Genomic DNA, 71764 nt, shown 5'->3' on the forward strand with positions numbered 1-71764 from the left:
GTAACCCAATCAATTATTTATTCACTTGACTATGATAGTTTCTCCAATGGATTAATTGCACTGGCTAGTGTCTTTAATATCCAAGTACTGAAACATATTAAGAGGACATTTCCGATAAACTCCTTGTTGTTTATCTCATAAATTCTGATAACCAGATAATCTCAATACCAAAATACTGAGTTATTGGCCGTCAATTGATCGAACCTCACCCGTTGGTAAATCAAAGAATGAAGACTATTTAATTACCTATTTAAAATAAACTCAGAAATTAGAGCGATTACATAACTTCAGTTAACTAGAGACTTGATTCCTTATGACAGAAGAACAACTTTAATCAAATCTCTCCTTGATCCTTTCAATGTGAGTATTAATTCACATAAATATTTTACAATGATTCGGACAAAGCCATTTCGTAAAATATTGCAGCCTAAATAAAGTGCCCAACTTTATCAACGGCTGTGAACTTATTCATCAATTGTGAGAACCAATAACCATGTCCTCCATGAATGTATCCACATAGTCATATACTCCACAATTGATCCGGACCTTAGTGTTTGTAAATAGTATGCGAAATAAATGAAAAATACCTCATTTATAACATCCAGAAAAATAACAATGCAATAATGTCTTGCTCAAAAAGTACAAAAGAGAAAAATTAACTCCTAAAGCTATAGAAAATATGGAATCCTCCTAAGACCCATAGATGTAACATGCCTCTCGAACACACGTTCAGGCAAACTCTTAGTAAAAGGGTCAGCAAGGTTCTCATCTGATGCTATCTTGGCAACCACTGTGTCTCCTCTTTCAATGATATCTCGGATCAAGTGATACTTCCTCTCTTTTTGCTTTTTCCTTTTGTGACACCTTGGTTCCTTGGACTGTGTTACTGCCCCACTGTTATCACAGTAAACTACAATGGGACGACTAACACCTGGTATCACCTGAAGATCCGTTAGGAACTTCTTTAACATGCTGCTTCTTTTGCTGCCTCAGAAGCAGCTACATACTCATCCTCTGTTGTAGAGTCCACCACACATAACTGTTTGACACTCAACAAATGGCCCTACCATTAAAGGTAAATACATATCCCGAGGTTGACTTTCTTGAGTCAATATCTCCTTGGAAATACGAGTCTGTGTAACCAACGATTTCAAGACTCCCACTAGAATAGACCAACATATAATCTCTCATTCTCCGTAGGTACTTGAGTATATGTTTAACCGCTATCCAGTGTTCCTCTTCAGGATTAGATTGGTACCGGCTTACTACTCCCACTGCATAGCAGATATCTGGTCTAGTGCATAGCATACCATACATGAGACTACCTACCGCTGAAGCGTAAGGTATACTACTCATGCGTTCTTTCTTCTCAGGAGTCTTAGGACATTGCTCTTACAGAGATGAATCCCATGCCTGAAGGGTAGAATTCCCCTCTTGGAATTCTCCATGCTGAACTTGGCAAGTATTTTGTCAATGTAGTTAGCCTGGGATAATGCCAATACCCTATTCTTACGATCTCGCAAGAATTTAATACCAAGAATATAATTGTCTTCTCCCAAGTCCTTTATTTCAAAATGCTTGCTCAGCCAGGTCTTTATGCCAGACAATACCTCTGCATCATTTCCGATGAGGAGAATATCATCCACATAAAGCACTAGAAAAGATACTGCGTTACCTTGGATCCTTTTATACACACACGACTCATCAGGACTTTTCAAAAAACCATAAGACTTAATAGCTTGATCATATATGATGTTCCATGCTCTGGATGCTTGCTTAAGTCCATAGATGGACCTTTGCAACTTGCATACCATATTTTCTTGCCCTTTGGCTATGAACCCTTTTGGCTGCTCCATATAGATATCCTCTTCCAAATTTCCATTTAGGAAAGCGGTTTTGACATCCATTTGCCAAATCTCATAATCAAGATTTGCTGCAAGAGCTAAGAGAATCCGGACGGACTTAAGCATGGCCACCGGCGAAAAGGTTTCTTCATAATCCACACCTTCTATTTGGGTGTACCCTTTCGCCACCAATCTAGCTTCGAAGGTTTGAACCTTTCCGTCCGATCCTCTCTTTCTCTTGTAGATCCACTTGCATCCAATGGGTCTTGCCCCTTTAGGTGCTTCTACAAGAGTCTAAACTGAGTTAGAATACATAGATCCTATCTCACGATTCATAGCCTCAAGCCACTCCTGAGCATCAACATCTTCTAGTGCCTTGTCATAACTAGTGGGATCATCATCTTTCTCAATGATGACATCTTGACTTGATTCACCCAACAAGAGATATCTTGCTGGTTTACGAACCAATCTCCCACTACGAATGTGCTGCACTTGTTGTTGAGCATCTATAGGATGATCCAAGTCTGGTGGGTTAACAATTTCAGGAGGAGGACCCTCATTTATTTCTGGATTAACCATTTGATTTTGTTCTTCCACAAGCGGTAACTCCACTTGTTGTTCATCATGCTGAATTTCTGGTTCTGTTTCTGGTTCCTGTGTATGTTCAACTTTAGGCATATTTCCCCTCTTTGAACAAATACAGGAATAAAAGATGAAACCCCTTGAGGTTGAGGCGAAAATTGATTCGAGTCTAGCTCAGCAAGTATAACCGTACTCCTCGGCTTGTGATTTGCCATATAGTCCTCCTCTAAGAAAGTCGCATGTGTACTCACTAAGACCTTCTTTTCTTTTGGATTATAAAATAACCAGCCTCTGGTTCCTTTAGGATAGCCTATAAACATGCACACTTCTGTACGTGGGTCCATCTTATTTGGCTTATGTTGTAAGACATGTGTCGGAGCACCCCAAATCCGAATATGGTTCAAGCTGGGCTTACACCCTTTCCATAATTCTATTGGAATCTTTAAAACAGATTTTGATGGAGCCAAGTTCAAAAGGTACATAGCAGTTTCTAAGGCATATCCCCAGAATGAATCAGGCAAAGGTGAATAACAGAGCATCGATCTTGCCATCTCTAAAAGGGTTCTATTTCTCCTTTCAGCGACTCCATTCTGCTGGGGATGTCCCAGGAGATGATAATTGTGAAACTATTCCCTCTTTGGTCAAGTAAGACCTGAACTCACCAGATAGGTATTCACCCCCTCGGTCAGACCGAAGAGTCTTAATTTGAACACTAAGATGCTTTTCTGCCTCAGCCTGGAACTCTTGGAATTTACCAAAAGCCTCAGACTTATGACGCATCAGGTACACATCTCCAAATCTAGAGTAATCATCAGTAAATGTGATGAAGTACTGATACCTGCCTCTGGCCTGGACATTCATTGGTCCACATACATTAGTATGTACCAATTCCAGCTGAAGTGTGGCACGATTCCCTTTGGTTTTGAAGGATCGCTTAGTCATTTTTCCCTCTAAATAAGATTCACATACTAGCATTGGTTCAAAGTCCAGGGATTTTAAAATTTCCCACTTTTCACCAAACCTTGTATCCTTTAGAATTAATATGACCCAATCTCAAATGCCAAAGGTAAGTTTCATTGGAAACTTTTCTTTTCTTTGAAGAATGAGTATGCTCATCATCCTCTAATTCAACATGATTAATTTGACAGGGTGCAGGCTAAGGAAATACAAACCATTAAATAATTCACCGAAACAGATAAAAGAAGATGAACTTCTTATAGTAACTGAGGAATGTCTTAAATTGATTTCCAAAACCAAAGTTCTGCAATTATTAAAAGATAAAATAACTTGTCTTACTGCTAGTGCAGACACAAGTTCACTAAGACAGTTGCCAAGCTTCAATCACTCTTTGTCCTTCACTGATCGGCAAGCTATGTTTGAACCACCGCAAAGAGCAACAAACATGGTTAGTGGCTCCTGAATTAAGATCCATATATCATTGTAATTCTCCACTAAACAAGCCTCAATGGATTACCCATACCTTCAAATGCCCTCGTGTGAATAAGCAAGGTATGGGTAATTTTTGGGTAATTTATTTGTAGTGGTTCAAACATAGCTTGCCGATCAGTGAAGGACAAAGAGTGTTGAAGCTTGGCAATGGGGAACTTGTGTCTGCACTAGCAGTAGGACAAGTTATTTTATCTTTTAATAATTGCAGAACTTTGGTTTTGGAAGACTGTTTGTTTATTCCGGATTTTAAGAGGAATTTGATTTCTGTTAGTTGTTTGTTTAAACATGGTTTGACAGTTCAATTTAATTCCTCAGTTAATATTAGAAGTTCATCTTCTTTTATCTGTTCCGGTGAATTGTTTAATGGTCTGTATTTCCTTAGTCCTGCACCCTGTGAAATTAATCATGTTGAATTAGAGGATGATGAGCATACTCATTCTTCAAAGAAAAGAAAAGTTTCCAATGAAACTTACCTTTGGCATTTGAGATTGGGTCATATTAATTCTAACAGGATACACGGTTTGGTGAAAAGTGGGATATTAAAATCCCTGGACTTTGAACCAATGCCAGTATGTGAATCTTGTTTAGAGGGAAAAATGACTAAGCGATCCTTCAAAACCAAAGGGAATCGTGCCACACTTCAGCTGGAATTGGTACATACTGATGTATGTGGACCAATGAATGTCCAGGCCAGAGGCGGGTATCAGTACTTCATCACATTTACTGATGATTACTCTAGATTTGGACATGTGTACCTGATGCGTCACAAGTCTGAGGCTTTTGGAAAATTCCAAGAGTTTCAGGCTGAGGCAGAAAAGCATCTTGGTGTTCAAATTAAGACTCTTCGGTCTGACCGAGGGGGTGAATACCTATCTGGCGAGTTCAGGTCTTACTTGACCAAAGAGGGGATAGTTTCACAATTATCTTCTCCTGGGACACCCCAGCAGAATGGAGTAGCTGAAAGGAGAAATATAACCCTTTTAGAGATGGCAAGATCGATGCTCAGTTATTCACCTTTGCCTGATTCATTCTGGGGATATGCCTTAGAAACTGCTATGTACCTTTTGAACTTTGCTCCATCAAAATCTGTTTTAAAGACTCCAATAGAATTATGGAAAGGGTGTAAGCCCAACTTGAACCATATTCGGATTTGGGGTGCTCCGACACATGTCTTACAACAGAAGCCAAATAAGATGGACTCTCGTACAGAAGTGTGCATGTTTATAGGCTATCCTAAAGGAACCAGAGGCTGGTTATTTTATAGTCCGAAAGAAAAGAAGGTCTTAGTGAGTACACATGCGACTTTCTTAGAGGAGGACTATATGGAAAATCACAAGCCGAGGAGTACGGTTATACTTGATGAGCTAGACTCGGATCAAGTTTCGTCTCAACCTCAAGGGGTTCCAGCTTTTATTCCTGTATTTGTTCAAAGAGGGGAAAATATGCCCAAAGTTGAACATACACAGGAACCAGAAATAGAACCAGAAATTCAACATGATGAACAACAAGTGGAGTCACCGCTTGTGGTAGAACAACATCAAATGGTTTATCCAGAAATGAATGAGGGTCCTCCTCCTGAAATTGTTAACCCACCAGACTTGGATCATCCTGTAGATGCTCAACAACAAGTGCAGCTCAGTCGTAGTGGGAGATTGATTCGTAAGCCAGCAAGATATCTCTTGTTGGGTGAATTGAGTCAAGATGTCGTCATTGAGGAAGATAATGACCCCACTAGTTATGACAAGGCACTAGAAGATGTTGATGCTCAGGAATGGCTTGAGGTTATGAATCGTGAGATGGGATCTATGCATTCTAACTCAGTTTGGATTCTTGTAGAAGCACCTAAAGGGGCAAGACCCATTGGATGCAAGTGGATCTACAAGAGAAAGAGAGGATCGGACGGAAAGGTTCAAACCTTCAAAGCTAGATTGGTGGGGAAAGGGTACACCCAAATAGGTGTGGATTATGAAGAAACCTTTTCGCCAGTTGCCATGCTCAAGTCCATCCGAATTCTCTTAGCTCTTGCAGCAAATCTTGATTATGAGATTTGGCAAATGGATGTCAAAACTGCTTTTCTAAATGGAAATTTGGAAGAGGATATCTATATGGAGCAACCAAAAGGGTTCATAGCCAAAGGGCAAGAAGATATGGTATGCAAGTTGCAAAGGTCCATCTATGGACTTAAGCAAGCATCCAGAGCATGGAACATCAGATTTGATAAAGCTATTAAGTCTTATGGTTTTTTGAAAAGTCCTGATGAGCCGTGTGTGTATAAAAGGATCCAAGGTAACGCAATATCTTTTCTAGTGCTTTATGTGGATGATATTCTCCTCATCGGAAATGATGCAGAGGTATTGTCAGGCATAAAGACCTGGCTGAGCAAGCATTTTGATATGAAGGACTTGGGAGAGGCCAATTATATTCTTGGTATTAAATTCTTGCGAGACCGTAAGAATAAGGTATTGGCATTATCCCAGGCTAACTACATTGACAAAATACTTGCCAGGTTCAGCATGTAGAATTCCAAGAAGGGAATTCTACCCTTCAGGCATGGGATTCATCTCTCTAAGGAGCAGTCTCCTAAGACTCCTGAGCAGAAAGAACGCATGAGTAGGATACCTTACGCTTCAGCGGTAGGTAGTCCCATGTATGCTATGCTGTGCACCAGACCAGATATCTGCTATGCAGTGGGAGTAGTAAGCCGGTACCAATCTAATCCTGGAGAGGAACACTGGATAGCGGTTAAACATATACTCAAGTACCTACGGAGAACAAGAGATTATATGTTGGTCTATTGTAGTGGGAGTCTTGAAACCGTTGGTTACACAAACTCAGATTTCCAAGGAGATATTGACTCAAGAAAGTCAACCTCGGGATATGTGTTTACCCTTAATGGCGGGGCCATTTGTTGGAGGAGTGTCAAACAGTCATGTGTGGCGGACTCTACAACAGAGGCTTATGTAGCTGCTTCTGAGGCAGCAAAAGAAACCGCATGGTTAAAGAAGTTCCTAACAGATCTTCAGGTGATACCAGGTGTTAGTCGTCCCATTGTACTTTACTGTGATAACAGTGGGGCAGTAGCACAGTCCAAGGAACCAAGGTGTCACAAAAGGCAAAAACACATAGAGAGGAAGTACCACTTGATCCGAGATATCATTGAAAGAGGAGACACAGTGGTTGCCAAGATAGCATCAGATGAGAACCTTGCTGACCCTTTTACTAAGAGCTTGCCTGAACGTGTGTTCGAGAGGCATGTTACATCTATGGGTCTTAGGAGGATTCCATATTTGCTATAGCTTTAGGAGTTAATTTTTTCACTTTGTTATTTTGTGCGTTTTGAGCAAGACATCATGGCATTGTTATTTTTCTGGATGTTATAAATGAGGTATTTTTCATTTATTTCGCACACTATTTACAAACACTAAGGTCCGGATTAATTGTGGAGTATATGATCATATGGATACGTTCATGGAGGACATGATCATAGGTGCTCACAATTGATGAATGGATTCACAGCTGTTAAATAAAGTTGGGCACTTTATTTAGGCTGCAATATTTTATAAAATGGTTTTGTCCGAATCATTGTAAGATATTGGTGTGAATTAACATTCACATTGAAAGGATCAAGGAGAGATTTGATTAAGGTTGTTTTTCTGTCATAAGGTATCAAATCTCCAGTTAACTATAGTTATGTAATTGCTCTTAATCCTGAGTTTATTATAAATAGGTAATCAAATAGTTTTCATTCTTTGATTTACCAACGGGTGAGGTTCGATCTATTGACGGCCAATAACTCGGTATTTTGGGAGTGAGATTATTTGATTATCGGTATTTATGAGATAAACAACAAGGAGTTTATAGGAAATGTCCTCTTGATATGTTTCAGTACTTGGATATTAAAGACACTGGCCAGTGCAATAATCCATTAGAGAAACTATCATAGTCAAGTGCATAAATAATTGATTGGGTTACAGAAAATTAATCAATCAATTATAGACATTCTGTAAAGGGGCAATGCATATTCATGTTATAAAGGTCATTAATCTTGGAGTTCACGTTCGGACTTTTAGTGGAGTAGTGCCGAATTAGATAATCTTTCAAAGATTATCAGGAGCCTTGATGAGTGACAAATGGTAGATCCCCAGGCTAGCTTGAGACAAGGGATGGGTTGTATAATCAGATGATGATGGCTTATGGGCTACATAGTCTTGGGTTTATGAACTCAAGTTTGTGTCCAAAAGAGCAAGTGGGAGATTGTTGGGTTTAAGTATGCTCTTTTCACTTAAGCCCAATAGCTTTAGTGAGATGAGCCCAAAGACTAATTCTAACCCATGAAGCTTAGGGTTAGTTTTGGATTGGGCAGGTATATAAGCACACTTTTCTCCCTCTGCCTCCTAGGGTTACAGACATCAGAAACACAAAGAGGCAGACGTTCATCATTTGAACGGTTGCCCACACGACTCCCTGATCCCCTTGAGTCATAGCCTGGAAGATCAACCGCAGAGTGGATTTTCCTACCGTTCGTGGTGGTTGCTGCAGATCGTGAGTCGTAGAAGGAGAACTCAACGTGAGGAATCGTCACGCTCGCTTCTTCACCCCAGGTAATCAAAGCGGTGTTCTTCATTCCTCATCGCATAGGTACGATGCGCTTCCGCGTTTCTGATGATATACCTTCAAATTTTGCATATATCGACGCTCATTTGTTTGACAACTTAAGAGTTGAAAATAAAAACTTTCAAATGTTTGTATGGCCTACACCCAATATTTTCTTTCTTAAACTTTTTATTCCACACATTACCTTTGGTTATACATGTGATATATGTTAGATGCAAAGTTTCTTTTTCAAGTCTTACTTTTGTCAAGCCCGACCTTCTGTCTTGATCTTAAATCTTTATTTTTTTGGTCAGGCAATTGTCCTTATAATGTGGATCTTGTAAATAAGTTAGTGGTTATGCTTCAGAATGTTCTTTGGAGTTGTGGGACTATCAGAATATCGTTCTCCAGAAGAACTCCTGAGAAGGTATAAAAGATTACGCAATTAGTAAAATTCATTTTGCCTGTACAATCCATAGGTTGTGGTTATATTAAGTTTTGGCTTCTACCATGAGCATGCTCATAGTTGTTGACTTGTTGGTTTATTGTAAAACCTTGAAAGCTGAACTGGTCTTGGTCATGTTTAAATGATGTTGCCTAGAAGGATGGACGCCTCAGTGAAGGTATCCTCTTATAGCTATCTTTGTACGTTTATTAAATTCAATTTTTCCATTCTTATTCCAGATCTCCAAAATTTTGGTCAAAGAGTTTTCCACAAATCCTAAGGTCCAAATATGGGATGGTGAAGGTACTTTGTCGTCATATTCTTGAGAGGAAATCCATGTTTAACTGTCTGGTACTGGAGATTATGTAATGTAATTTTTTTTTTCGCATGTAGGTCCAAATCCACATATGGGACATTTGGCCTGGGCTGATGCCTTTGTTATCACAGCTGATTCAGTTAGTATGTTGAGCGAGGCCTGCAGTACTGGGTATGTATGATCAATGATGATAAGCGTCCATCTCATAAAAAAATTAAAATTAAAAAAATTCTTGTTTGATCATTCCTTAAAGTGAAATCCATAGTTTCATGACTCCGTACCTTTTACTGCAGGAAGCCTGTGTATGTAATTGGAGCAGAATTGTGTACATGGAAGTTTGCTGATTTCCAAAAGTTTTTGCAGGAGCGAGGAGTTGCTCGACCATTCACTGGGAAGGAGAATGTGAGTTGCCAGCTGTACTGTAATGTTTTGTGTTGTGTTTTTTTTCTTTTTCTTTTTCCAAATGTATATCAGTCTTTTTAATTCAGAAAGCATCAACGATGACTCTTATGCTCTTACTCTACCGTTCAAGATAAATTGAGGAAATTGAGGTAGCAGCTTGTGAATTGTCTTTATCTGAATAATAGAAAAGCCTATATTTCATTATTAGATTGCAAACCAGGATATGTAAGTTGATTTCTTATTTCATGATACAATTTAAAAAAAAAAATACATAGTAAATGCTAGAAGAACTTTCCAAATGGTCTTATCTGATTCACCAAAAAAAATGGTCTTATCTGAATTATTTTTGTGGTCAATTTTTAGATAGGAGCAGCCTCTTCTGTGCTGACAGACCATCTGTGTCTGCATGGCCTATAGTTGTTGCTGGAAGATGTTTTGTTGAATTTTCAATAAATATTGCCCTTTACTGATTTGTTTTTTGAAAATACAGATAACTGAAAGCTGGAGTTATCCTCCACTGAATGACACTGCAGAGGCTGCCAGTCAAGTAATTGCTGCTCTTGCTCAGCGAGGATGGACTATTCGTGCATAGTGGTTTCCTAAACTCCCAAGATTCTTTTTGGAACTCTTGGATTTCATAAATGATGTGTGATTGAAGAGGAAAACATTGCGCGAGGCTTGTGCTTAGCTTCGAAGTGTTTGTTAGCTGTGGCGGTTTCCTACTCGTAAAAAAGTCACTAGAAATAGCTCTAACGAGGTTTATTTTATATGTGTAGTGGGCAATGGGCCGTCTCGCCATTGCAAAGAAAAAATCTTCGGTGCAACAATTCATTTATCTTAGGATACATCTTGCACAAATTTTTAAAATCTCAGAATTGGGTTATATATCCAAAGATAAATGAATTACGGATGTATTGGTTGCGTTGAAGTTTTGTTCCATTGCAAAAGAATTATTATTATTTTTTTGTAAAACTGCAAAAGAATTTTTTTGTTATTTACATCCCCCAATAATTTTTGAATCTCACCTGTTCCAACTTAATTACACATACCAAATCATTTTTTTTTTTAATTTTTTTATTCGTCAGACAAGGAACTGTATTATAATGAAAAATGAATTATATTAAATTAAATGAGATATTTTTGCCCTGCTTTGTTTTATTTATTTAGTATTCTAGTCTCTCTTGTTAAAGAGATGTTCTTGGTTCATTCCCCCTGCAGTTTGTTTTGTTCGTTTATGTAAGCCTGGCTAATATTATAATAAGATAATATTTGATCATAAGAATTTTTTTTAAGTGAAAATTGATATTTATAGACTATCTAATTATTTTGCCTATTTTTTTTTTTTTTTTCCCTTGAAGCACTTTTTCTTTTAATTTTCATTTTTTTTATTGGATCTTATACATTAAGCGAACAAGTAATTAATTATATGCTGCGCAAGTTGTGACTTGTATGCACGATATATGCCTTAAATAAGCAATAATAAAAGATTATTAACTAATACATAATTGTACATTGGTTTAAATTCTTTTTTATAATATGTATGCATGATTTAGATTTAAATAACTCAGTTTAGCCCCAAACAGTAAATCACGCTGTACCCTTTCTGTAAACCACACCGAATCAAGCATCCCATAAAAATAAATAAATAAATAAATATTAAACTGCTTTCCTTTTAAATAAATCATTGGCTTGATCCAAACTTGATATACATTATCAATCAGATTCAACTCTGAAGTTAGAATTTTGGTGAGTTGGAATAGAGGTTGTTGGGTTTGGGTTGAGTGAGAGTGACTCTAATTCTTGTTTGTTGGTGAAGCAAGTCAAAATCTTGAGTTCGAGGGTTTGAGGCTCTGAAATTGTTTGAAATGTCTCAGACTAAGAAATTGACGCCGAATCTGGATCAGCAGACCACGAAGGTGCTCAATCTCACTGTGCTTCAGAGAATGGATCCATTCATCGACGAGATTCTCTTCACCGCCGCGCACGTTTCTTTCTACGACTTCAACATCGAAAGCAACCAGTGGGTTCGTTCTTTCCCATTCTCTACTCTTTCTTTTCACTTCGTTGCACATTTATATCTCATTTTCTGAATTGTTTTATAGAGTCGCAAGGATGTTGAAGGATCTCTCTTTGTTGTCAAGAGGTAATCAACAATACTCTCTCTCTCTCTCTCTCTCTCTCGTTTATTTTCTCTATGCTGTCGCTTGTATTCATATAGACTTAGATCGTTAATCAATTTTCCTGTTTTTGTGCAGGAATTCACAACCTCGGTTTCAGTTTATCGTAATGAATCGACGAAATACAGGTTTAGATTTGTATTTTTGTATTAAAATCATAGTATTCTTTTTATTTATTTTATTATTATTCTGGGCTTGTTTTTTATTGTTAGGTTAATTAGCCCCCTAAGTTATAGACGATCATGGTAATCCGTGTCATTAAGTTCAAATTATTTATGTATTGGTATTAGCTAAATGGAAGTCTGAATTGAGTACAGTAGGATTAGTTGCCTGCTTAAAAAATGGGAGAATCTCATGGTTTGTATATTTCATGTTTATATTTTGTTTCTGGCAAATTGCTATAAGCAGTTATCACCCCTAGCAAAATACCAACCTTTGGTTGTTGATCCGCTGTCATCCTTGAACCATCACCGACCACCGGTGGTTGTTTTTTGTTCACCATATATCCAATGATTATCATGGATTTAGAAATTGCAAGTCTACCTAAAGTTTTATTAGGTGTTTTTCTGACGCATTGCAGCCTATTTTTGCTATTTTGTCGCCCTGCAGCCATGCCAAACAATTATGAGAATTTTCAGTACTATTGCTTGTAAATTTCAAGTACTGGTAGGAGCTGTTATTCTGCTAAAAGCCAACTAATATTCATTCCAAATGCTAGATAATTGGTTGGAAGCACTTCAACTTCTAATATATATATCCATCAAACAATTTGTCCGTGATGTTATTTTATTTAGATGCCTCACTTCTTCTAGATTGAATTCAGTTTTATGGATAGTTCTGTATTCGTTTGGAACTATTTGTTGCTGTAAGTGACATATACCCTTTTTGGCAATGCTAAATTAATTATTGCCACATCGACAACAAATTTACTATGTGGAGAAACAGACACTCCTGCTTTGATATGCACTCGTTGTTGTGCACGTCTGAATCTGTGCTATCTGTTCCTTACTTTTCAACTTCCTTTCTGATGTTTGTCCTGACAGATAACCTAGTGGAAAATCTATTGGATTTTGAGTATGAACTTAAAAAGCCATACTTATTATATCGGAATGCTGCCCAAGAAGTTAATGGTATATGGTTTTACAATCCAGATGAATGCGAAGAAGTTGCAAATCTCTTCAATAGGTATGGTAATTTTCTCCAATTAGAAATTTTATGTTGTGTTTCCCCTTGCTTATTTATGCTCAAACTTTTAGATACAAGAAGCTAATTCATTTCTAATCTCAACCGAAGATTTTGTGATTTATTTATTTTGTTAGTAATGTACCCTATGTAATTGACATGCAGGTTGCTTATATAATTTTTTTTCCAAATTCAATTTGCAGGATACTAAATGCATACCCAAAGGCACCTCTAAATACTCTAATGCCTTCTAGCAAAAGGTAAGGATTTTAGAAAGCTTATAAAATCTTAAGTTGTTTCTTTTTCTATCATTTTGAATACCTTTGGGGATATTTTCTTTTTGCAAATGTTACTTTCTATTGCAATAGGCAAGCTATATGTTAATGATTCCAAACAACATTATCTTTAATATTTCATTTGTGAAGAAACTAGTGATTTCAAACTGGAAATTAACTTTCTTTAATAAATCATGTAATGAGAAGTTCAATATACATATTACCTTGACCTCATTTTTCTTGTCTATTGAATGTGCTTGCTCAAAATTCAAACTATTTGTTTATTTTTACTCCCACTTAATTAACTCTTAGTTGGATTTATAAGTGATTATTTTATATACTGTAGTGAGTTTGAGGAACTTGAGCCAGTGTCAATCATAACAGAAAGCCCTCTAGAACCATCTCCAGCTGCTGCTTCTGCAACTGATGCTCTTGAAGATCCTGTTTTTACAAACTTCTTCAGCGTATGTAATGTAGTTGCATATCATTTCATTTAATTCTTCCTTATGGGGAATACGTCTGCAATGTCAATTTTAAGTTTTGCTTTTTACTATATGATGTCTGTGGCTTTACAAATTTTTGAATTCATTTGTTGCAGACATCTAAGGTTACCGGAAATTATACTTCTAATATAGAAAATTTTAGACAGCCCTACCATTCTGCAACTGTCACTTCTACTGCTCCCAGTGGTTTATTGTCTCCTGCACCTGCTGTGCAAATATCATCTGCCTCTCGTTCCGCTGCATCTATATCAGGCTTCCCCCTTGATTCTCTTGAAACAATCAACAGTAGCAATCAAGTCGCTAATCTTATTAAGCCTTCTACTTTTTTTGCACCCACCTCTTCATCTTCACTATTAATTCCGCCTATTTCTTCATCTGCGCCACCTAGTGCAGCTGTTCGTCATTCCCTGAATCTGCCACGCCAATATGGCACTCCAGTGCTTCAACCCTTCCCACCACCCAATCCTCCTCCTTCTCTAACCCCTATTTCTAGCTCCACTCCAAATAAACCTGTTATAAGCAGGGATAAAGTTCGTGATGCACTTTTATCACTGGTTCAGGTATTTCACGGTTTTACCATCTTTCTTTTGTTCCCTTACGTTTTTCGATCATTAATAATTTAAATTGTGATTTTAGGTTGTCATTCAATTCTCTTTTTTTTTTTTTTGGGGAAGGGGATAGAATAAAGGGGAAGTAAGGGCTACTACCTACTAGTGTTGCAACCTTCATTGGATGTTTAACATAGGACTATAGTTTTACTGCCCACAGGGGTTGTCAATTGCTTCAAGAGAGAAGTCTGAAATACTTTATATATAATTTAGTCTGGGGCCTGGGCACTAGAGAAGAGCCTAAACTTTTATTTAGACAGTATAAGCAGTCCCAATTAAGCTATCTAAATATGAGGAAATATTGCAGCTAATAAAATTTAGCTTTACTGCTGAAAGTGCACTTCACAATCAATTATCCGAACTATTAATATCTTTGTTTCATATAAAATAATAACAAATGTTTTTGAGATTTGCAAATTTGAGAAATAAGATTGTGAATAATTGGAAAAGATGGAGACCTTAAAGCAACGATTTAATGATCTTGACGTTTGAACACCCCATATTATTGTTACTACTTACTAGTATGAAATTAGATTTTTAGTATGCAATTTTATAATTTTTCGTATTTTAATCACTTTTTGTGTTTATAATTTCAATATAAAATGAATCTCTACTTTTACAAGAGATTTGAAGTAGCAAAATATAACGTAGATGTCGAAATGATGACTGCGTGCTTTTCTTTTACCCATTCTGTTGAATGCTTCCTATCTTTTTACGCCTCTTCCTAATTAATTTACGAAATAGTTTTCCTACTAACGGAATTTTCCTGTACCAGGATGATCAATTCATTGATATGATGTTCCAAACATTACTGAAGCTGAGTCAGTCATGAGTAATTCGAACTTTGAAGATTGGGTGAAAACTGCATATAAATTTAGTTCTGAATATAGTAGTTGCACTCTTAGACATCTAACACGAGCATCACAGCTCTTGGAGTAACTCAGTATAGACATCCATCCGTCTTGGGCTTTGGCCACAACTTTGCATAATCTGTCTGTGAAAGCCAATTTCACAATATACTATCAAACTATATATTGTGTTAATACACTACATATTCTTCACCGTTGAATTTATGTATGTATACGTGGACAGTTATCAAAGAAAGCAATGATAGAAATGTAAAAAAAAAATTAGTTTACTAAATTTATGTAATCATAACTGTCCTTGTGTACACACAGAAACATGGTGAAAATATTGTGTATTTTTACTTTGTAATTCTGTAGTGTATTGTAGAAATAGCCATGTGTAACAGTTGAATGATGCCCGGTAAGTGCTTTGATGTCAGTTTCACCTTACACTCTGCTTTTTGTGTTCTGTGTACAAACGCGGAGGTTCTGACGATTGTTTTTGCATCAAATCCTCATTATGATCAGGATGTATGAAACCATGCCTTAGCATGCATTTAGATATAAATAAATGGCATTGGCCAAGTTCAAGAGCAGGATTAGCATGGACTAGATGTTTTATCTAAATGAATTCCATTGCCTTCCCTGCTTGCTAACTTTAGCTCATCTTTTTCGGCCTGAAGATAATGAGAAATTCTTAAATGTTTTTGATGTGGTAAGAACCTTTTTTATATTTTATTTTTTTACTACTCTGGTAGCACTTAAAGAATTTCTCTTATTTTGCATATAAAATTAACTTATGTGGGGTGTTATCATTATACTTTGTCCAAGAGGGCTCCAAGTTCAACGTTATACCCATTATTTCAATCTCCATTTGTGGTGAACTGAGTGCAGAGGTTTTTTATGTCGACTTGGAATCACCACCATAGTCTTTTTTCATTGGGAGGCCTTAAAACTTTAAATAACTTGAAAATAGGTCCAAACATTTATCATTTATTGGATATCATGCGGCATCTGAGTTGCTCACTTATACAAGTGACACTTTATTCTTTGTCTACATATTTTACCTTTTAAATTTAATTTGTATTTCAAAGATGAAAAACAAATTACTGAAAAAATCAAATATTATATTACTATTAAAATTTAGTAAATACAGCTGTGCTATGTGAAATGTAAAAAGGAATGTAAGAAAATCAACACAAATGGTGCATTCGGGACTGGCAGTGAGTGGAGTTATATGCAGAGGATTAGAAGGTCAATGGATTGATGGCCTTTCCTTAGAGTTGGAGACACAAAGCTGAATTTTGGGGATTTCAGAAAAGCCTAGAGTTAAGTTTGAAACTGGGGCCACCGTCGCGTCATTATTGAGAGTGATTCCACATTTCCACCTCAATTATCATTTTGCTTACCAAACCAGGTAATGCTGCCCGCGATATTTTAGTTTAATCACATCATGAAGGAGGGTAATTATTGCACAAGATGGCTAGCTAATCATGCTCTCAGCCATGATCAGTCAGAAGATTGTACTATTTTTGTGAGTCCTCCTCCTGCAGGACTTAGTCTTCTATACTGTTGTTCTGAGCTATTGCCCAAACAACTACCACAAAAAAATAAAAATAAAATAAAGTTGAAATCTTTATAAATTTAAAAAATCGGTCGAGGGGTTTTCATAAAGCATCAGTTGAAATCAATATGAAATTAAAAAAAAAAAATTGGTTGAGGGGTGTATGTGCGTTTTCTCTAAAACAAATTAAATTAACTTTTTGTAAAAATAATAATAATAATAAACGTTATGTTTTAGTGACCATGTGTAATTCACGTGACGGATGGTTTTCGTTAAAGTTATGAACAGAAAGGACCAATCACAAATTTTCCGGAAAGTTGAAAGGTCTCTCATCAAATTTGAAAATTCAGTGGTAAATTGGTAATTTCAAAATTAGTGCATTTTTCCATTAAAAAATAAAACAAAAATAATTTAATCATGTGAAGATGACATCTAGAATGCACGGACACACCATTAAAAAAAAAAATTGTGTATCGGAAACTGTCACGTTTGGACACGCGTCAACATTCTGGGACACGCGGTCAACGTTACGACACGTTTTTCGATACACGATCAATGCTCCGATACATTTTTTCGACACGTGATCAACGCTCCGATATGCATCCGACACGTTTTTTTTTAAGGTCTATTTTTTTATTAATTAAAAATAAAAAATTAATTTATAAGTCAACTTTTTTCAGTTATGAAATTTGACATGAAAAATCACATTTGTTTTATATTTATGTTATGAAATTTGAATGGTTATATGACTTATTGTGAACTGTTTTATGTATTAAATATAAATTATATTATATATATTAAAAATATTATTTAATATCAAAACGTATTCTAACATGTCAAAATATAATATTTTTTATAATTAACATATTAACGTGTCGTATCATGTCTCGTATCCGGTGTCGATGTGGGTGTATCATAGGATGACATAGTCTCCATTCGAATTTGTAAAGAGAGCAACACCAGACTTGGCTTGAAGTTAATCGATAAGATTTGCATTTTGGATATTAAAGCCAGTAATTTTTTGAGTCCGTCTGTGCAATATTCCAAGTTGGCAGATCTAACCCAATATCTTATAATATTTTATTCCTCAGAATAATAAGTAACAAGATTTTTTTTTACTTAAATTAAACATTTTACATAATGTAATTTTTCGCATCAATATACCTTCATTCCAAAAAAATTCCTTAATTATAATTTTTTTTCTTCTAAAATTCAATCATTTAAATTTATATATTTTATTTAAATATTAAGTTCACTCGATCTCAATTCGATTAATAATAAAGCTATGAATAAATTGAGCCATTTAAAAAAGTTAACCCAAAATTTTTCAAAGAGGTTAGCGATCTTCTCTCATCTTACTATCCTCGTTTAAACTTTTTTACTACCAAAAAAATAAAAAAATAAAAGGTAACCAATAAGTTACATTATCACACAGGTTGAGCTTGGGCTGTCGCAGGCCCAACCCATATTAGGGTCGGGCTTTCGGTGTATGTCGAGCCCGTTTACTACCATGACTATGAATATGAGCCCTAATTCCCTTTTCTCTGCAACACTCTAATTCCATGGCGGCCATCAGAAGAATAATTGCATCCGACAAAGCCTTATTGCCATCTCTTCTCACTTTTCGCAGGGGAATCGCTTTTAAGCTTTTCGTTGGAGGTATGCGATTTCTCTTTTTTTGCTCCTCATATGTAATTAATTTGAACTGTTTAATGCCCAAACTCTCGTGAATGAAATGATATAAACTTTTTTTTTGTAGAATTAGTTACTTATTGTTGTTCATTGGCTTCCTGCTATGAATGATAAACTTCTTGACACTATGTGAGCAACAGTAATTAGTAAGTGTATGTTTATGATTATTGAACATAATTTTCAACACTTTGTGGAAAACAAGATGGAACATGAAACATGTAAATAAGAAAGAGAATAAATTTTATGAACCAAACATGCTCTAAGGTTTTGTGTTGTGTGTTATACATTTCATCCTTGTTCACTTTATTGCTCTCTGTACCCTGGTCTTGCGTCATCTTTTATGTCCATCAATGGAAATTCACATGTCCAATCAATATATATATATCAGTGTTTTCTGCTAATGTCAAAAGTTTGCCAATGGTTTCTGTTTTAACTTGTACTTAGTTTGATTTCAATGCATAAACCCATATTAGGTTGTTTATTGTTGGAGCTGTGTTCCTCATTATTTTGCAGGACTGTCCTTCTACACGACAGAGAAAGCATTATCAGATGCATTCTCAAATTACGGACAAGTTATTGAAGGTAGCTTCAAAATGATTAATGAACTAACATTAAGCAACTCTCTCTGTATCATCTCCTCATCATATATATGGTTTTCTGGCTCCTGACAATGTTACTTTTCCAGCTAAAATTATAACAGATAGGGTGTCAGACAGGTCTAAAGGGTTTGGGTTTGTCACCTTTGCTTCAGAAGATGAGTCTGAGAATGCCATAACAGAGATGAATGGAAAGGTACTATCAAACTTGTGTATCTCCTTTTCTTTGTAGGGTTAGTAGTGAGAACTGACAGAACCCTTTGCAGGCACTAAATGGACGTGTTATCTATGTTGATTATGCAAAACCCACGACCAACTCTGGTTTTGGAATCCCAATTGCCAGAGGGCCTCCTGAACCAACAGCAGACAGTTGATTCCCCTCACAGGCCATATCTTTGTTTAATATGCCTGAGCAAGCCATATGTTAGAAGTACCAAGAATATGTAGAACCGAGTTTTTTTGAGGATTACAGATGCATACAACACAATTAGAAGCATTGTTCAGCACAAGTGATAGGTGAAGGATTTATGTACTAAAATACTGGCATGTGGAGCAGTTTGTGGCTGTTAGCAGAAGTATATAAACCGTTGTACTTGGGTGTTTGTGCCAAGAGAAATGATACACAATCTAGAACTTTGGCAGAGTTCAAGTATGGTTGTTGGATTGAATGAAATGATGGTTTGGTTTGGGGTAAAAAAATTCTAACCGATTAAATACAATTGGTTTGGTTTTTGAATGCATTTTTAGCCGATCCAAATTAAATTAATCCGACCAAGATCAGGTTAACTTAGATTGCTTCGTTGGATTAAAACAAAAGCATAAATTGTTATATTTCTTGGATGAAAAATACGAATCCAAAAACTATACTAATAGTAATTGTTTTGGATCAAATTTGACATATTTTTAATTTTCCAAAGGGAATAGAACCAATTTAATTGATTTAGATTGAATTCTTGCGTTAGTTGGATATCTCGTGAACACCCTAATTGTTAAGTCAATAATTTACGTAAAGGAAGTGCGAGTGGTTTTTTTTTTTAATTATCTTAATCGAGTATAATTGAAGTACAATAATTTATGAAACTGTCTTATTTGGAATAATTTTTTTGTACTCAGATAAAAAAGAAAATTCACCGCGTGCGGAGTTCGAGCCATGCGCTCTACTCTGAGTTAAGCCGGCTTTGTTTATGTATTTCATTAATGTCCTTTCAAACACACTATTTTTGACATTTACAAAAATAATACAGAAGGAAGAATCAGTAGGTGGTAAGATGGGTCGGTACACCGTCAACTTGCGAAAAATAAGACGGTGCAGGTTGACCCGCCTTTTAAAAATAGATTGAAAATATTAACCTGTCTAGTTTTCTGATAGTTTAATGGCTTGGTGGGTCAAATTATATAGTTTTTTTAAAAATAAATAAATAAATCATATTATTTATTTATAATTTTATTTAGTTTCATCTCACACTCCCATTAATTTTTTCTAATGCTAAGACTAAATATATACTAATATTCAGTCGGACAGTAATTAGAAAATCATTTTTGTCTCATATTAATAATCTTTGTCATAAATAAAATATTTTCTTCTTTATTTTTTATAGGAGAATACTAAGATTAAAATTTTAAATATCACAAAATTTTTTGCATAACAAATAAAATATTATTTGATATTAAATAAAAAAAATTGATTCAACGGGTTGAACCTGTTTTGATCCGTCCTTATACGGGTCGGTTGAAATGGATTGACAGATTGAGAATCTCAACCCAATCTATCATTTATAAAAAATTAACTCAATAGATTGGACCGTTTTGTTACCTCTAATTACATTATCCCTAGTATCAACAATGTAAAGTGATATGTGTTATTGTATGTCGATAAATATCGTTACTCAGGTAAATTAGCCTAATAACATATGGTTGAAAAACCGCTAGTTTTGTTTATTTTTTAAATGGCTGTTTGGTAGGAGTTTTCTAATAGATACCCAAGCAAATGATATTGGGTTTCCAATTTGTCCATGTTTAGTACAAGTTTCACAAAAATTCAACGAGGAAAATCATTTCCCCAGCATTTGTCATTTACGAGTAAAAGTTCATTAAAAATACTATTCCAGAATAGGGTTATGTTTATCTCATTTTACATGAGATAAACATCTCTCCTACACACACAAAAAGGGTTGGGTCCCACCACTTTTTTTTCTCTCTCTCCTCTTACATGTGGGTCCCACTTATACTTTTATTTCTACAACATGAGGTAATTCTTTTCCTACAACATAAGAAAAATATATCCCTCCAGAATATCACATCAATGGTGGTATTACGGGATTACCGGGAAAAGGAAAAATAGAGCGCGCGTTTGGAGATGAAGATGACCCTGGTGTACTGATGGAAAGTGAGTCTCTCTCCTCTATACAGAAGTCTCGTACTTCTGCAAAGAAATTCAGCAGGAAGCACACAACTTTCTCCAATGGGTGTGCTTCTGCTGAACATCATCTTCTTCTCTCTCCTTTGAAACCCAACTGAAGCATCAGTGACCAACATCATTGCTTATGGTTGGAGGTCAGGTAATGAATCACATACATGGTGGAATCACACTCACCAACCACCATGGCCACAACACTTCTTCCATTAGCACTGATGGTGATGTTGTTGAGACACTTCTTACATTTGGCCTTATACACAACAATCAGAATCATTCTCTTGGTTGCATCGTCCTGAATGGGCTTTCTTTCTTTCTTCTGATTCTTACACTTGGCCTGCACTTCTGAGCTTCAAAGCACAAGCAATTTGTGAGAACCAAAAAAGCTAAAATAAGAAAAGATATCTTTGAGCAAAAAAAGTCTTCATTTTTTCTATTGACCTTTATGTTTCTCTTTTTTGTTGTTCTTATTGGGATTTTAATGGGTATTTATAGAAGTTAATTTCTTCATCAAGTAAATCATTTTGCTATGACAAGCATGTCCAACACAACACTACAAAATCATTTTTGAGGTAAAAGAACAAGATGCTGATGCTAAGTATCTCTATCTTATTATGGAGTATCTACCATGTGGGGATATGATGACTATACTCGTGAGAAAGGATACCTTGACTGAAGATGAAGCCTGATTTTATGTAGGAGAAACAGTTTTGGCTATTGAATCTATACATAAACACAATCATATACATAGGTATCTATAGATGGTCGTCGGCTTTGAAGAGAGAGAAAGACATAGATATGGAGATGGAACATGAACGTTGGTAGAACATAAGCCCATTGTCTAGACTAGCGAATATTTTATCATTTTAGATTCAATTAAAAAAAGTTTAATTTCACCCATTTTTTCAGCAATATTTTACTTTCAACCAAACCAAACATAGATTTACAAAACTTAACTCAATTTTTTCGGTAAAATTCAGCCTACTAAACAATTTTTTTAAAACTTTCCCGGCAAATTTATTTTCCTACCATATTTTCAGTAATTATAATTCTCTGGTAAAAAAATTTTCTCCTCTACCAAACCAACCATCTGTTAAAGCATTTTCAGCCAACCTTAATTAAACTAATCTGATCAAAATCTAACCCAATTAAATTGGTTCAAATCTCTAATTGATTTATTTATGCTAAACCCAATCTAATACAATTTTTTTTATAGTTTACGGATTCAAACTTTTGAACCTGGAAGTTTTAGACTTTTTTTAGATTGGGTTAGTAGTGAGAACTGAAAGCTTTTTCTTGTCAGGTTCAAAAGTTTGAATCCGTAAACTATAAAAAAAATGTTTTAGATTGGGTTTAACATAAATAAATAAATTAGAGATTTGAACCAATTTAATTGATTTTGTTTAATTTAGATTGTGTTGTTGGGTTAAAATAAAAACATATATCGCAATATTTGTCGGGTTCAAAAGTTTGAATCCGTAAACTATAAAAAAAAAAAAAAAATTGTTTTCGATTGGGTTTAACATAAATAAATCAATTAGAGATTTGAACCAATTTAATTGGGTTAGATTACATTATTGGGTTAGTTGGATATCCGATGAATACCCTTTTGACACTAGTTGTTAATTCAATAATTTATGTCACACTGCTTTGATAAAAATAATGTCTGTCTAATATTTTTTTGAAAGGAAAGAGAATATTTGATGTAGTCTCCCTAAAAAATAAACAACAAAAATAAATTTATGGTATCAATTAAAAATTATTTTAATAAAATATGAATGTGAAAAATTACTTTTCAATTACGAGGAACTTGTTGACTACAACAACATGTCAACAACACGAAGTGCAGTCATTGATATATCTTCATTCCTGAGGATAAAAAATAACTTCCGCCGACTGTGGGGATCGAACCCACGACCACGTGGTTAAAAGCCACGCGCTCTACCACTGAGCTAAGTCGGCTCAGTTGATTGGTACGTAATTTTATATGTTAATATTTTTATACCACTTTTATTGATCCACAGATCATTTAACGAAAATAAGGGTGTTCATCAACCGATCCAAACCGAATAAATCGAAAACCAATTAAAAACCGCAAATTTTAATTGGATTGGATCAGTTTTTGGATGGGTTGATGAAAACCGATCCAATATATTAATTTTCCTCTACCTACTTGGGTATTTCCCTAATCATAGCCTAAAAATTTCTAAACCCAAGACTCATTAACCTATCAACTAAACCCAAGAAAAAAATCTAGTCATGTGTCATCAACAAAATTTTATCTTTGTAGAGCTTCATATCTTATTGCCAACATTAAAAAATTATATTATAGTTTACTAATGCTTTTTTATTTCAAAAAAAAAAATGACAAAGCAATATACAAAAGATGTTATTTGCACAATAATCATGAAATAAATTTTAGGATTTTCAAAAAACCGAAAACCGATCCAATCCAAATCGAAAAAAATTGGATTGGATCGGATCGGATTTGAAAAAAAATCAAAACCGAATGGATGATTATATGATCAAACCGAAGGGATTGGATTGGATGATTTTTGTTTCCAAAACCGATCCAATCCAGGCCGCGAACGCCCCTGATTCCTGGTGTCAGTTTATTTTATAGATCATACTGTCGTGTCCGTCAAACATAATTTTATGTATTCCTTGTCTTCATTGATTATCAAAAAAACAAATTTGTTTTATTTTATTTGTGTTGTTCACAGTTTTTTTTTTAAATATTTTGTAATCTCAATAAAAGGTGATTTGTTTATTAAATATGAGTTTTTTTTTTTTTTTTGCAATTTAAGTCATGTTCTCAAGAAAACACCTTTAACGATTGATCCAACTTTGATCGCGTAGATAAGTTAGTGTTCGGTATATCAATTCTCATGGGAACGACAACTTCACTCTTTACCACTTTATTACTTGTACGATTATTGAGGTGATTGATGAAATTGACATTCCTACATGGCGTAGACATTTCTCTCTTAATTCCTTAATTTGCTATGCCAATGGAGGGAATTCTTTAATGTTGTCACATATTTTGCTTTTACTCAAAGCAAATTGTTATTTTCATCACCTAATTCACTATTATCACTAGTGAATTAGGTGGCCACTAGAAATATGCTATGTTGCAAAATAAGTTTGTTATGACTTATAACAAATGTACTGGCATGACATTTAAAATTGTGGTATTTCAGTCACTGTTATGACATTTCTGTGCATCGAGCGAAGTTACAATGATCTTGGACCAAAAATAATTTGATGGGACTGATATAAGAGAAAGAGAGAAAAAGTTGAGGAGAGAGAAGAGAAATTTTTTTTAATACAAGTATCAATTTTTGAGTGGAAGGATTACAGTGATCTTGGAGCACATTAAAAACTTCCATGTGTGTCCGCGTTATTTAGGGGTGTGTAAAATAACCAAAAAACTGAACCGAACCATGAATCGAAATGAACCGCCCCTTAAAATAATCGGTTTTTAAAAACCATTTCATGAACCGAACTGAACCGCCCCTTAAAATAATCGGTTTTTAAAAACCAGTTCATGAACCGAACCGGTTTTTAAAGAACCAGTTCAAGAACCGAACCGATTTTTAGAACCAGTTTAAAAACCGAACCATTTTGAACCGAATCGTTTTCAAACTGAATCAAATTGATTTTTATAATTTTTTTTTAAATTTTTAATTTTTTTTTTTTTCAAAATAGGATCATTTTGAACCGATTTCAAACCGGTTCTGAACCGATTTCAAACCGGTTCTGAACCGAACCACTTTCGAATCGAACCTTTTAAATCAATTCGATTCGGTTTTTTAAAAAAATCCGTTCGATTTGACTGATGCAGATCCTAATGTTATCTAACATTTGGTATTGACTATCCGTGACCTTTTCCATGTGTTGCGTCAAATAAGCTGATGATAGTGCTCATGCGGGGTTGCTGTCATCCCAAATTAACAGGAAATTGTTAAGTTGGTTCTCTCACCGCTGAATATGCCAAACTGCCAATTTTCTTCTGTTTCATATAAGGGGAGACCCAATCTGGCGCACCATCATGTCCAATTAACATTAGAAAATTCATTGCTTGTACAAGATAAAAATTTAATTCACTGTTAGTTGCAACTCCCATTTCAATTGGTCATCAATAGGGAAACAACTTTGTACATCATATAGCCCATGTCTGCATTTTAATAGTCTGCTATAATGATGTTGGTTAGTAGTAAGCACCCCTTTACTTTCAATGCCCCAAGAGGGCACCTCCCCTACCCTACCTACGAATTACGCCTTCACCTTCCTTATCCTACGAATTAGGCCTTATTGTTTGCCGTACAAATCACTGAAGGTATTCTCTCCACTCTTATCTCTTAGGAGTTAGGACCTCAATGTACTAAAAAGAAAAAAATAGTACATAACTATGAGGTAAGCTCTAACAATCAATTTATAAACTTAAAAAAGCAAATTTTTGTGAGTCTAGAGAAGATGCGTCAATATCTGATATAATTAATTTTACTATTTTTCTTTTTGTAAAGATATTTTCTATTTTATTTTTTTATTTAAAATTTATGATATATTTAAGGAATTAATATTTCTTATGTTATATGTAAGAGATAATTTTATTTATTACACATACATAAATGTGTATAAGACTCATATTTTTTTATTCTTTCTTTTCTTCACATGACTCTATACACTTTTATATGTGTGTAGAAAATAATTTTATTTCTTATAATTCGAGAAATATTAACCTCATATATATATATATATATATATATAGATAATAACTATTGATTTTATCAATCTGATGATTATAATTACTGAAAGTTAATAATTAATTTATAAATATGTTTCAATAAATTATAAAATTAGATTCACATAAATCAAAGATTAAGATTTAATTGTAATAGATTGTAAGAGAATGATTAATCACACACACACACACACATATGTATATATATATATATATATATATATATATATATATATATATATATATATATATATATATATATATATATATATATATATATACGAGATAGGATCCTTTGATACCAGTGTCAAATTTTAAATTTGACACCTCATCCGAGAGCCCTCGGATCAAAAAAAATCAATGGTATCACATGCTTACAAATCAGAGCCATTGATCTTTTTTGATCTGATGACTCTTAGATGAGGTGTCAAATTTAAAATTTGACACTGGTGTCAAAAGATCCTGCCTATATATATATATATATATATATATATATATATATATATATATATATATATATATATATGACAGTTCTTTTTCTTGTATTGTGATATTATGCACATTTTGTTTATTTAACCTTTTTCTATATAAATTTTTTCTCTTGTATATTTAACCCCTACACTTCGCGTCACTCAATATTTCGTCTATCCTCTCACTTTTTGCTTCTTCGATTTGTTCTCTATTATTTTATTGGGAAAAGTTCACTAATGTCCCTGTGGTTTACTTCAGAATCACTTATACTCCTGTGGTTTTTTTCCTATCACATATGCCCCTGTGGTTTGTAAAAGGGTATGTTTTTTATCACATATACCCTGTGGTTTCTTATTTTTTACAAAGCACAAGGGCATACGTGATAGGAAAAAAATCACAGGGGCATAAATGATTCTGAAGCAAACCACAGGGGCATTGGTGAACTTTTCCCTATTTTATTTTATTTATAGTAGTATCATTCATATTTCTTAAGGATATTGGTATTTTTGTCTATGTAGTCTTTTCTTTTATCTATTTTTCTCTATTTTTTTTCTCACTTTCTCTTCCTCTTTACATGAAAAATAACGCACATGATGACTACATTCATAGATAGTTTAATTTTTTCCATACAAAATTTTATGAGGTATACTAAAATGAATTAAAATATAATCTTTTATTTTCTTTTATAATTATTATTGTATATACTTAAAGATTTGGTGAAGACTTAAGCATTCATTAAAAGAAAAATACATATCCCATGATCTAAAAAAAAGTAAAAGTGTTATGGTAAAGGGTTTGATGTTTTTTATATTGTAAGAGATAAAATTATCTCTTACATATATACAAAAATATATAAGACTCATATGAGATCATAAAAAAAAAGGAGAAAAAAAAAACAACATTCCATATATTTTTATGTAACACATCACATTGATAAAAGAGAATCCAATAAGTAACTAACTTCACGAAAAGCCAGCACACGATGTGAATGATAAAAACTAATTTAGTTTTATTAGTAGTGCAAATGGCAAAAGGCCCACTCACTAAGGGTGCGCGACAACCTTCCCAGAATCAATTCTTTTTTAATTTCTGTTCTTGGGAACAGAAATGGATAGAAAACTCGTTTGGTAAAACTGATTTATTTTTTTGTTCCCGGATGAACCAGATTAATTTTTGTGCTAGGGAACAGAAAAAAAAATCAGAAAATTTCAGCTTTTTTGTTCCCGGGCACAAAATGAGAAACACTTATATCTCTTAATTACTTTTCATCTCTACCATCATCATTCATCACCACCACCACCATCATCCCAACACGACCACTGCCACCATCGTCGCCGCCGCCATCGTACCACTAGTGCTGTCGTGACCACCCCCAACACCACGATGCCACCGCCACCATCACCACCACCTCCACCCATCACTACCACCATGCCACCATCACCACCACCACAACTACCACCGCTGCAACCACACCACCACCATCACCACTACCGCCATCAACCACCACTACCATCATCGCAACCACTACAGCCACTGCCACCATCGCCATCACCACGCCACTGCCACCACCACCATCGCCGCTACCACCAACCACCACCACCATCGCCACCATTACACCACCCCCGCCACTACCACCAACACCACCACCACTGTACCACCACCACCACCGCCGCCGCCACAGCCACTGCCACCACCACCACCACCGCCACAGCCACTGCCACCACCACCACCACCACCATCTATACGATGCCATCATAACCACCACCACCATGCCACCGCTACCATTGTCGCCGCCACCAATGTCACCAACCACCATTGTCACAGCCACTACTTTCACCTCAACTACCACTACCACCACCACAACGCCACCGCTACCATCACCACCATTGTCACCAACCACCACTATCATTGCTGCAGCCACCACCGACGCCACCGCCGTCGCCGCCAACAACCACCACCACCATCGTCACAGCCACTACTGTCACCACCACCATCGTCACCGTTACACCACCCCGTCACTACCATCACCGCCACCATCACCACCACCACCACCTCCACCGCCGCAGCCACTACCACTGCCACCACCACCATGCCACCGCTACCATTGTCGCCGCCACCAATGCCACCAACCACCATCCCCACCACCATTGTCGCAGCAACTGCCGTCATCTCCACCACCACCGTCCCCCCACTACCACCGCCATCGTCGCAGCCACTGTCATCACAACCAGCACCACTATCATCACCACGTCACTGCCACCACCGCCGTTGTAGCGCCGCCGCTGCCACCACCATGCCACCCTCCGCCTCTGCCACCACCACAACCACACCATATGGAGAGGAAAGTGATGATCCAAATTTTTTTTTATATTTAGTAGGAATTATTTTTTGTTATATTATTTGTTGTGTTATCAAACGCAATTCTCATTCTCGGAATAAAAATTGAATATATTATCAAACACATTTTTTTTCTCAGAAACTGTTCCAAGAAACAGAAATAGAAAAAAAATGTTTCTTTTCAGAAACAGTGCTAGGGAATAGAATAGTTGTCATGCACACCATAAATTAATGAGAACCATGATCTGTTCGTTCAATGAAATATTTAATGAAAAATAATTAATAAATGTAATTTATAAAAAAACAAAATAAAAGATTGAGTAATGCCAAAGAACACGCAGCTAATATAAAAACTCATTATCTGTTCGTACATGTTCGTCTTTGTTTTTTATTCCGAATAAATATAACTTTTTGAAAAGAGGAGTATTATATTATTAATTTGTAAAATTATGAATGTCACGTTAATACACGTTGTATCTTTATGAATTAATTTCCAAGTTTACTGTTTTCATTCCACTTGCCTTTCATATTATTATATGTTTAACTTTTTGTACAATTCTTCGTCAAAGGAATTCTATATTGAGAAATCAGAATAGAAAGAAATGGGAAAGAGCCAGAAACGACAACGCCGCTAGAGCAATGCAGAGCATATCCAACCTTCTTTCATCCCTCAACTTCCTCTCTTTCCTCTCCTTCTTCATATTCAAGAACTCTACGTATCCATTCTTTTCTTCCCTCTTCAATCTTCCCCTTTTACCCTCCAACGCCCTCTGCAAAATTCCCAAACTGTCCCTCCCGTTCAGGTGCATCCCATCCATGTCCTCCATCTGCAAACTCACTTCCCTCACCTGCATTTCACCACCGCATGTCACCATCAAGTTGCACAGAGCCATCTCTGACGCCGACCCCCTCTCTCCGCCACCCATCACTGTCGCGAACCGCACCTGCACCTCCCCGCTCAGCCAGTGCCGCTGCACCGACACCGGCTTCCGGCTCGACAAGTTCACGGCGCGCCTCCCTCTCGGGTCTATCACTATCCAGCTCAGCGTCAGATCCTCAAAGACATTCCGGCAAACATCCTCGTCCCTCGGGTACTCCATGCCCGTTTTCACCGTGTCTTTCGGGTCGAGAAGGTCGACCCGGAACGGCGAGCACCGGAACCACCCGGACTCTGTCTCCGTCTCCAGCACTCTGGAGAGGATGAGCTTCCGGCGGTGGAAGAGGTCGACGGAAAATATCAGTTCCGGCGTGCGGTCTGGATTTGCGTGATGAGAATTCTGAGCGGTGGCGGTGGCGGCGGGGAAAGAGTCGGCGAAGAAAGAACGAGAGGCGCAAGGGAAGGTGGAGATGACGTGGCGGACTCGTGGGGTGATAGTGGAGGGCCACGTGGAGTGGCAAATGTTGGCCCAGAGATGGTCTTTCCCTGAGAGGGCGTGGAGTTGGGAGCACGTGCTGGCGGCGGAGGCGAGTGAGGGGCCGTCCAGGCACGTGAGGATGTGGGTTTGTATAATGTCTGGATGAACGGCGGAGATGGTGGTGATCGAATTGGTTTTGACGGTGGAGATTGTGGTGGCCGTATTTGTTTTGCCGCAGGTGCAAGCCATATTGTACTAAAGAAGATGTTGTTTTGAGCTGAAACAAAAAACTTGCAATGCCACTTATATATAGAGAACAGAACACAAGACAAGAGGCAGGGTGAGGGTGGTAAGGTCAAGGAACCGAGGGGACCAATGAAGGGGTTAAAAACAGATCTCGAATGCCCCTCACTTTTGTGTTAACTACAAGACTACCCTTCTTCTTCCGTTGACTATCACCAACGTCGAGTCTATGGTACTGACTTATGGCCAATTCAGTATTCACATTCGCTATTCACTCGTAGCTGAGTTTACACGCTCGTTGAAGATATAAAATCTATTTGTAGACCGCTTAATTAAGTCCTTCTATACTTATATATACAATTTGTATGATTAGATGGTGGACCAACTAGACCACGTCATTGCTCCAAATTGTTTTTTTGGTTTCTAGATGGATTATTATTATTTTATGGGAATTATTTTTGTTATGTAACATAACATAAGAGCAAACTTCCTACTCTCACAAAAGGAAGAGAGAGGAGATAGAATAGGAAAAAGAGAAAAATTTAAAGTGAGTCCCATATAAAATTTATGTGTGTAGGAAGATGATTTTATGTTATGTAACATAATAAAAATAATCCCCTTATTTTATTTGCCAATGATCAAATAAATATCCATGTTTTGAAAATAATAAACAGACCATTTTGCCATCAGAACACGCTTTCTCTTATCAACTTCAATACAATAATGATTAAAAGCTGAAACTAGGTTACGCATTATTTCCCTTATCAATTGATGTCGTTGTCATTTACCATTCCCTGCCTCTATAAGAGTCAATGTTTCAAGTCTACCAAACAATTTAAAAGATCAATTGTTTTCCATCATATCTAACTTTTTATAAAAGATGAATTATTTCTTGTTAACCTATGTAGTAAGAGTATATGTTAAAAAAAAATTAAAATTTTAAATGACAGTATTTAATGTATTTTATTTAAGGGTAAATTTTTTTTCCAATTAATGAAGATAAGTTATTTTCGATGAGCTCAAAACAACATCGTTTTGGGACGAAAGTTATATTAATTTTTATCATTATAATTTTTTTAATCTTATAAACATAAAATGACATCATTTTGAACACCCTGAAAGCTAACTTTTTTTTCAGTGAGTAGAGAAATATTTTTCTCTTTATTTAAATAGGTAAAATATTTTCATTAGGAGTTCATTTCATATGTAATGCACCCTAAATTAATTATGGAACTTAATTCTCATCGAAAAATCTCGAAGACGCTCAATAATTAGATTGGTTAAAAAATGCGAATCTGCCAGCACACTAAACAGACTGCGATATGAATTTAATCAAAGCCTTAGAAGATCACATTTTGAGTGCAGTGTCAGATCATTCTCTAATCAATATTTCCCAAATTCAATTTCTTAAACTTCAATTTACAAAATCTCAAAAAAAGTGTATGCTTGTCCACTTAGATCCAACGAATTTTTGGGTAGTATCAGTTAAGATTGTTTTTGCATCTGACTTTATCCTTATCTTGGTTTCATACTTCCCTATAGTAAGATAACGCATTGATTTCATAACTTCAAATCTACAAGCATTGACCTTCAGCTGCGATTGTGGTCTTGTAATAATAATTAGTGGCGCCTAACTGGGCTTAAAATCTTGAGTGCTATATTTCATAATAAATTTATTGTATTATACGCCGATCGATTCGATCACTTTGTTTATTTTGTGCACGAGGCACACGATATGTGTCTTATCTATGCAACAAAGAATAAAATAAGATGAAGCAATTGTCATAAGACCCTTCACACTAGTTCCATTTTTGGGGGGCCCTGAATGAATTGTCTATTTAGACATGCGTGATAAATTCTTTCCTTGTTAAGGTAGGAAGAAATAGAGAAAATGACGCACGACTCAAACAACCACTTAAAGAACACAAAACCCGTGGTCTTAGCGGAGACTAAGGAATTTTCTTAAGCTCTATAGCGAGGTGGCCCCACAAGTGGAAGAAATTACCCACGGAGTGTTGGAAAAGGCATGCTAATAATTCATTTAGGGAGAGTTTTGTTGATGATTTTTTTTATCTGCAAATTATGATTATTAGGAATATAGTAAAAAATTGACTTTCTCAAAAAAAATTATCAAAAAATTATTTGATAAGTTAAAATATTTCTACAAATATTAGATCATATTTTCCTGACGATATATTTGATTGATTATAAAATATTATTGAGATTGCGAGATAATTTTATAAAACTACCCTCAACCTGTTGAGAAATTCGTTCCTTCAAACTTCAATGTCAAACGGGTCCAGGGAAAGCCCGTGGCGGGGGCCACCACCAATGAGCTAAGACTACACCAACCGTAGCAAGTGGATCCGACACCATGTCTCAACCCAAAATCGTAAGGCATTGGGTTCATGGGTCTTTTCACTTATATACTCTTCACTTAGCTCATTACTAACCAAAGTGGGACTCATCACACTTGAATATCTCAACAACCTCCCTTTCAAGTGTGAAATTCACCATTGGTATGCTCTCCCTCAACCGAGTACCCGAAGCGCAAAATATTCGACCCGCCTTTTAACTAATCACTAAGCTAACTCGAGTCCAATCCAGCTCTGATACCACTGTTGCTCTATGATTTGTTTAGCTGTCTTCGTCAAACTTCCTGGGTCATATTTATTTTGTTCTGCCATTCACTTTCTCTTAATGTATATTTAGTATCCGCCAGTGATTCAAATGTCACAACTTGATATTTATTTTTGAAGCCTTTCATATGTAATTACTGTTAATTTGACTTGACCTGCTTACCGATTGGTATTGATTACTTTGTCATAATTTATCTTACTTATCATCAAGTTTCTTTTCTACTCTACTTCACGAAAACGATTAGCTACTGTGTGGTTGAAGGTTTATTTTGGGGTTGATGAAAAATTATAAGTGGATATTAAAAAATATCATGTCTGGTTTAGATTTTTTCAAAAAATACTAGGCAAATAGAATAGATGAGAAAATGACTTTTGTGTTGATTTTTAGATGAAATTCACTGTTACATAATATCACTTGAGATGTGATATTTTGAGATAACTGGGGAAGTGAAAAAACAAATGTAAAGTTTCTCCCGAACATAGATTTTGCATATTTAAATAAATTTTCAGGGTAATATTTCGGTCAACCAAACAACTGTTTTTACATTTTCCTACTAAACTCACTTTCCAACCATTTTCCTATTAATTATATTTTCCTAATAATTTTTTTTTTCTCGAACCAAACACTACCTTAGTCTGATGAGAATGCCCGAAAAAAAAGAAAAATCTTTCCCCGAAATTTTCTTTAAAATTAAGTATTTTATATTCCTTTTAGGGAATTTGGTGGATGATGGTGTCTGATATAGTGATGATGCTGGAGTTGTTCAGATGGTCCACGTTCAGAGGAAAGGAAATATCAAGAAAAATATTTTGGCAACCTAAAAGAAACAGGAAAAGTATGATTTAGTATGAGGCTTTGCTTTCTTGGAAACATTATGTTGGTTATTTAGTTTATGAATTTATCTGCATCATCACATTGATCAAATTAATCTGACTGCTCAATTTTTCACCAATTTCTATGAAATAAATTGGCTGGCATAACATACATTTACAAAAGGTCTATGATAATATTGACAATGCCCTTCTCTAATAACTCAGAAAAAAGAAAAAGGAAAAAAAAATAAAGAATGGAAATTTGAAGCTAATAAGCACAGGAGGTGAAAAAGATTTTTTTTTTTGCAGTAAAATAGGGTGGGAAAAATTATTTGCATATACTTAATAGAAGTTGAAGTAAAGGTAAGATTGAGAAATTTTATTCCCATTATTTGTTTTTCCATATAAAATTGTTATGGAAAATTATCATTGATGGGGTGGAATTTATTTTTTCATGTGATAAAAAAATTAACATATAAAATCAAAATAAAATTAATCCAACATTTTTGAAAAAATTCTGACTTACTAAACACTTTTTAATAATTTACCAAAAATAATAATATCCCATCATATTCCAATCCTCTACCAAACACCCTAATTATTTGTTATCTCTTATATCTGAGTTCTGACTTCTGCCACCCACATAGCTAGCATGATGTCTGGTTGAATCTGAAGATTAGCATGACCTAGAAATGGGTTCCTAATGAGTCATAAAAAGGTGCGCTGTATTTATTTTTATTTTTATTTTATAGTTACTAGATAGATCTCACGACTTTGGTATGTGTTGGAGAAAAAAAAATTATCATGTAATAAGAAAAATTATTTCTCTAAAAGTGTTTGGTACACGTCATTTTGTAGAATTTTTGAGAAATTTAATGTTTTTAAATTTTTAATTTTTGAAAATTGAATATTTTCACTATATTTTTACAAATTGAGATTTTCAAATAATTTTTTTTTTCCTCTACCAAACAACCCAACATATTTCATAATAGTTAAGGGCTAGCTAGTATGGTTACAAATCTCAAAACTGGTTAGAGTCTACTCCAACCTTTATTTTCAGCCCTTATTTAGCCCTTACAGAGTTATTTTTGACCCTACTTCCAATAATTCTCATTTCTTCTAGGTTAACAATGGGTTAACTATTGGCCAAACTTTTTTATTATTAAAATCCTCAAAATTTGTTATCTAAAAGTCTAAGACAATTTTTAAAGGGGTTTATATTCATTATGTAATATGCTACAATCACTTTTCCTACACACACAATATTTTATGAGGTCTGCATTTTTTGAAGCAAAAAAAAAAAAAATTAAAGCACGAAAAATGAATCTCTATAATATGACACAATTACTTTTTCTACAACATAACTTTTATAAATTCATTTTTAAAAGTATGTTACAGTAAAAGTGAGAGATGAATTTAAAAATAGGAAATTTTTTTAAAAGTGAAATTATGTCAAATTTTTGATTAAAGACAAATGAGTATATTATTTAAACTTTGATGATGCCAAAAACTTATATTTATATAATTATTTGATTTTTGGCCCATGGACTAGTCTTAATCCGAGGGATTATATGAGTTTTTGCTTTGTACAGATTATTTTATACGCAGGTCAGAATCTAATGGGGAGCGCTAGTTTGTTTTGATGACTCTAACTCTAAGTGTGAGTATCTATGATCATACAAATCAGATTTGTTGTCATATCTTCACATGGCCTTGAAGATTGAGATAGAGCATTTTTTGTGTGTGTGTGTGAGAGATAATTTTACAAGCTCTAAATAGTAGTAAAACAAATTGCTTGAATTGAAAGAGTTTAGAATTAAATAATTTCAATTTGCATCGATCTAAATTTTAAAAATTGTGATGATAATGTTATAGTTTTAATTTACAGAATAATGTTTCTACAGTTACTGCAGATAAATTATCTGCATTTATTTTCAAAACAAAGTCATTTTGAGAATGAAAAATTAAATAATTATAATTATAAAGACTATAATAAAACTGAAATAAATTAAAATGATAAAAATACCATAATTTATGTCCCAAAATAACGTCGTATTAGACTTACTGCAGAAAAAACTAATCCTTTAATTTAATGCAAAAAATCAAGGGTTCGCTTTTTCTACAGTCAATGTAGATAACTTATCTACATTGAGCTCAAAACGACGTCATTTTGAGGCGGAAATCAAGGTATTTTTTAATTATAATTTATTTCAGGGTTATAATAGTCTTTTTCATTATAATTTTTTAATTTAACTCAAAACGATGTCGTTTTGGAAGCGAATGTAAATAATTTATCTATATTCACTTTAGAAACATTAAAGTCAAAAACCAAAATGATTGCGCTCAACTTTTTTGATAGGATTTCGGAAAACTATTTTTTAAATTTAGTTTTGAAATATTTTAAGTTTGATCTAATTTTTATACTGAATGGTTTTAAAAATATGTCAATTTTATTGTTTTAAATTTGAGAGATTAAAAAAATTACTAGAGATATAAAATACTTTTATTTAAATATATATATATATATATATATATATATATTTTATTTTATTTTTTTGCGTTATATTCTGAGGCTTGGGGCTGATAGAAATTAAAAATTGTATTCAAAGTTAAAATTTGAAAACTAATTGTAAGTTAAAAACATTGAGTATGCTTTTTTGGGCTTCGATGAATGAGTTGGAGCTCAATCCACTGTTATCTCGTTTTGCCCTCTTACAACGTTGTAGCTAGTTGCTATCATGTGTAAATGAATTACATGTATCTATAAAGATCTACGCCCTAATTCATATTAGATTAGATTTTATTTATCATAAATAATTAAATAAAATAAGTCTAAATTTTAAAAAAAAATAATTGTAGAAAGCAGGTAATAACTTTTTTATATATCGAGTATAAATCTACAAGTCGACCTATATTATATTATTTATTTTAAATAGAATAATATTTTTAATTATTTATTAATTATTAAATATTTAATAAATTTAAATAACCTATATTAAGACTTTTATTTTTTCAATAGGAGACTTATAATTTGGACCGAGTCTGTACAAGGAAACAGGCAAGTTCAAATCTAAGTACCCGTTTGGTACGTAGAATTTTTTGAAATGTTCGAGAAATTAAAATTTTTTAAATTTTTAATTTTCAAGATATTATCAATATAAAAATTATATTTTCAAAAATCGAGATTGCGATAAAAAAAATTCTCCGCGCAATAAAATTCTTTACTCGGAATCAAAACTTAAATTAACCTATTTACATATCGCATTGTTACCAACTCTACTCGCAATTTGGAGATGAAAGTTAGGGTTGTGTGCAGGAAAATCTACGACTACATCCGTTATGATCTCAAAGAAATTGCTTTTCCTTCGTCTTTGCCTGACCCTCCTCACATAAAAAAGCGCCCCAAATTGACATGGGAGCAGCGTATCTGGGTATTACCATTTTCAATATTGCTTCGTACTTTAGTTTTGGCTCTGTTAGTGTTACCTCATATGGTGATTTTTAGCTCCAGTGTTTTCAATCTTTACTTTTCCATGTAAATTTTTCAGCTTTATCTCAATTCAATGCAGTTTGGGCCATGTCTGTTGGTAGGGGCTATGTAAGAATGAGTGATGTGTGCATTCTTGCAGTGGACATTTGTTACTTTTCTCTATTTCACTTTTTGTTTTCTTAATTGTAACAATTATGCAAAACTTACCGAGGTTGACGTGATTTCATAGTTTATATTATCTATGTTGGTTGTGAAAAAAGATGCAATTTTGGGATGCTGAAAGTTAATCGAACAGATGACAAATGGGCTTTTGGTAATTTAGATTGTACTGAGACATTCAGTCTTCAGGTGTTGAAGAGAGCTACTAGGCTTTACGCTGCAAGCTGGGTTCGTGACATTGGTCCTGATCTTCGGCCAAATGATTATAAGAAGGATGAAATGATGGATGAGCCAAATGGAGAAAAGAAAACAACTGAAGTAAAAGAACCCTCAACTTTGGAGGATCTTGGTACCATCTCTTTGTCTAGTATAATATCATTAAGCTGTTAGTGATGAAAGTACAATGATGCTTGAATTTATTGAAGTATAATAATGATTATCTATACTCTTAAGTCGATTTGGTAAACTCATGTAGTCTTGTATGAATTATTTAATCAAACTGTAAATATTCTGATCTAGCTAGTAAATTAATGACTTACATCACGAGAAACAAAATTAGGATGCTTCTGAACAGCAAGTCAAAAGTGTTCCAAAAAAAAAGAAGCTAATATGAACAACTAGTCAAATATTTTTTTCTCAGACTAATGTGCCACCCCTTGCTTATTCAGCATTGAGCAGAATTCTGTGCTCTTTTTATTTTTGCAACTCCAAAATTCTGTTTTCAGATTTTTATGCTCTGACTCATGTGGTTTATAAATTCCCTCTCCCTTCTTTTTGTTTTGTTTTCCTACCACTTTTTTTTCTGGTTATGTCTTCCTACCATTGAAGGGGAGCCTTGGCACAATGGTTAGTGTTGTCGCAATGTAACCTGAGGGTCACAAAATTCATGTAGGTAAGACTACCTATTATAGTCCCACACAATGGGTTTGACCCTTCTCTGGACCTGATGCGTAGCATGAGCTTTATAGCATAATAGCACCAAGTTTCCCTTTTTATGTTTTCCTGCCATTGCTTTGAATAATGAGTTTGTGATGGTGATTTTGACCAAGCATATGTATCTTCTACTGGAAAATATACAGCTATAGCTGCCAAAGGGGGAATGGAGACTCTTAGACCTGCTTTGCAGCGTGTGTATATGACTAGAGCTTCTGCATATAGAGATGCTCTTAAAAGTTTTATAGAAGGGTACCGAGAGGGTCTACAGTATGGAATGAAGAATAAGGAAGATTCCAAAACCCAAGAAGATGTTGATGTACCCAAAAAATCAACTTGAACCTGCTCGTAGGAGACAATGTGTTATTTTCTCTTGCAGATCCACCAGTCATTTAGACCCAGGCACACAGCTTTGCAGAAATTTGACAGTCCTCTTCAATTTAGGATTTTGATGTACACTGTATTCAACAGATATAATTGAATATTCCTAAATAATTGGTGTATTTGGGGTACTAATCAACTTGAGGTAGTCCTGAGGTTTGCTTTTGCAAATTTTGTTACCAAGTTTTAATTTTTTTTAGTTTTATTTGTGATGTTAATGGTATGTTTGTTCAGCAAATGGTAGCATTACCACATGATGCCATGCTTCGTTAACAGCTATAGCAAATGGTATATTATATCTATCATTATTTGGAATATTTTTTCCCTAAAGATACATGGTTTTAATAATTGCTGACTATACAGGGCTATTATTAGTTCCACAATTTCTAGAGACTGAATAAGGAATTTCATGACATTTTCTGAAGAGTGCAGGTGACTCCAAAGGTTTTTGCAATCTGAATTATTCTATGAAGGGCTTAACGAATGTAAATTTCAACTGTTTGATAGTAATCTCATCTTTAAATTATGGTTTCAATATTATTGTAACTTGTGGTTACTGAGCTTGGCCATCTATTATGTGAAATACTGAAATGGGAGGGTTTTTTTTTTCTTTTCTTGTGTGGAGGGTTGTATGTTATCCTTGGTAGTGCTAGTTAGTGTAGATTGTGTTATCATTTGTTCTAGATAGAATTATTTTGGCATTCTACAACATTTTCTGGCTACAGTTATCAGCCCGAGACTATGTGAGGTAGCACTTCAACAACGGTTTTTTGGAGTGAAAACATTATGTGGCAGACAAACTGGGTTATGAGATGTCAGGTTGAATAGTTTTGGTTTCATCGTGGAGGTTGAGATGACTTGCACAATAAGACAAAAATTAAGGCCCCACAAAATATGATTAACTCCAGCTTCTCGGTGATAAGCCTGCTATATTGGCCCATTTGCTTATGAAGCTTGCATCTACAGTCCTGGTCTAGATTATTGGGGAATAGTTCTCACTCTTTGATAGTCGAATTAATTCAAAACTGTTTTGATAGGCTCATCTGTATTAACATTGTAGGTGGGGAATGGGGATTATATTTTCGCTATTGCCTTGCGGCTAAGTTGTTGGGAGTCTTCTAAAGCACAAGTTTTGGATCATTAGTACTATGAAATGGAGGGCACAATCTACACGATTGACATATCATATACTTAGCTATTCTGTAATGAGAATCAATTTGGCAGGATGAACCTGATAAGATTTCCAGTTGAAAAGTTGCAGGAAAGAGTGTTGCTTCGTGCTTAATCTGTTTAACTTTCTTTTCAGCAGTACATATGCTGAATGCCAGATCCTGTTAGTAATAGAAGTTGCAGTTAATTAATATTGTTAAATATACTAGACAGAGTTATTTGACATTATTAATTGATGTTGTCAAATATATTAAATAGAATTACTTAATATTGTTAGATATACTAGATAAAGTTGCCTGATATTAATTGATATTATATTGGATATTGAAGGATATTCTTTTAAGTTTTAACCAGTAGTCATGAATAGGATATAAGAGAAGAAGCGGGAGAGAAAAGGATAGTGAGTGGGAGGCGTAAGGCTGTCTAATTCCTGTGAAACAGTAATTTTGTAATCATTCTTTCCCTTCCTAAACCTGGGTAGGGATACCAATCAATAAAAATATCTTATTTTTTCTTTCATTATTTCTTTAATCTCAGATCATCCCTCACGTTTCAAAGTAATGCAAGTTGGAGCTGGAATGAAGCATGATATTTCTCCTATTCTTTCTTTTTATATCACCTGTACTTCGTTAATATGTAACTGTATCACTCCTGCAGGTCAAATCCTTTCATTTCTATGATTGGCCATTATGGGTAGGCCAATGATAAAGACCACATATTGAGGACCCTCCCACTTGCTGGGACAGTGAGCCACTGAGAGACATTGGACGCCTTCTCAAGCAGAGCTCAATGGGCCTCTTCTGTAAATCTTTATGGGCCCCTAATAATCACATGACACAGTATTTGATTACTCAGAAAGGTATTCTGCACTCGTGGTTCTTTTGCATAATTATTTTGCATTAACTCGTTTGAAAGTCGTGTCGATCACGTTGATTGAAGCTAAAATCTTGGATGAAGCCACTGTTTAAACACAGTGATCGATTCAATCTCTTGTCTCCTCTGGGTCCTCAAAAATTGGATTATTCTTTTTCTTCTTCCTCTGTGGGGGAGGAAGGGCAAGGACTAGTTGGAGTTGGAGTTTTGGTAATTCAGTGCTATGAATCATTGATCAAAAGCGTTTCACTGATGGGTCACATCCTCATTTCCGCAACCCCTACTTGTCGTCTATGCAAATTGCAAGCAGTTGGTTGTACGATAGCTAAAACTTCTCAGTCAGTGGAACTGTTATTCTTCACCTGATAAAACATCAGTGTTGTACCCGAAATTTGGAATTTTTTCCACCTTGAAGTCATATCACCTCAGTGTTTAGAGAGAATAAAATAACATGGACAGCGTGTGCTGAGTCATAGACTTCAAGTGAGAGGTTCAGTGATGTAAATCAATGAAGGTGTTTTTCTTTTCTGAATTATTAGTTAAAAAGGCTCACTAATGGGGACTAAAACTCTGTCAATCACTGTGGTTACCCCATTATTCAGCCAACAAAGTAAAACTGAGGTTGCCACAATTGCCTGATAACTAGGTGTTTGAGAGTTCAAAAGTTGTGAATCACACCATTTAGAATTAGATAAGATTGAAAGATCATTCAATGTCGCATTACTGCATCACCTCTTAAGGATATATTTGTCTCCTTTTTGGTTTTTGGTCTGATTTTCCATTTTCCCTTTTTTGTTTAAACATTTTACCCCGAGTCAGTTTGTATTGTGAACATTCTCTCTCCATTTTTCTTTCATTGCGTGTTGTTATAATTTGCAAAAACTTACAACTGCACACAAACAGACCATAAAAAAACAGGTCTGGCAACAACAGAGTGGGGGGACCATGGCCTGTATTGACATGTCCAAATTGAATTTTGTCTTGAGCTTCCCCATTTTCATCCACATGTTTAAACGCTGATGAGTGATGACAAATGAAGATAAGCAGCAGATAACCACCCCCTTATCATTGCACGAATAAATGCATCAGCGACTAGTAGCTGAATTTTGTCTAGAAACAAAATTTGAAATATTAGTTATCGGTAGCAAACAAAAACCAAACATGAGGCTGTAGCAGCAATTATACATAGAAAAAAAGTGTTTGTTATCTTAAATAATACAATTTTGTGTCATTTAAAATAAAATAATATTTTGATATATAATTAGTGATTTTTTATATTCTTCCTTTTCTATTTTCATTCTCTTCTTAATTTTGTGAAGGAGAAAAAATATAAAAAATTATTAAATATGCACGAAATAACATCGTTTCATCTTGAAATAATACAAAGTTGTGTGGTTATAGAAGTATGTAGCATGCGGTTAGTGTTGCTTAATTAGAGGAAAAAAGAAAGGACAGTGAGCTTAGTAGTAACGTCTTGTGTTGTGTAACCTATCAAGTCAAAGTCCAACCCACCCACTCACCTGACTCACCAATGCCAAATAGAAGCACACCATCAATCACTGGCACTACACATTACCTTACCTCTCCCATGTAAATATTATGATGAGCCCTTGTGAAAAATCTGCAGGCAGAATCCCTACAGTAGTAAATTGATTCCTTATTTCTGATTTCTGATTTCCAAGGACCTAAATTCTCCATTTAGCACACTGGGATGACTTCAGCCAGCTATATTAGTGGGGCCTACGCTGCCTCTCCATACCTTACCCTCTGATTCTGGCCTCTGGCTGCAGTCTCTTTTCTTTTCCCACTACTACTCCCAACCTTCCTTTGGGTTTACTCATTGCTACTCTTTTGGTGTGAAAGTTTGGTATGAAAATCAGGGATTTCGTTTCTTTTTTCCCTTCTAGTCTTTCTTTACTCTGCCTCCTCTCCCACTTTTTTTCCCTTCCCCTTTTAGGCAGGGTTTGAGGGGGGCTACCTGACAAGTAGGTTAATTGGGTCAATTTTGGGATGTGCCATCCAACCCATCTTTGTCCTTAGCGATTTCTCTTCTTTTTGTCATCCTGTTACAATCACTCTCTGTATCCACACATTGTCTTAATTCCTGCTACTATATATATATATATATTTGGTAAATCGCTACTATATTAAAAATTTAAATAGTTTTGAATAGTCCATAAAAAGCGTGACGGGCCATTGATTTAATAAAGTTAAATAGAGAAATTAAGAAGAAGTGTTGAACAGTGCCGGACATGTTTTGCTTTTTTTCTTATGAGGTTTATTCTACACATCGCATGTTTACAATTTAATCCATGCATTTTTTGAAATTAATTTAGTGTCATTTAAAGGAAGGTATAGAAACTTTTTTGCATGAAAAACCATGTAAAAAATTGTTTAAACTTGAAAGGATCAGTTGAAGAGGAAAGTAATCCCTGAAATTCAGGAATACCATTTTAGTGTCGGGATTCTAAGGAAGGTTAAACTGCTTGAGAGTGACCTGAAGAGGCACTAATTAGAATAGCTTTACCACAATGGAAAGCCTAACCTAGTTAGTTGACTTTCCATATCTTACAGATATGTTGAGTTTTGCTTCCGGAAAGTTTTAGATCGAGTTAAGCCATGTTTCAATAAAGTTTTGCATATATTATTATGACTTATAGTTTGCATATATTATATTGCTTTCACTCCGTGCCTTTCTTATATAATAAGAGCCAAACTTTATTGAAACATGTCCCTCTTCTGCCATTCACACCTTAATTGACAATTAATATGCCTGATGGACAGGGAACAAGAAGATCCCATAAAACAAATAAAAAAGGTATTTCCAATTGCATGCATTTCCCGAATTAAAGACAAAAAAGATCTTCTATAATCTTCAACGTGATACTTGCAATAAAGAACAATTCCTTTCATCGTTCATGTTAATGATATAGTCATAGATTATAATTAATTCAGGGGAGACCTTAACCTGAAGCTCTCTGGAAAAAGAAAAAGAAAAAAGGAGAATCTAATTAGAGGGGAGGGAATATCCAGTAGAAGCTAGTCTGGTTGTTGACGTAGCATGTGATGGTGAGGGTTGGAAGAAGAATAAGAAGGTCGATGATGGTGGTAGAAATGGTGGTTAGGTGTACCCTGCGTTGACGACATATTATAGGAGCATTGGGGTGTGAAGGTTCCGGAATCATTATCAGGTTGGCATTCCATGTTCACCCCAAACAGCCTCAGCACCCTGGAACTGGAACCCGGTGTCGTTTCGCTCTGTCCTTGGGACCCTCCACCTGCAACATTGCAACACGTGCAAATCGCCATGCTTTAATGATGTTTCATTTTCCAATCAAATTTTTTTAACCCAATATACGGAAAATGCTTTCAAATTTTCCATTCACTAATAAGGAGTAGTAAGGACAACAACCACTGAAGGAAACAAATTCAAAAGACCTGCAAAACTTTAGTTAAAAATGTGAATTTTATTTTTTACCACATTAAACTCAACGAAAACTAGCGCGTGTGCTTCACGCAAAACCAGATTGTTTCAGGTTTTCAGCATTCTGAATTCTGAACAGATACTACACTCCTTCCTTCAAAAACATAACCCACATTCTCCCAATTAATAGGAAGTTACCTTTCGGTTACTTCCGCACCATCACTATAATTACTACTATTGTTTTTTTAACAGAGAAAAGAAAAACACTATAATAATTATAGTATGCATAAAAATAAAAATAAAGAAGCGATAAGATTTTTTATTTTTTTTAAAAAAAGAAAGAAAGATGAATGTAAATGAGATGAGATGAGATGAAGTATTTTAGAGTTAGAGAGACCTGCATGAAGAGAGTGAGGTTGGTATGGCAAGGGGTGGTGATGATGCGCAGGATAAGGATGCGCAGGATAGAAGTCTCTGGTCCACCCCACAGGAACAGCGCCATCCACCCCATTCGCATTCTTAGCATTGCTATTCCCATCACTGCTACTCTTGCTGTGAGACCCTACTCTGCTGCTAACATGCGCCGGAGCACTCGGGTGGCGGCGCCTCCAGCTGATGAAGAATCGGTTAGCATCGGCGCGGTGTCTTTGGAACAAAACGACGTCGCCAGCATCGAGGCGTTTGTCCTTAACGTAACGACTCCAGCCTTTGGTCAAAACGTAACTCTGGCTACTGTTCCAATACGAGTAACGGAAACGCCAGCACTTCCCTGACTCGTCCTCGAAACTCAGTAGCAGCCCCTTGCTCTCCCCTGAGTCGCCACCGAGTGGGAAGTACTTCTCCGCGTGCTGTTTCGGGATGACGAGGCGGTTAAGCTTCCCCACGTCGCTCGGCGTCAATGGCTTCTCGAACATGGCCTCCTTCACCTCCTCTTCTCCTTCTTGCGGAGAGCTTGTGGTTGTGGTGGCTCCTTGTTCGTCATCGAGGGGCGGTGAGGTCTGTTGCTGAGTCCACCATAACGTCGTCGTTTCTGGTGTCTCCGATGAGTAGTGGTTTATAGACATTTCTCTGTCCTTTTTTTTTTTTATTTCTCGCTCTGTCGGGGGTCAAAGATAGAGAGAGAGAGAAAAAAATAGTCAGGATTTTTCTGAGGCTGGGAAATCGTGGTGGGGAATTGGGAGAAAGAGAAAGAAAAGGAAGAAAGGGTTTTGAAAGAGGCGTGATGATTATGGGTATGATGTGGAAGCTGGGGGGGAATCACTATTTGATGGAGCTAGCAAAGATATGACAATGAATGAGAGAGAGAGAGAGTGTGTAAGAAATTTAAGTCAGTACGAGAGTACTATAAGGTTATGTGCGAAATGTGTTGCTATATATTAAGAAGTAAAAAATATTGTATATTTAATAACGTATTTTTGTTTCTTTTGTAAACTGGAACTCGTGTTGCTTCTCCTCTGTTAAAATTATGACTAGGCAAAGAATAATGAAAGTTTGATGAGTTCACCAAAGTTTGTACACTTGTATGACTTCTAAGTGACACATACTTGGATTATTAAAATGAAATCATTACTGAATTGGGCCGAACATGTAATGTTTATGAATCTTGATAAAGAAACAGGGATTCTACAGGTGAATAATTTCTTGTAATTAGGGACATCACATGTTAGTAAATTGGCTAACAAATTACGTGATGGGGTCCACTCTTATAGACTAACCTGCCATCATAATCTGCTTCGTTTTCCAATCCCATCGAACGGCCGGTTATTAATTTAGTTAATTCTAATTTTTTTTTTTAAGGTGAATTGACTTCTTTGGTATTTTCTTTCCATTAGTTTTGACTCTTTAAATCAATTACGAGACTAATTTAGAGCGCATAATAAATCAATGATAAAAATATTTAAATCCTTTCAAAAAATGGCATGTGAGATAGAACCACCATGACCATTTGGTGACGGTTACCTATAATACCACCTTATTTGCACACCGATTTCCACTTCTCACTTTTGCCCTCAATTTGACAATTTCATTACAAAACGGTGACTTTTCATTTTATTATTATTATTTTCTTGCTTTGATCAAATCAATCTTATAATGTTATGAGACTAGAGGAACAAGGAAACCATGTTTTAATTTTGGGTTTATCATCTATCATTTAACATGATCACAAAAAGTTTTCTACACACACAACATTTTGTGGGGCCCGCAGCAAAAAAAAAAAAAAAAACTTCGGCACGCAAAACGAATCCCTATAACATAACACAATCACTTTTCCTACAACATAACTCTTATAAAATCCTTTAATTTTAATTTATAGTTTCCAATCTCTAATCTTTCTATAAGTCTTTTGCTCTGTGCGGATTAAATCTGGTATGGATTAGGGTCCCTAATAATTTTGAGAAAACTAACGGAGCCTAAAGGGTGGTCCAGGTCCTCCTTTGTTCTGTATCTATGATGGACAGGAATATGAATGTCATATATGTGTGATTCATTAAAGTCTCTCCTGCCAAAAATGTTAAATCTAAAATTATGAATCATGCACATGATTATAAAATACCAAATGATTATAAATCAGAGTTGAAATTATGTGTACCTTGTTGGGCCATCACAAAATTGGAGAAGAATGGTTGGAAATAAGGGAACAAGATGCCAGAGTCTTCCTCTCTATAACCTATTCAAAAATTGGCAGCCTTCAGCAGATGGGAGCATGATGGCTTATGGAGTTTAACTCCAATATAAATAGGCTAGAGAGGGGACCTAACTAATAACCCAAGAAGAGTCTGTGTCCACTGGGTCCACCCATAATGGAACATCAGGGTCACACTAGAAGCCCAATAACAACAGATGCTAGAAGCCCAATTCAATGTGATCACAATGAGCTGGTTATAATAATAATATTGAAATATCTATTAACCCGATTAATTTTGAAATAGAAAACTAATTAATTAATATTTTCATAAAATGATATTTCTAACCAAAAAAAAAAATGTATTTATCTTCAGGATGAGAGAATAGTATTTGAGTCACGTGCATGACTTCATTATAGATGTTTGGCCATAGTTTTCAAATAAAATTGAATGCGTCATAGATGGGAGAAAGCGCGCACACCTCTCTCTGTGTTTACTTGTCTGGTCCTATGACTGTGTACCCATCCTTTATATTTTATATATAGTTGTGTTCCATATTTAATAGTTTCTTTATCTAGATTATGTCTTTTTTTAAGTTGGAGACAAAACCCACCTCAGTTTCCAGGTAGATTCATACTCCCTTTTCTGCCCTGCATAAGGTTGAACTGGTTGTGTTTTAATTTAAGTACATGCATGTTGGAAACACAACCATGATTATAGAGGTCGTTTGGCTTTTTTTGTTATCTTCATGCATTTTGTAATACAAACAACTCTCCTAGTGTGTCATCTTACACACCATGTATATAATTATATTTATATATATGCTTTACATCATCATGTCACGAACTTTTGGATCGGACGGTCCCCATAGATATAAAACCAGAAATGCATGGACATTGAGTGCAACTAATTCCAAGAATAAAAATTGAATATTAAGGTTCTGCAAATGATGATACTCGCTTACATGTGATGTAAATGCCGAAACCTGAAATTATTTATTACTCGCCCAAAGGTGTTGCTTGGCCAAGTGCAGGAATCCTTGACCATGAACAAAGACACAGACTGGCCTGTGTGAGAATCTACCATGCTAATTCGTCATGCTTGCGTGGTGTATATAGAAAAATCTCAATAGTTTATTTATTATAAGGGGAAACTGGAGAACAAGACAAGCCCGCAAAGTAGCAAGATATGTGTAACCAAGTAATTTACGTTCATAAACAGTTATAGAAGTATGAAATGCGAATCAATTATTAAATTTTCCACATTAATTTTAAATCTGATAATAGTATGCATATTTTTTTGTTAACAATATATGTTTTTTGGTTAATGAGTTAACAATTAATTATCATATTATAATTGATTATTAACTTGCTAACTAAATAATAAATATTATTTACACATCATTAATTAGTAGGTGAAAAAATAATATTAAGAAAATTTACTTGCGAGCTTCATTTTCCTAATTAATATTTTCCAATTCTGGGTATTCCTCGTTCCCCAAGTAATTATATCATATAATAATTGTTTTGCAAGATCTATTCTAACTCGTGAGAATTGAGATGACGACTAAAGTCTTTGTCTTTCTTTCAGCAATAAATTACATGGGGACATGCGTTCAGAACTTGGCCTTGCTAGCCAGCATTTTATGCATACAAGGCTGGAATTTCTGCATCTTGTTTTTATTTGTTTATTTTGGTGAACAAAGCCCGCGAGCATGGTTTCGTAAGAGAGATGCTATGATTGGTTTAACTAAGTATTTTGTCTTATTTACTAGATCAGAGACACTGTTCCAGATTGTAATTGTTCATTGAAGCAGTAATATATTCCATAAGCAACTTGTTAACAAAAAGCCAAGAAAGATGTATGCAATCTATTATCTTGATATATAGGCATCCTATACTTGAGTTTGTCGAAAAAAGAGATCAATAAACAACAACAATGACGTCAATATATATATATATATATATATATATATATATATATATATATAGGGGAGAGATCTTTTGACTCTAGATTAAGACTTACAATTCTTACTCCTCATCTCAACCGTTGATTTCCGTCCATCTAACGGTTATTATTTATTTGAAATAAATAAATAATTAATTGTTATAGATAACCGTTAGATGGACGGAAATCAACGGTTGAGATGAGGAGTAAGAGTTGTAAGTCTTACTCTAGAGTCAAAAGATCCCTCCCCATATATATATATATATATATATATGTGTGTGTTATACCAAATGGTGGTAGTTCAGTTATTGCATGGGAACTGAGCAGATAGGGATAAGAACGTATGTGTTTAATCTTCTCCAATATCGCTTTTGGAAGGAGTTTAAAGCTTTAATCCTGGACCCGCTCCAAATCGAACTAATCGCGAAGCGATGAACCGATTATATTTTCAAAATATATATAGATTATACTCTCAATTTTAAAGGTTAATCTTATTTATATTTAATAGATCTAATTTATAATATAACTGAACTGTTAGATGCAAATAAATTATTGACTTAAATTAAGCGAAAGATATTTTATTCTTACACTGATATTATAGTAGGATATAATATTAATAATGCAATTGTCAATAACTTAATTAACATTTAATTTATTCTTGATTAGTTTTCATCAACATTATATTTTGCTAACTCACACTCACAAACACATGCATATGCTGCTAGAAGTTCAAATTTATTAATCAAAATTCGGTCTAAAGACTCTCTTAGAATATGCTAAAACGCCAGTAGGTAAAGGGTTAAGTGGGCCAATTGGAGTCCATCTCACTTGGAAGTAATGCGATATAAATTAATCATTACAAATATAGTAATATGTTTGCATGTGACTCTTTTAAAGTTGAAAATAGTTCAAGGATTAACAGATGCGTCGATTACATGTGTGTGGCCCTAAATCTCCAACAAAAGCATCATAATTCGGTAAAGCTGGTTGTTGAAAGGTATAGTCTCAACTCAATCAAGTCGAAAACCAGTAAGTTCATGCCAAAATTCAATAAACGACTTTGTCTCAATGCAATTCAAATTTTATCTATTTTTGTTCCTCGACGCATCAAATGAATTAGTGGGGACCCTAGACCTTAAGTCTGTGCTTAAAGCTTATAGAGCATTTGATAATATTAGTGCACAAAATGCAAAGTGGCCGATATAGTAGACTTCAATTATACAGGTAGGGACTGAAGTGGGACCAACCTTTCCATTGTATTTGAACATTAATAGCTAATCTTATCCTTATGAATAGTTCCAGGAGAGTTGGGTTTAACTAGCAAGATAAATAGAATTTGTTCTGTTGGATCACTAGGAGGAAAGTGGTGGAAACATGACTGATGTAGCAATAAACCAAACATACTTTAATTGTACATGTAATTTGATCAAATACCGTGGGAAAAAGCAAAATAGAAAACATAAGGTTTAGAGTGCAGTTTAGCACACCAAATGGCAGGCCTAAAACACAGGTATACCTGGGAAAGAGATTATTCAAAGGGTTGATAATTGCCCATAATTAAGAACATTGAACCAAGGAATACTAGAATGCGTTTCATCATGCAAGATTTAGTATGTCTTAGCTGTGGTAATGAGTGGCTTAAATTCCTATATAGTAATCCCCGGTGAGGTTTGATTATGATATTTTCCTATGAGTTGGCTTATCGAAAAGATCACTAATCATCGGTATAACAGCATTCAATTGTAGGCATGCAAGTCTAATCTTGTAGTGCATCATGTCATATTTTATGTCGGCACCTCCACACCACACCCTCCCATTTCTATTATTTTCTTTATTTTTTAATGCATGTTGTTGACTCGTTGTAGTACCTCCTCCAGATACACAAAGATCAGAGAGAACTAGAAATTCAAAATTGAATGGTAGGGTTCAACGGAACATAGAAATTTTGAACTCAAGTCATTTATCACTCTATATTCTGCTTTATATTTTATTTAAATTTTACCAAAATTTAGTAGGATTCAAAAGGATTCGTTAATGCAGTTATACGAACCGACCTTATTTACCTCTCATTTTGAACTAAAAATATGAACATACGGAAAAATAAAGAAAGTATAAACGATTTATATTTAATATATAAATGTATTTAATTTTCATGTACATTAGTTTCATGAGTTTATTATAATTCAGTTAAAATAATCATTCTTTTTTAGTATTAATCTAAAAGGTTACGTTTCCTAATTAATGTCAATGGTATGCATCTTTCGACTGGAAAAAGAATGCTGCACATGTGAGAGAAGGAAGAAAAACACTATATACGACGAAAATATGAGAAGTTTAATGGAGTTGCATCAACTTGAATCAATTAAATAATCACTACGTGTAAGACCGTCGCCAAAATATCAAACATTTTAGACCAAAAAATTACTCCCGAGAGAATATTAATTTCGTAGCAACCCTGAGAATTTTAAATATTAGGAACCAAAAAGCAGCAGGTGTGGGCTCTTAATTTCCCCCCACTAATAAGGTATGCTACAATATTATGTCATGAATCCAATTATCCAAACAACCGATCAATATCTGGCATGATGAAACACCAGGCTAAACTCCAACGTAATCATAGACTAAAAACACAGGCTATACCTAGCTACAGCAAGAAACCAACTTAATTACGTAAATATGTATAATATAATCTATTTAATTAGAGATAGGTTATTCTATTTATTTATTTATTTTTGTCTGTTTACCTTTGTCAACCACTCACCAATACCATTAAATCAAAATCTAAAGAGAAAAGAGAAAGATAAATATTAATTAAAATTCTGATCTAACGGTCTTGAAAAGTGGTAGGCAAAGATAGGCAAAAAAAAAATAGATAGAATAACCTATCGATCCCATTTAATAAATAAACCCAATTGAATAACAATTTTTTTGGTATTATTAAAGGGAAAAACTACTCTTATGTTACATGTGATAAATTTCTTTACTACATACCCTTCGATAACTGTGTCACCTTTTATTTTTATTTTTATTTTTGAGGTGATGGAGTCCACAAGTTTATCTCTACGACTTGAGATAATTTATCTCCTTTAACATGAAATTAATAAAATCCATTATTAAATAACAACTCTACATGGCAATAAGTGTATCGGAAGCAGAAGCAACCTCTCAAAAGATCAAAGAAGCCCACAAGTCTCACAGAGATACGAATAGTTCTTTCATATAAATACAAGTAAATTGTGGCACGTAACATTAAATATAAATTTTATTTATTTTACGGTTCTATGTACTATAAATGAGCCATTGAATTTACTGCATGAGACTAAGATTAGTACGTCTATCCACTTAATATATTACACTAATTAATTAAATGGTGATATGTATGAAAAAATAAATAAAACATAAAATTAATATTAGTATACCATTTGAACTTTTGGTGTAAAGGAATGGAGGTTTAGTCAAAAATAGTAAATAGTAAAGTAAACCCTCACATACATATAAACAAACACACAGAATGAAATGGAAAAAATGTGAGAGGCTAAACGCAGCAGAGAAGAGGCCACGTCTCCTCTTTTTTCTGGCCGTCTGGCCTATCTGAATTTATTTTCTCACCCGTCAGTAAAGGCATGGGGGAGTGGGCCAAACCTAACAATTGGCCCACAAAATAAATGTAATATTATTTTTATGTGGGCCCACACTGGTAATTCTTCTCTTTTCCTACCCTTATGTCAAACTACCTTTTTTATTTTTTGCTGTTTTGTGGCTGGCAAAGCGCATTTCTTTCTCTGCTTGTGTGGTGTGAAACTTGCAACAAAAGAGTTTCAGAGAATGGTGATGGAATCGGGTAAACGGCACGTGGCACGTGGTGAAGTTGTGTGGTAATCTAGACGTGGGACCATACCACCATGTTGAGACTTCAGATCCCACAGGAGGCCCAATAGAATGGTCCACCAGGCCCCAATCCTCCAAATTGCTTTTTTATTTTTTACTCTCCTGAGAGAGGGATAGAAAGAGATGCATGATGACACCTCTTGGCTGTTACCTGTAACCAAGAACATCAACTTTGACTTGCCTTTTAAGGGAATGATAATGCATGCGTTATGGTCTTACAGGACATCAATAAATGAATATGTACCATGCGAAAAACAAATAGGAGATCGATATATGTCATCCACAAAAAAGAGAGAAAGAGACCTGTGAGAGTTCTAAGTCCTTTGATTAGTATAATATGGTATAATCCATGACGGACTTTACTCGCTGATCAGCAAAGAAGATAAGATTATAAGTGGTTTGATTAAGACATTTATCAAGACATGTACACGTAACGTTAATTACACACAAAAAAAAAAAAAATAGAATAAAGAAAAGACACTCCGTTGAACTATAATGATGCCTATCCATAAAAGAATATACTTCTAAGTTTAATTTTGAATTTCCGCTCTAAATATTTAATCTCGAGTGTGAGAGGTGAATGAGTTTATGGCTTAAGCATCACTTGGTCAATTAAGTTATCGCCATTAAATTCTTAATTGTGAAAAACATTAAAATAGAAGCTAAAAAAAAAAATGTGAAGAATTAAGACCACCGACCTGTCATTATCTAGGCCTAACTTTTGAATGATGAAGTCAATAGATTCGAGACTCAAGATAAGACCGCGTTTCTTGTTGATTTTTATGTCTAACATCACCGGCTCACCGCAACATGCCCAATTCTAGTATGCGAAGTGACAAAATTGATTTCTTTTTGCTTGTTCTTCTGTTATAATAATGGACAATAGTGCACGAGCAATCATAATATAATTATAATTAAAAATGGAGATTAATGTTTAGGAGAGAAAAATAAATTTATCTAATACATATACATAAAAATGTGTAGGGTCCATATCCGTCAATGTGAGGAGAAAAGAGAAAATGAGAAAACTTTGATCCCACACACTTGTGAGTTAAAAATAATTTTATAGCCACTTGAATTGGTTTAATGGTGAAAGATTTGGGTAGTTTGTATTAAGCTGTGTATTCAATTCATACCAATATATCTATAAAGAAAAAGATAATTTTATCTTCTACCGTAAGAAACATAACACTCTTAAAATTGATTATGTAAAACCAAACTTTTAGTTGCATATTTCTCCAAATTTATTAATTTAATAGTTACAATTATTCTTTTGTTTTTTGGGCATACAGTTTTGTGTTAAAGTAAAAACGAGACGCGAATTGAATAATCCGTTGATGACATTTCTGTCTTAAGGATTAGATCCTGTGCTTTGACTTCTCTGTGAATGTGGATTTGAGATCTCTTGAAGCCACTTGAAGTCCTTTGGACAACTTTGTTTAGGAAAATCAATAACACTTAAAAGTTGATTGAGTAGTATCATTAGGAAAAGCGACTTGTTTTAAGTACCTTGAGGGTAATTATTTGGGGTTGTTTCAAGTAGCTTGAGGCAATTCTTTAGGTGAACCCCTGTCTGTCCTTTACGAATTGGGATTTTAGACATGTCACTAGTGCCTTATTTAATTGTATTAGGGGTATACTTTCTCATATACCGCTTTCATAAATAACAAAAGAAAATATGTCACTTGTGTGTAAATATTAAGATAACGTTTGGCATGTTAAATTTTTTTATTTTTGAGTTAAATCAATCATATTTATCTTTTTGAGACGAGTTAGCTCCCCTTAGTATTTTTACAAACTTTGATTTTTTTAGTTGGCTATGAGACTAATTCGAAGTGCAGAGTAGGTCAATGATAAAAATATTTAAATCTCTCCCAAAAATAACATGTTGATTAAACAATGAAACAAAAATACTTTGTTTTGATCTTGTTGATTTCACATTTTTAAAAAAACTTAAGATGTACCAAATTTTTCTACCAAAAATTAAGAGAGAGAGAGGGGTACCAAATTTTTAATTTTATATCTTGTTCTATTATATTTTTAAAGTATTCCACTTTACATCTTCTTGCTGGAATGGAAATAGTAATTCGTTCCTGTTTGAATTATTTTATTTTTAGTTTATTTTATCTTTATAAGTAAAAGTTAAGACAAATAAATTTTGATAAAAAAAATTTATAATGAAGTTATTTTTTTGTAATGAAGAAAAAAGTCAAAAGACAAAAAACCTCATAGGAGAAGCTTTTTTTTTAAACTCTTATCAGCTTTTCTTGACTTGTGTATTTTTTTTAAATAAAGAACCGCAAAGCGAGTGAGATTTTTTTTTAAAAGTGTATTTTTACATTAAAATTTTTATTTAATTACGAAATAATTTTTAAGGTTTTTTAAGTTTTTTTTTTTTTAACTTTAGTTTAAAAGTTATAAAGATGATCGAAACATGCTGCTATAGAATTGTTTAAAACGACCTTCCGGGAACGTTGAAAGAAACTCAAAGGGTATGGAAAAAAAATTGTTAAGTAATGATGTACTGTAGTGAATACTTTTAATCCCAGTTTTATTAATGTATTTTTATAGAGTTAAGAAGTGAAGACACGTGTCATTGAAGAGACAACTTTGTATGTTACAATTTTTTTTAACAAAAAATTACAATGTGTTTTCGGTCTTAATTCTCCAAGACAAAAATCTGATGCCTTTTGTATTCAAAATAAAAAATAAAAAATGGAGATCTCGGCGATTGGTGAACCATCCGCTGAGGAGGTTGATCTCTTGAAGCGTAGTACTGACAAAGCTAAAGAAGTGTTAGGGAAGAAACCGATATCTTATAAGGATACACTCTTACAGTTGAATGGGCTGAAAGTTACAGATGACGTCGAGGAAAGGGATTGGTTTGAGGAGTTGGATGTTCATGGTATGGAGGAGGATGTTCAATCAAATGACCAAGATGATCCTTTCTGTCCTACATACAGATTTTCAAAAGAGCTATATAAGGAGAGTTGCAGGCCTTGGAAGCAAGCTGTGATTATCAAGCTCTTGGGAAAAAAGGTTGGTGTAAAGTTTCTGCTGAACAGACTCTTGAAGATGTGGAATCTGTCGGGGACACATGAGTTCATTGATATGGAGAACGATTACTTTTTGTTTCGTTTTGCGGATTTGAATGACTACAACTTTGTTTTGGAGGAAGGGCCTTGGATTGTGGCAGGCCATTATGTTTCTGTTCAACGGTGGCGGCCATTATTTGATCCTTACGAGGACAACCTTAAAAAATTAGCTGTTTGGATCCGTATTCCGGGGTTACCTATGGAGTTCTATACCTCCCAACATTTGCGGAACATAGGTGATCTATTTGGAAAAACACTGAAGATTGATAGGAACTCTATACGTAAAAGTGATGCTGGTGATGGGGTTGTTACGGAAAGGGCCAAGTTTGCGCGTATTTGCGTAGAAGTAGATCTCAGTAAAGGCTTCTTGTCTAAATTCAATCTCATTAATAAGGTTTATACGGTAGGGTATGAAGGCCTTCACATGATCTGCTTTGCATGTGGTAAGTATGGGCATAGGCGTGACACTTGTTCTTCGGTTTCGGTGTCAACCGATAGTCATTCTCACCAAAAGGATGTTCGTGCAGAGGTTGTTAACAATGGTGTCAGGTGTGAGATGGCAGAAGGTGAAGCTTTTGGTTCTTGGATGATTGTCCAAAGGAGTCAACGGGGAAGGAAGGCAAAAGCTACCATGGAGACTGCCGCAATCAATGCTGCCGCAATCAATGCTACCGCAATCAATGCAGCCGGGAATCAGGGGTCATCCGTTACAACTGGCCAAAGGAGAATTAATGCTCAAGGAATAAATCATTCTGTTTCACGTCCAGCTAAAATCAAGCAGCAGAAACCCGATAATCATGTGGGAATTAAATCGGCTACAATGATTAATGCAAAAAATAACGGTTCTGGAGCTTCAAAGGTGGCGTCTTCAACGGCTGGATCAAGATTTTCAGTTATTTCTGACGAAGTTAATGATAATCATGATGTTAATTATGAGAATATTCAAATCATTAATGATAAGCATGGCCCCTCTAAGGTAACCGCTAGTGCTGATTTGAAAAAGGGTTTAAATAATAAGATTTCGAATTTTCCTCGTGATAAACGTCATCTTTCAGCAGCTATTCTCCCTAGCTCAAATACAGTTACAAATTTGGTGGGACCCTCTATGCCAAATCAAAATCTAAGTGGCCCTGAGCTTATGCCAGTTGTTCAAAAAGGTACTGTTATTCCTCAGGTAGAAGAAAGGATTTTGTCTGGACCACAGGAGGCTACCGTTTCCAAGTCTTCTACTTTGTCGCAAAATGGAAAAAAAAAAGAAAGAGTTACGTGATGAAATTAACAGGAATAAAAAGGCAGTTGCCTTATCTATTGTCCCAAAGAGTTTTAAGCAAAGGGCTAAGCCGTTCATTGCTTCGAGCTCGGCAAAAAAAATTTCAGCAATGGACATTAATGGCAGAAAGCCTCTTGTTCTCTCTTCTACATCATCTCCTCCACATGTGGTAACTCCCTCAGATTCCGGTAAAAGGGAGGATGGGGTTGATATTTCCATAATAACGCATGACAACAAGAGTCCGGTTACTCTTTCCAGCTCGAAGGATGTTGAGGCTTCGAATGCTAGTTTGAGACCTGCTGATGTACCCTCGGTGATGCGGGATAGTTTTGATCTCCCCAAAGTCTAATGACAGGGTGTTTTTCATCCTTTCTCATTATTTTTTGTGGTTTTTTTATGAGTGTGTGTGTTTGGAATTGCAGGGGGGCTGGAAAAAAGGGTTTTTCTCCCCTTATTAGGGACTTGTCTCGTCGTTTTAATATTCAAGTTATGGCTTTGCTTGAAACTCGTATCGGAGCTGACCGTGCTCAGAAGGTGGTGAAAGGCTTTGGCTTTCAAAAGCATGTTATGGCTCATCCTCAAGGTTTTTCTGGTGGCCTGTGGGTGTTATGGAATGATAATGAAGCTCAGATTCAGATTTTAGAGTCTCATCGTTAGTTTATCCATTTAAAATTTTTTTGGCGTAATAGGAGGAAGGAGGAAGCTGTTACTTTTGTTTATGCCAGTCCGCGGCGTCTTGAGAGGGTGTCTCTGTGGGATGCTCTAGGAAGGTTACAACAGCAATCCTCGGAGGCTTGGTGCATTTTGGGAGATTTCAATTCTTATTTGCATGCAGCAGAAAAGGAGGGAGGTGGCCCGCCTGATTGGAGGAGTATTTATGATTTCCAAAATTGTATTATGAACTGCAATCTGGAAGACTTGGGTCATCAGGGGCCTACTTTCACTTGGCATAGAGGCAGATTGAAGGAACGTCTTGATAGAGTTTGTGCGAATGAGCAGTGGCAATTGTCCTTTCCTAACAGGGTTGTGACTCATCTTCCCTGCTACTGCTCGGATCATAGACCTCTTCTTCTCTGGGAGGGTCCTTCTCCTCACCATCCTGGAGGGAGCCGTCCATTTAGATTTCTGGCAGCCTGGCTCACTCATGAGGATTTCCCTGGCCTAGTGCAGGAGTGTTGGAATGGGAGTACAGGTTGGGGCACAGCTAGTGAAACTTTTCGATCGAATGCTTCTCACTGGCATAAGGAGTGCTTTAGGGAAGATGCCAAGCTTAAGAATAATCTTCAGGCGAGACTAAGGGGTATTGACCGTATTCTTAGTCACCATCCTTGCCATGCTCTAGAAATTCTGCTGAAAGATCTTTGGCGTCAGTTGAATCTCATTTATATTCGGGAGGATCTTACTTGGTTTCAGCGGTCTAGGGCTAGCTGGTTGAAATATGGTGACCGGAATACGAAATTCTTCCATTCTACTACAGCTGCTAGGAGGAGGAGAAATCGTATTGATGCTCTGAAAAATGATGCTGGTGATTGGATTGGTGATCCCTCTATTCTGATGAATATGACGGTGGAGTATTATCGTAATTTGTTTAAAGAGGATAATACTGCTAGACCTGGGCTTCCAATTAGAGGCTATTTTCCTCACCTTGTGCAAGAGCACAACATTCATATTGGTAGCATTCCTTCGAATGAGGAGGTTAGGAGTACAGTTTTTTCCATGGGACCTCACAAAGCTCCAGGGGTGGACGGTCTTCATAGTCTATTTTTCCAATCTCAATGGGATACTGTAGGAAGCTCTGTTTGTGATCTGGTGAAAGATGTGTTTAATAATCCCCAAAAAGTTCGGGATATTAATCAAACTCTTATTTGCCTGATCCAGAAGATAACTTCACCTCAATCCCTTAAAGATTTCCGGCCTATTAGCCTTTGTAATGTTATTTATAAGACTATTACTAAGCTTATTGCTAACCGTTTGAAATTGCAGATGGATAAAATTGTTATGCCTAACCAGTGTAGTTTCATCAAAGGAAGGCAAGGGACAGATAATGTAATTATTGCTCAGGAAATTATTCACTCTATGAGGTCAAAGAAAGGCGCCAAAGGTTGGATGATGATTAAGGTGGATCTGGAGAAAGCTTATGACAGAATTAGCTGGGACTTTCTCCGAGATACTCTTCAGGATGTGGGACTCCCCCCAAATCTCATTAATCTTGTTATGTGGTGTGTTTCTTCTTGTTCGATGAATGTTCTTTGGAATGGTTCCATAACTCAGGAGTTTTTCCCATCCAGGGGGCTTAGACAGGGTGACCCTTTGTCCCCATATTTATTTATTCTGTGTATGGAGCGACTTGGTCATCTCATTTCCCATGCAGTTAGACAAAAGTGCTGGAAGCCGATCATGTTGAGGAGAAATGCTCCTCCCTTTTCTCACCTCTTTTTTGCGGATGATCTTATTCTTTGTGCGGATGCATCTTTTGATCAGGCCCAAACCATTTCCAAGGTGCTAGATGATTTTTGTCTTTCTTCTGGGCAAAAGGTTAACCATGAAAAAACAAAAATTCTCTTCTCCCACAATGTGAATCATATTTTGGCAGAGGAACTTAGTGGTGAGTTGGGCTTCTCAAGGACGGTGGATCTTGGAAAGTATTTGGGTATTCCTCTTCATCATCGCAGAGTTGGGAGGGCGGCTTTCAGTCATATCCTCGATCGAGTTCAATCTAGGATTAATGCCTGGAACCACACCAGTCTTTCTCTAGCAGGAAGAATTACACTTTCGAAAGCTGTTCTCTCAGCTATTCCAGCCTACACAATGCAAGTTTCTGTTGTTCCTCTCGGAATCTGCAATGATATTGAGAAACATATTAGGAGGTTTTTGTGGGGTTCTAATAGAGCATCTACTCGTCCTCATCTGGTTGCGTGGGATCAGTTGTGCATGGATAAAGATCATGGAGGGCTGGGTCTGAGGAAAATGAAGGAAGTTAACAGGACTTTTATTATGAAAATTGGTTATGGGATCCTTTCTAATCCAGACGCGCTTTGGGCTAGAGTTTTAAAGAGCAAGTATAAAGTTCAGTCTGATTTGGTTCCTAATATTTCTGCTACTCGGAATAGCTCCTCTCTTTGGAAAGCAGTTGTTTCGTCTTGGCCTGTGATATTACAGCATTCCAGAATTTTGCTAGGTAATGGAAATTCTACTCATTTTTGGGATGACCCGTGGGTTCCGGGTTGTGGTGCACTCTCATCCTATGCTGCTATTTATGATCCCTCTCAGATAAATCATCAGCTAATGGTCTCTGATCTTGTCTCATCCTCCGGAAGTTGGATGTGGGGGGCTTTCCAGCATAGTCTTCCCGATCACGTCAATGCTCGTATTAATAACATCCTTCCTCCTTCGGATGTTAATGGTCATGACCGAATTTTGTGGACAAGGACATCTGATGGGAGTTTTTCGCTGAAGTCCGCTTATATGGCCATATCCAGGGGTAACGAGGAATCTACCAATTTACCTTGGAATCGTGTTTGGCAGTGGCATGGACCTGAACGGATTCGTACGTTCCTTTGGCTGTTGTTAGGAGATAAAATTTTGACAAATGAAAGGCGTTGCAGACGGCACATGGCGGGTTCAGATATATGTCATCTGTGCAATTGTTTTACGGAAACTTCCTTACATGCGGTTAGAGATTGTATTGCAGCAAAAAAAGTGTGGGAGATTGCAGTTAAGCGAGAGGCTTGGGAGGATTTTTTCTCTCTTAATCTTCAGCAATGGGTGTTGTCCAATATCTCTGAGGATCGTAATTGGTCCAATTTGCCATCATGGCCTCCTGTTTGGTATCGTTTCCTGTTTCATTTGGCAAGCTAGGAATAAGAAAATTTTTCAGGGATCTTTTGTTCCTGCTTATGGCACTTTTAGAGCTGCTATGGTCTATGGTGAAGATTTTTCTTGGTCAGAAAACACGCTTCGGGTTGCTGGTCTTGAGACTAACTCGAATAAAGAGAAATTAGTTTCTTGGGTTTTTCCTTCGGACCCTTGGGTTAAGCTCAATGTGGATGGGTCAAGTATGAATAATGGAGAAGCTTCTGCTTGTGGGGGTGTATTTAGGAATGCTAGTGGAAGGTGGCTTGTTGGCTTTTGTAAAAATCTTGGCTGTGGTAATGTTTTGTTAGCAGAACTTTGGGGTTGTCTCCTTGGGCTTGAGATTGCATGGAGGAAAGGTTTCCGTTTTGTCTGGCTTGAAGGTGATTCCTTAGTAGCCCAGTTTTTCATAAGAGAAGGGTGCAGCTCTCATCATCCAGCCTCCAACTTGGTCTTGCGCATAAGGAATATGCTGGATTGGAATTGGAGGGTTAGAATTTCCCATATTCATAGGGAAGGGAATGGGGTTGCCGATTGGATGGCCTCTTTTGCCTACTCCTTTGATTGGTCTTTACAAGAGTTTGACTCGCCTCCTTCTGGTTGTCGTGACAAACTTGAAAGGGACTATGTAGGAGTAGTTTGGTCTAGGAGGTGTTCCTAGTTTTTTTTTTTGTTTTTTCTGTTTCCTGTTTGCTTTTCAAAAAAAAATAAAAAAAATAAAAAGAATAAAAAAATCAGATCTTTTCTTTGGAAGCAACTAGAATAACAAGGGGTTAATTGAAGGAGGGGGACAATATAAACGAGATAAGGTGATATTATTATTATAATTTTTTTTTTGGAGAACAAATTATTATAAATATAAAATATTGATTCAGCTTTATCTAATTCATCTTATCTTATTACGGAGTAAAAGACACACACACTGGGTGATACAGTTCGTTTCTAAAGAAGGAATTCTTAAATTCAAACCTTTTATCTTAACGAATTTATTATCATTAATTAATGGTTAAAACAATGCTTTAATTGCCATATATTTATGCAGGAAAGGACGCTATTTATTATGATAAAAGGATTGCAAAGCAAATAACGCATGTTTCAACATACACAAAGTTTATTTCATTGTATTTTAAAAATATTGATAAATTATATTCATAATCATAATCATGAACTTAGATCCGGAAAGCATTAGTTTCATATAAGTGGTTTTAATGGTTTTTAATATTAGTCTTGTTAAGTTAATCTCATCCACAGAATTTATACTCTCCTGATCATAATATCATCCATTTAGTTACAAGCTTTGAATATCATGTAATACACCAATTCAACCAACAACAAGCTTAAACTGATAAGTGGTGACTTTATTAATAATTTTATATTAATATTTCTATCATTATCAATCCTATTTAATATTAACAATTTGCTTTTGGGTGGAAATTCTATCCTTACACGTAGTCATTTAATTTATATTCCAACTACTATAAGATACCTATGCAATTCTTAGGATAATTGAAAGAGATAATAATATATCATTAACTTATAACACATAAACAGGAGGCTGAAAGACATTAAAAAAATCGATATAAACAATACTACATATTGTTTATTGATTAAGCAATGAATAATCTTTCACTTTAGCAAAAGTTACATATTATCTTCTAAAAGTGTAAAAATAATGCATTAAAATTAAATCCCATCTTTTTAGATAGCATCACAAAAATATTTATCCATATCTTTTAAGAGCGAAGCTATGGACTGTGGGCACTGGGACGAAAGAATGCGAAAATCAGTTATTGTGAAAATGAGAACCAGCACAAGATTCGTGCTTTTTATTCTAGGAATCCTTCATTGTTGTTTCATTTGACAATAATCAATTACAATACCTCCAAAGATAAGCCAAATAATGAGAACAACTCCTTAATTATTGGATTGTAGGTCTTGATGATATTTTGAGATCCAACTTGCTATGATCTTCACCTCTTTTTTCCTTACATCTTTAAGCCACTTTGGGTCTTCCTTAGTTGAGAACCTTAGGTCTACATGATGAGCTCCTGCTTACAAAACGCCCAAATGAATAAAGAGAAACAGGAAAGTGGAAAGAGGATGATAAAAAGAAAAACAGATATTTTATATCAAATTTGGTCCGCTAACCTTCTTTTGCAACTATAGCAACTAAAGTTTTTGATATAGTCTTTAACACCCTGCAACCAAACCAAACCCATACTTAGCGTGGTTATAATCTGGAATTGCAATAATTGCTTTTAGCATTCAGTGAAATTATATATACTCTCGGGGGAAATGAAGGATAAAAAGAAGAGATGCAATGCTATACCCTCCACCACTCCAAGGGTCTCTTAAACCATTAAAGAAGATAATGTTGCTCGCAAACCTTTTCAAAACACTCCCAATATCCTGCAGAAAACATAATCGATCAACATTAATAACATTGAACCCACTGAGAGCATGCATTGAATTGAATATGCAAATTGAGAATTTATTATATCAAATTTAATTTAATAGTTAATACCCACATGGCCACCAAACTCGGTTGTAATCCAATGGGGTCTTGGCTCTACGTTGTACGCACTTTTGCAGTAATCGTATCTAGTTTTGTATGACCATACATATTCCGGGAATATGCTCTCGTTATTGCTTCCACCTACGGGCATTATCATCTCCGTACAGGCCTGCATTCAAAAAACTTCATCTCATCATTATTTCTCTACTCATTTGCAAAATTGTAATTACTGATATATATTACACTATATTCACATTCATTTCTGTAATTAAAAAAAAAAAAACCCAATTCATACATTTGATGACTCAGATTAAGGGATGTAAGGTTTTGTACACCCTCTAGGCATTAAAGGTGGTACAAAGGTTTTTCTTTGATTTGATATCTTTCATTTTCGTTGTCTTGAGTTGGAACTCAGAAGCAAGCTAATGAATAACTAACTATATCAACTAATTAGGTTGCGTTGTTTGGATCAACTAGTTAAGATTGGTTCAAAATGACTCTTTTTTTTTATGGCTTTCTTGTGTTTCAATTAACCGCCCCAATATAAAGCCCGATAATATTAGAGCCTGAAACCATAGGCCATGGGATTGAAAGAGAGTTATGTCATGGGATCTGTGTCATGTCTATTGGCCCAAAAGAAGCTTCTATGACTTCTAATGATCGGTACAAGTGGAAAATACTAACTTGTGGATACAAATGACATGTGATAGCATTGAGACTGTTGAACTGATAAGGTTTGAATCGCCGACGGGAGCAAATGGAAAATGAGTGGAGTGAAGGAATCAAGAGAAAATTGTAAAATAAAACTAAGAAATGCAAAGTATTTAAGTAACGCGACAAAGGACAAGTTGCGGGGACAGTTTAATAACTTGCATATTAAAAATTTCTATCTCTCATGGGAAAGTTTTATTCCTATTCAGGTGGTAATGTAATTTTTCCATCTTATTCACAAATTTTAATTTCTGAGTGTATTTTCTAGTTTAAAATGATTGCTTATCTCTTATGCTAAATATGAAAACTTTTATTCTTATTTCACTTTCTTATAAATCTTATAGTATTTCCGATACCAAGCATCACCTTAATTAATATAATAATTCAATCCAATTTATTCACATCTAATCCGATATAAATGTATTTGGATTGAAAAAAATGCACCTATCATGGCTTATTATTATCTAAGAAGCTCTTTTAATACTGCTTTATTGACAGAATCCTTTCTTCATTGGGAAGCAATGTTTTTTTTTTTTAACAGATTGGGAAGCAATGTTAAACATTTCTTTCTCTTTGGTCTGCAAACATTTCTTTCTCTATATCTTCATTGGGAAGCAATGTTAAACATTTCTTTCTCTATATCACTCTTTCTCTTTATGCGTGCATTTAACATATAAATTTATTTTGACAGATTGATGGAACAATTTTATAACTCTTTCATAGCACGAATGCCGAGCATGGAGATCCTACAATGTAAAAACGGATCTGCGTGTTCTCGTATGAAAAAAAAATATCATATGATTTTATGAGAAATTATGATTATACAAGGTGAATAAATAATAATAATAAAATATATATTAAAATAGATAATTATAAAATCATAACCATTGATTCACTTTTATATAGTTATGATATTCCCATACGACTATATCATTTTTTTATATGAGAAAATACATTTCCATAGAAAACACTTATTTTGATATTTACACAACGCAAGATGCATTTTTTGAGATTACAAAAATATGTCACAATAATATGATTTTTATAAATAATAATTTCAACTAAATATATCTCTTATAAAATATAACAGAGTTAAAAGTTAAATTCAAGAATTAAAATTTATCTAAATTAAAATAATAACACAACACATGTTGAATATTATAATATTCTCTTTTCTAAATATAATTTTAAGGCATTCACATAGATATAGTCATATATTAATAATTTGTAACTATTAGTTCAGTTAAATTAAAAATACAACTAATCAAGATTGGGGAAGAATGATCATATGCAATTATATTTCATTATATATACGTATATATATATATATATATATAAGTACCTGCCACTGCCATTCAGCAAGACCATGAGGATCCGAATTATCATCCAAATCGAAACACGTGGCAGTGCCAGTGTAGTTGTAGTAGATATTTGCTGCAGCATACAACTTGGAAAATGTATTATTTTCCGTGACTGAGCTGTCAATCGCCTCGCACATCTAAATTCCCACAATTCAAAGTCAAGTCAAATAATTTTTTTTTTTAAAAAAAAAAAACTGCCTCTTCGGTCTCCGAAGTCTCCCTCTTTCACTTTTTTGTTTTACGAATTTTTTTTTCAAGAAGATAATTTTATGTACTATACAAATATAAAAATATATAAAATTTATATGGAGTCATATAAAGAGAAAAAAGAGAAAAATAAGTTATGAATTACACAAACTTTATATGTAATAAAGAATATAAATTTATCTGATTACCAAAAAATATATATATATATAAATTTATCTCTTTCAATATGAAAAATATAAAACAAATAAGCAAATCCAACAAAAGATTATTACAGTTATATTTATTTTGTTTATTTTTATTTTTAAAGGCATACATTTATTAAAAATTTGTAATATAACATATTATTTATAGAATATTATCAAACAAATAACATAATTCTTGTTTTATCATAAAAAATATCTTTGTCACTATCAACAAAACATAGAATTTACTCCATCACACATCAAAAAAAATTTTATAGATAAATAATTGTATATATAAAAATAATTATTTTTCAGAATAAAATAACTATGATAGAATTTTCAATATTTTGAAATAAAAAATGATTGTTTTACTGTATGATAATCATTTCGATTAAATATATTAAATAAATTATTTATAACAATTATTCTATAATTAACGATTTAAAAAAAAGAAATGTGGCATGAAATCAATCACTGAAATAAAATAAAGTATTTTAAGACTATATAATTTTCACCTTTCTCACTGGATACGCAGGCAAGGGATTCAGGAAATTGGATGGGGTCGGATAATCTGTCATGGCCGTATAAACCAACGCCGTCTGAAGCCAATCCTCCAAGTCACCTGCGCCAATATCATTCCTGCAACAAAACAATGATATAATAAACTAAAATCACCTTAATAGGTTATTTATCTGCGATTATATAAATCGTTTTGCATTAACCATGCTCTCACTTGCATATTCTGAATGATTTCCGGAGTAGTTCCAGTCCTCCGTGTTTGTTGGCAGTGTCTTCAATTAGTTGCCAAGACCCTTTTAACACTTTGTAACAATTCTCACTCTCGCCCTATGAAATATATGCAACAGAAAAGAAATGTTACTCTTCAATAACCATGGCTACATTAATGTGCATGTTTGAGTTGTATGTTTCATATTAAGATGTTAATTAATTAATAGGTAAGGGCAATGCCCTTTTTCTATTACTTTCTAATTCAATGATCTATCTTACATGTGGGTCTTCTATGCAGAATTAAACAATCCATTAGAATTATCTATAAAAATAAAATGTTCACATGTCATGGTAAAAAAAAAAAAGGTTCCTGTTGGGGAGAGAGAAAGAAACCCTGAAGTCTTGTGTGATGATGCTGTCAAAGATATCTGGTGAAACCAAATCCATAAATTGGAGGATTGGAGCAGAGGATGCTAAGGCTCCAATGGCAACGTGAGGATACTTCATCCTGAACCAGGCAGCCAACACTGCAAAACCCATTTAGATTTTGGACTAATCTCAATTAGGGAGGGGAATTAACTATTATAAGTTAAATAGATGTAAACACTTTAAAAGAAATAAATAAAAAAAAGGTGATAATGAGATAGGCTCATACTTCCTCCATAGGATCCTCCAAAAACCACAACAGGGGAGTCAGTTGCTGACAAATTCTTCTTCAGATCAATGATGAGAGTGGCATAATCAGCTAATGCCTGCGTGGAGCTCAGATATCCAAGTGTGCTGCTATTTGCATATGCAACCTTTTGGTTTCCACCAAATGGTAATGATTTTCCATAGAATCTATGCTGCAGTTTAATTTGTAATGCATTGAATTAGAGTATGTTTAAATTATTAACAGTTAACAATCCAAAGGTTAAAACAGCTCAGGTTGGCCAAGTTGCATTTCAAGACAGTAAAAGGTTAATAATTACACCTTTTGGGCAAATTAAAGACAGAGATATACACTTGAACAAATGAAGAAGTCTTACCTCAATAAAAACCAAAAGGGCTTGAAAATAAGGTGCTTTTTCGAACATAAAGCCTGTGTTCTGTGTGAACCATTCTATGTCCCCTTCATTTCCTGTGTACACAAAGATTGGAGCTTTCTTCTTGGCACCGCCCCAATAGGTATCATTGATTAGATATCTTTCTTGAAATGTTTGGTAGCTCTGGGGATTGTAATTGAAGTGATCAAGTGTTTGGGTGAAGAACTTTGTTCTGTAAAGCCCATTTTGGGCAGAATCAGAGTTAAAGTTCAGCTCTGGATGCACCGCTGAAGTAGGAAATCTTGGTATGAAATGGGCAAAAGTAAAGGTGAAGCTCAGAACAGAAAATAAAGAAAACAGAATAATGGTGAAATGGAAGCCAATTGCCATTATTTTTCTGATGAAATGCGAGCTAGAAATGAAAAATTAGTCTTTTCAGAGAAAAAAGAGAAGAGATTCTCTGAAGCTCACTCTACTTCGGCAGAAAAAACCATTGTTGTTGGACTGCGACAACGGTGGCAATGGGGTGGACCGTGGAGTATTGTATATATATATAATTATTTTCATTCCTGACTTTTGTTTTATTCATGATGATTACGTATCAATGACAAATGCTCTGGTAATTCTTAATTTTTAAGAAATATCTATTTTAAGCTACATAATTATAGTAAAAATATTCTTGTTTAAAATTAAATTCTCTAACATATACATGCCTGTCTGTTAAATCTTAATTTTTAAGTTGCATAAAAATATTTTTGTTTAAATGACTGCGGCAACGGGGAGGCCATGAAAAATGAATATTGTATATATTATTGGATAAATTGTTATGAAGTAGGGGTGTTCACTGTATAGATTAGATCAATTTTGAAACAAAAATCATCAGATTCAATCTTTTTAATTTGATCATTTAATCATTTATTCAATTTAAATTTTTTTCAATATTCGATTCAATCCAAAAAAATTTAAGGTAGTTTACTATCAATAACAAGTTGCGGAATTTCAAAAATGATAAATACATAATACATTGCATCAGTTTTTACCAACCAAATCAAAAAATGGTCCAATCCATTTAAAATATGTGATTTTTTTTGGGTTTCAATTTTCGGTTAACTCGTTTATCAATTTGATCATCACGGTTTGAATCGGTTTAAATCGATTGATAAACATCCCTAATGAATAAGAAGTTGAAACAATTGTGTCATTTTTGTTTTTCTATTCGCGTTTTAACAATTGCGCCTTTTCATTTCAGAACCGTCTCTACTTTTTGGTTTCGAAAGTCCTACATCTTCGTTTTCGAATAGTTATGCCTCTTTGTTTATGAATAGTCGTTATAAAACTCTAAAATAAATAATAATAATAATATAAATCAATCACAAAATTATTATAAATAATGCTTCAAAATATATAATTCAATCATAAAATTATTATAAACAACACTTCAAAAGTATATAATTCAATCACGAATTATTATAAAAAACATTCCAAAAAATATTATATATATCTTGCGTGGCTTTTGTTTTAGCATGATTACATATCAATGATAAATGTATTATATTTTAAGTTTAAGCTACATAAATATAGTAAAAATAATTTTGTTTTAAATTAAGAGAAAAGTTCAAAAAAACTCCTATGATTTTTTTATCATAACTCATAAGTATAGTTTTTTCCATCCAGATCTAGTCTTAACACCATTAGAAACTTTACTATACTTATTTTTCCCTTCTTAAAATAAAAAAATAAACTAATGACAAAAAAGAAAGGAACCTCACAATACTTAAAAAAAGAAGACAAAAAGTAAAATAAAAAAATAGTGTCTAAATAAAATAGAAGATAATAGTTTACCGAAAAAATAAAAATAAATTAAGGATTAAAAAAAAAATAAGACCAAATATATTAAAAATTTATAACAGTGACAGAAAAGAAGAAAATTAAAAAATAAAATAAAAATAGTATAAATCAAAAAGAAAAGATTGACTGAAAAAAATAAAATAAAAAATAAGATAAAAAATTATAAATTTTCAACATATTTGATTTTATTTTTTTTCTTCTTTTTTGTCCTCATACTATTTTCTTCTTTTTGATTGATATGTTTGATCTTTTTTGTTATATTTTTATTTTTTTACTTTTAGTCTCTTCTATAATTGTTAAAAAAAATGAGAAAAAAAAAATCAGTTGGTAAATTTTCAATATATTTGGTGTTATTTTTTCTTTTTTATTTAGATATATTTGAATTTTTTTTCTATCTTCTTCTTTTTAATTTAGACATATTTAATTTTTTCTATTTTTTTACTTTTAGTCTTTTCTATATAAGTATTATAAGTTAATTTTCAACATATTTGATCTTATTTCTTCTTTTATTTTATTTTTTGTGATTAGTTTACTCCCTTATTCTAAGAAGGATAAAATAGGTAGAGTAGTTACTAGTTAAGATTCTAATGATATTAAAGATGGACTTGGATTAAAAAAAAATTAGGGAGTAAATGATTAAAAAAAAATAGGGTCGTAAATATAGGAGTTTTGAACTTGTCCCTAAAATTAAATACTCTAACATATTAAATGCGTGTATGGTAAATCTTGTTTTGAAGAAATAACTATTTTTAAAAATTTAATAAAACCTTGATTGAAATTATTTTAAACACAAAATAAGTTCACCGAAACAGGATATTGTTTTACCTTAATGTCTAAGTCTATTAATATCAGATAACTAAAAGACTAGTTTCTTACTATATCCGTAGCATTTCTTACCAAACTAAAATAACATTTTATTTTACAAAAAAAATAAATAAATAACATTTTATTTAGAAAATGCCCTCCAGCTTTTGAACTCAAGCTATATGAGGGACGAATAACCCAAATGGGAGTAAATTCTGGTGTACCCTAGGTAGAGGTGGCAAAGTGGGCAGCCCGCTCCGCCCATCTCATCCTGCCAAAAAATAAATCAGCCCGCCTTGTCTTACTTTTGAAAGTGGGCTGAAAAACTCAGCCCGTCCAGCCCCGTTTGGCGGGTTGGACCGCCAGCCCAAACTTATTTTACACTAACTCGTCTCGGCCCGCTTATGTCCGTCATCAACCTGCCAAAAAATGAGCTCGCTCTGTCCTGTCCCGCTTTTGAGATGGGTTAAAAAACTCAGCCCACTCCGCCTCATTTAGCGAGCTGGCCTGCCAAACCGAACCCGTTTTACCAGCTCTAAGCCTAGGGTATGTCCAAATTGTAGTTTTGTCAATTTTGTTTCATTTATCCTGACAATATCTGTTTGTTTGAGGACGTACTTTACTTCACCGTCCTTAGACGGCACTTGGAGAAGAAATTTTCCATCCGCATAGCAATGGATATGAAAGTGAAATCCATAAACTAGCGATCCTGGATTTTCAGAATCCGCAAGTTGAAGTGCTCATACTTTAATATTTGATGTTTCTATTTTTATTATTGAATTTTTTTTCTGTCGTACTCATATATCAGAATGAGTAGATTCCATAAATCTTTTATCTTTTTTTTCTTTACAATTGGAACCACTTATTTTTATATAAATGTGAAATAGAAAAAAAAAAAAATCAGCAAAAGTAAAAATATTTTTTCATACTTTTATCATATAATAAATATCTTTTTCGGTCCTCAGTAAATTTTACGATACCCACTTTAGTCCCTAGCAAATAAAAAGGATATTCGTGGTACCTAAGAAATTCAAAGTGGACCCAATTTAATCATTTTGAGGGACTAATGTGGGTCTTTTTTGAATTTTTGAGTGACCACGATTTCAATTAAATGGGTCTATTTTGAATTTCTTAGACTTGAAAGAAAAAGGTATTTGAAATATTATTGAATTGTGTATAATCTGTACA

General features: G+C 34.6%; 6 protein-coding genes and 1 non-coding gene across 7 annotated transcripts; 3 read left to right on the top strand and 4 right to left on the bottom strand.

Annotated features, from left to right (window-relative positions):
* Positions 1-11332: 11332 nt before the first annotated feature.
* LOC133299701 (mRNA-decapping enzyme-like protein) lies at positions 11333-15761 on the top strand. The gene is made up of 8 exons (XM_061499187.1): positions 11333-11655; positions 11734-11774; positions 11887-11936; positions 12852-12993; positions 13194-13250; positions 13612-13729; positions 13864-14328; positions 15152-15761. The coding sequence occupies exons 1-8, from the start codon at positions 11497-11499 to the stop codon at positions 15206-15208; spliced, it is 1089 nt and encodes a 362-aa protein (XP_061355171.1). The 5' UTR covers positions 11333-11496; the 3' UTR covers positions 15209-15761.
* Positions 15762-18343: 2582 nt separating this feature from the next.
* On the top strand, positions 18344-19777 carry LOC133299706 (small RNA-binding protein 11, chloroplastic-like). The gene is made up of 4 exons (XM_061499192.1): positions 18344-18444; positions 18991-19059; positions 19163-19269; positions 19340-19777. Exons 1-4 carry the CDS (start codon positions 18348-18350, stop codon positions 19445-19447), a joined length of 381 nt encoding a protein of 126 aa, XP_061355176.1. The 5' UTR covers positions 18344-18347; the 3' UTR covers positions 19448-19777.
* A 3599-nt stretch (positions 19778-23376) lies between these two features.
* TRNAK-UUU (transfer RNA lysine (anticodon UUU)) lies at positions 23377-23448 on the bottom strand. The gene has a single exon. It is a non-coding gene; the product is annotated as a tRNA-Lys (tRNA).
* A 6177-nt stretch (positions 23449-29625) lies between these two features.
* On the bottom strand, positions 29626-30642 carry LOC133299687 (probable F-box protein At2g36090). The gene has a single exon (XM_061499172.1). It carries the CDS (start codon positions 30640-30642, stop codon positions 29626-29628), a length of 1017 nt encoding a protein of 338 aa, XP_061355156.1.
* Positions 30643-37336: 6694 nt separating this feature from the next.
* LOC133299702 (uncharacterized) lies at positions 37337-39366 on the top strand. Its single transcript, XM_061499188.1, has 3 exons — positions 37337-37519; positions 37927-38086; positions 38817-39366. The coding sequence occupies exons 1-3, from the start codon at positions 37382-37384 to the stop codon at positions 39008-39010; spliced, it is 492 nt and encodes a 163-aa protein (XP_061355172.1). The 5' UTR covers positions 37337-37381; the 3' UTR covers positions 39011-39366.
* Positions 39367-44100: 4734 nt separating this feature from the next.
* LOC133299710 (B3 domain-containing protein At2g36080-like) lies at positions 44101-45582 on the bottom strand. Its single transcript, XM_061499197.1, has 2 exons — positions 44916-45582; positions 44101-44372 (listed from the first exon to the last, which is right to left on the bottom strand). The coding sequence occupies exons 1-2, from the start codon at positions 45580-45582 to the stop codon at positions 44134-44136; spliced, it is 906 nt and encodes a 301-aa protein (XP_061355181.1). The 3' UTR covers positions 44101-44133.
* A 17410-nt stretch (positions 45583-62992) lies between these two features.
* Positions 62993-68414, bottom strand: LOC133299703 (uncharacterized). Its single transcript, XM_061499189.1, has 10 exons — positions 67928-68414; positions 67555-67744; positions 67293-67426; positions 66904-67016; positions 66686-66809; positions 65763-65918; positions 63723-63878; positions 63524-63603; positions 63343-63392; positions 62993-63242 (listed from the first exon to the last, which is right to left on the bottom strand). The coding sequence occupies exons 1-10, from the start codon at positions 68312-68314 to the stop codon at positions 63109-63111; spliced, it is 1524 nt and encodes a 507-aa protein (XP_061355173.1). The 5' UTR covers positions 68315-68414; the 3' UTR covers positions 62993-63108.
* Between the last annotated feature and the right edge of the window lie 3350 nt (positions 68415-71764).

The sequence above is a fragment of the Gastrolobium bilobum genome, unplaced genomic scaffold (genome assembly GCF_033153095.1).
Source record: "Gastrolobium bilobum isolate Gb01-03AN ecotype WA unplaced genomic scaffold, APGP_CSIRO_Gbil_v1 utg4102, whole genome shotgun sequence".
Lineage (NCBI taxonomy): Eukaryota > Viridiplantae > Streptophyta > Magnoliopsida > Fabales > Fabaceae > Gastrolobium > Gastrolobium bilobum.

What these genes read in the sequence shown, in the direction of transcription:
- LOC133299702 (XM_061499188.1), top strand. Translation starts at nt 37,382, where the DNA reads ATGAAAGTTAGGGTTGTGTGCAGGAAAATCTACGACTACATCCGTTAT. An exon ending in CATGGGAGCAGCGTATCTGG is followed by an intron (nt 37,520 to 37,926) that starts GTATTACCATTT and finishes TTCAGTCTTCAG; the next exon opens with GTGTTGAAGAGAGCTACTAG. An exon ending in CTCAACTTTGGAGGATCTTG is followed by an intron (nt 38,087 to 38,816) that starts GTACCATCTCTT and finishes GAAAATATACAG; the next exon opens with CTATAGCTGCCAAAGGGGGA.
- LOC133299687 (XM_061499172.1), bottom strand. Translation starts at nt 30,642, where the DNA reads ATGGCTTGCACCTGCGGCAAAACAAATACGGCCACCACAATCTCCACC.
- LOC133299701 (XM_061499187.1), top strand. Translation starts at nt 11,497, where the DNA reads ATGTCTCAGACTAAGAAATTGACGCCGAATCTGGATCAGCAGACCACG. An exon ending in TCTCTCTTTGTTGTCAAGAG is followed by an intron (nt 11,775 to 11,886) that starts GTAATCAACAAT and finishes GTTTTTGTGCAG; the next exon opens with GAATTCACAACCTCGGTTTC. An exon ending in AATGAATCGACGAAATACAG is followed by an intron (nt 11,937 to 12,851) that starts GTTTAGATTTGT and finishes TTGTCCTGACAG; the next exon opens with ATAACCTAGTGGAAAATCTA.
- LOC133299703 (XM_061499189.1), bottom strand. Translation starts at nt 68,314, where the DNA reads ATGGCAATTGGCTTCCATTTCACCATTATTCTGTTTTCTTTATTTTCT. An exon ending in CCCTTTTGGTTTTTATTGAG is followed by an intron (nt 67,745 to 67,927) that starts GTAAGACTTCTT and finishes ATTAAACTGCAG; the next exon opens with CATAGATTCTATGGAAAATC. An exon ending in AAATCATTCAGAATATGCAA is followed by an intron (nt 66,810 to 66,903) that starts GTGAGAGCATGG and finishes GTTTTGTTGCAG; the next exon opens with GAATGATATTGGCGCAGGTG.
- LOC133299710 (XM_061499197.1), bottom strand. Translation starts at nt 45,582, where the DNA reads ATGTCTATAAACCACTACTCATCGGAGACACCAGAAACGACGACGTTA. An exon ending in ACCTCACTCTCTTCATGCAG is followed by an intron (nt 44,373 to 44,915) that starts GTCTCTCTAACT and finishes GCAATGTTGCAG; the next exon opens with GTGGAGGGTCCCAAGGACAG.
- LOC133299706 (XM_061499192.1), top strand. Translation starts at nt 18,348, where the DNA reads ATGGCGGCCATCAGAAGAATAATTGCATCCGACAAAGCCTTATTGCCA. An exon ending in TTACGGACAAGTTATTGAAG is followed by an intron (nt 19,060 to 19,162) that starts GTAGCTTCAAAA and finishes TTACTTTTCCAG; the next exon opens with CTAAAATTATAACAGATAGG. An exon ending in TAACAGAGATGAATGGAAAG is followed by an intron (nt 19,270 to 19,339) that starts GTACTATCAAAC and finishes AACCCTTTGCAG; the next exon opens with GCACTAAATGGACGTGTTAT.